The sequence below is a fragment of the Hakea prostrata genome, chromosome 7 (genome assembly GCF_041222555.1).
Source record: "Hakea prostrata isolate BN-2017 chromosome 7, UWA_Hpros_2, whole genome shotgun sequence".
NCBI lineage: Eukaryota > Viridiplantae > Streptophyta > Magnoliopsida > Proteales > Proteaceae > Hakea > Hakea prostrata.
This window is the reverse complement of record NC_142606.1, coordinates 48,753,569-48,825,657: the sequence shown is the minus strand read 5'-3', so window position 1 is coordinate 48,825,657 and position 72,089 is coordinate 48,753,569. Positions and strand designations below refer to the sequence as shown.

The window sequence follows — 72,089 nt, the reverse complement described above, 5'->3', positions numbered from 1 at the left end:
GGTCGGGTCAGGGTTAGGTAAAAGCTGGATTTTACACATACATATCATATTCACACTCATATCCACATCATAGTCCATATCACATTCTCATAATCAATAATCAATTATAATATGTAATTCACAATATGGGCAAGCTACTGTAATTGTAAAGGTATCATGATGTAAAGGAAATTAAACAGTAGTAGCTAGGTCATTCATTCATGTCATATTACAATAAGACATGTAAATAGGCATATTGTGAGTTGGAATACTCACCTCGTAATTTGAACTTATAATCTTCAAGTAATCTTCGGACCTAAATACAACAGTGGATCCGGGTTAGGGTTAGGGTTAGAATAGGGCTGGATATTACAGTAGTTAGGGAAAGAGTCAAGGGGCACCATAGGAGAGTGTCCCATACCACCTCCACTGGTGTCCAAAGACAGAAACGCCAATAGGGCATTCCCCATTCCACAACTATGACCTAGGCATCCACATTACATCATGTTTCCATACATATCATATTCACACTCATATCCACATCATAGTCCATATCACATTCTCATAATCAATAATCAATTATAATATGTAATTCACAATATGGACAAGCTACTGTAATTGTAGAAGTATCATGATGTAAAGGAAATTAAACAGTAGTAGCTAGGTCATTCATTCATGTCATATTACAATAAGACATGTAAATAGGCATATTGTGAGTTGGAATACTCACCTCGTAATTTGAACTTATAATCTTCAAGTAAGAGATCAGATAACAGATTCAAAATCACCTAAACAAGCTTGAGAAAACATGTATAGGTAATGAGAAACAAATCCAAGAGATAGGGGTCGAAATAGAGAAAAATTGGAGTTGTTGATTGCCTTGGTCGATTGGGTGGTAGCTTGGTCCAGTCGACCACCCAGTCGACCAATGTGAACAGTATGCGACAGCAACACTAAATTGATCATAACTTCTTTGTTTGAAGTCCGATTGATCCAAAACTCGAAGGGGAACCTCACACAAACATACTAAGACTATCTAGCATGAATTGGTCATCATCCATGGTCAAAAATCATAAATTTCTAATTTGGAAACATGACTTTCTAAATTGGAAACAACATGGTTTTCATAGCAAACACACTATGGATTCAAAGGGGAATTAGAGGGAACAAGGCTTCACTCTAATGGAATATCAATAACAACTCAGAGATAAGAATTATCATAAGAGTGGATCAAATCATGCTAGAGAAATAAGATCAAATATGCATTCATGAAGATATCCATGATCTCTTTTAGAAAATCAAATAGGGGGATTATAGTATCATTAGAATTAATGGATTCACAACCTTGAAGATCGTAGAAGAGGTGTTTGCAAGGATGCAATACCATCTTCATAATCACAACAAGAGTAATAATACATTAAGAGAATACTTACTTTGATTGAGAGGAACTAAAATAGAAACTTGCTAGAATGCTTAAATCAATGATCAACATAGAAAGCTAGAATGGCTAGAATGAATGGGAATTCATTCAAAGAGGTGAAATACATTAGTTTAGCAGTAGAAACTAAGAATATATGTGTCAAACATTGATTAGAAAGGAAAACTATAGTAGGATGACCATGCTGTCCAAAACTCAATCAAAACATGTAGGATTGTCATATGGCCTCAAGGAATGCATAGAGTAATTGGGGGTTCATTCTAAGACACAAGGAGATCAGAGAATAGGTAGTTACAGTAGTTTAATACCTACCTTCTCCACAATCAAAACATTAAGCTAGAACAGTAGAAGAGAGAAATTAGAGAAGATAGAGATAGAATACTAACCTTGATGAAGATGAATCAAATTAGAAACTAGGAGGAATGCTTGGAGTTCTTCCTTGGATTGAGGAGGAGGCTCTAGGATTCTTCCCACGTTCACTAGCAATTGAGAGGCCAAACAATAGGGTTTAACACGAGGTTGCATTATATAGAGGATCCTAAGATCAAAACTTCCAAAAAAAACAAATTCAGCATCCAGAGTTGCCTTGGTCGATCCCATCGACCAAGGAGGATTGATCAAAAGGTCTTCCACCTTCAAGTAGCTGATTTTGGATCTCCAGGGTTAAATCCAACACTTGGGCCTATAACCAACTTAGGGAAAGGTTTGAATTGACTTTCTAGGGCCTTCTAAACCTATCCACATTGAACTCTGGGTCCCACTTATAGGTCTAATATCCACAAGTCACTTCTTTATCCCAAAACAGATTAGGTGTCCATGTTAGGTTTAGGGTTGGATTTCACACCGTGTGACTTGTATGGTTTCCAAGATACTGACGATTGTGAACAATACAGTGAAGCATACCTGTATAACGACGGAGCATACAAAGATTAGCAGGACCTTAGAGCTAGAGTGTCCCGTACTGGAGTCGGAGACATCTGAGTCTAGACATTGTTTGATGGACATAGATACTCATTATGTTTAGTTTTAGAAAGATTCTTAGTTTCCTTTATTTCTTTCAGTTGTAATACTTTAAGGATTCGATCTACCTTCCGCATTGGTTTTAGAGTTATTTCTGCTATACTCTATACTCTGATTTTGTTTTATTCCACACTCTGATATTTTTTTTTGATCCTTCTAAGATCCATATTTGACTGTTTATTAAATTACCTGAATACAATGATTTGTTCTTGTTCTTAATTATATTATTGTGTTATGTGGGTATATGATCGCCCTAAACTTGTTCTTCGAGGCTGTGGACCACACCTCCGGGTATTCCAGATAGGGTACCGTAGGGGAGTCAACGGTGCGGTTTGGAGCAGTTTCGGGCTGAAAAACCCCCAGCCCAAACCAGCCCATTTAAAAGATAACGGTTTCGGTGCGGTTTCGGTTTGGTGCGGTTTCGGTTCGGGTTGACTAACGGTTTGGCCTAATGGTTTGGACTAAATTAAAAATCAAGATTGAAATTTATTTTTATTTTTTCCTCAACTCCGAATCCTAGTTTCTAACACACAAAACTACAAAAGATAGAGGATGAAGATTCCAAGTAGATCCAACGATAAGTGATGGCATTAGCTTGATCCAAACCACTTAAGAGTTTTTTTTTTTTGGTAATGACTTAAGAGATAAGAGTTATCAATTAAGACTTTTATATTTTAAAATAATAAAACTAAATGAAATTTGAAAATTAAAAGTTAAAGATTAAGATTAAGACTTAAGAGTCAAGAGTTATCAATTAAGACTTTTAAATTTTAAACTAATAAAACTAAATGAAATTTGAAAATTAAAAAGTTAACGATTAAGATTAAGAGTCAAGAGTTATCAATTAAGACTTTTAAATTTTAAAATAATAAAACTAAATGAAATTTGAAAATTAAAAAGTTAAAACTTAAAACTTAAACTGTTAAACGTGTTAACGCTCAACTACTCAAACTCGAGTCTCAACGTCTCAAACACTAAATTCATAGATTATTAATTACATTTAAACAATACCCAAAAAAATTAATTACATTTAATATTTTAATTTTATTTATGTAAAAGACTAACGGGCTGACGGGGCACACGGGTTGGGCCAGGCCAGCCCGAAACCGTTCAGGCTGAGGACCCTCAACCCAATTATGGCCCATTAAGGATTGGTTTGGGCCGGTTCGGTCCGATTTTAACGGTTTGGGTTGAAAATTGACACCCCTAGGGTACCGGTTGGGGGATGTGACAGAATGGTATCAGAGCCAAAAGTTTTCGGACAATCATAACCACAGAACACAGCATTGGAGCATCCTTAAGTCATAGACCCAAAAGTGACTCAATCTTCTTAGAAGTGAATATTATAAAACATCAGAATAGAAAAGTATTAATGAAGCATAATACACTAAGCATGTATAATACACAATAACCATGGTGAAACAAATATATATTTCATTACAATAAAGGAAATTAATAATGTACAATAAGTCAAAAGAAACATCTAAATGTCATTAATTGATTAGGAAAAAATTTACAAGGTGAAACTAAATGGTTACATTGAAGTCAACATAAATCAAAGATCCTAGAACTATCTATCTAGGTGACTGTCTCTGTGAGTCGAGTCGATCATTAGTAGCTTGAGACTCTTCATCTGTTTGAACCCCCTGATCATCATCTTCACCCTAAGCCTGAACCTCATCTCGAGCTTGGACTGCTGCCTCCTCATCCTCATATATCTCTACCTGTGGCATAGAGATAGGACCCTAACCTCCACCCCTGCCTCTCCTAGCCCCTAGGTGTCTTTCTCGTAGTGGCCTAATGGAAATCTGAAAAAATGAGTTAAGGTTTGCATTGCATGAGTAAAGGAAGTTAAGCAATGCAATATTTGGTGAAGAAGGGTATTTTGGTAATTTTTTGAAAAAAAATTCGATTTTGGCAGAAACTACAATTTGGACATCCTAGTATGTGTATAAGAGTTGGTTTAGCATGCTAAGATGGTTTGTTTGGAGAAAATGCCAGAAAACCCTTGGATTTTGAAAAAAAATTCAGTAAGAAGGAAAATGGAGAAAAAGCCTACTTTTGGGTGAAGTTTTGTGATTTTTGAATTTTCGGAATTTGGACGAACGAAGTGCGTGCACTCCTAAACCATATTGAATTAGGTGTGTGGGACGTGTTTTGACTTAAAATTCCATTTCGTTTGAAAATGAGATGAAAATTTCAAAAGAGGGCATGTTATGGGATGAATAGTGAAAATGAAAGCAAAGCGTGTGAGGTTCTAGTGTTGGAGCTTGGCATTGAGTGGAAAATGCATGGGACATATTGGATAATGTTTCCAAACATGTTTCTAACCTAGACAACCATCTATCTCTTGGTTTTGAACAGAAAATCACAGAGAGGTTAAACCAAGGAGAGTCAGATTTTTTATTTTGGCCAGTTTTGAGGACATTTTCGATTTTGATGCATATCTTTGGATTTGTAATGGCCTATTTTTCTGAGATAAGTGTGATATGCATGTGTGAAGTGTGGGATTGGTTTCTGACAGGTACGTTACTTGCAACTTAAGCTCCTACCTCTTTCTATTCAACACCTGTGCATCACTTACATTCATACCATTTGCATTTGTTTTGAGCTTTTCTCTGCCATATGAGAAGTTAGCCAATAGTCTAGAGGTTAGTACTCCTAGTAGATTTGTAATTCGATGAGACGAAGTGAATAGGATTGTGTCCTATAGCCATAGGTGAAAACACTTGAAGAGCCAGCTGAGATCCTAGATTAGAAGGTCAACCTATTATGAGACAGAATAATAATCACCGAAGAAACTTTTGGGAGAAGAAAGTCAAGATGAAAGTGAAGTATCCCCATCTCATGAAATCGGGTACTCTCCCAATTTCGAGGACATAATTTTTTAAGGGGGGAAGAATGTGAAATCCAGCAAATCCTAATCCAAAAATTCATAGTGTAGATCCGAAGACCTAAAGTGAAGGAAGAAGACAATTGTGGACCCTCTCAATTTGAACCCAATAGGTCTAACCTAGAACCCATGGAGGTTGATAACGAAGATCTTAGTGTGGAAACCACGTAGGATTTGGAAGAAGAGGTGACTTGAATGAGGTTTGACTAGACAGGTGGACTTTGAATACAGTGTTGACACCTTTGGAAGGTTCTATAAAGTCAGGTAAGACCCTTTCTTAAGTTGGAAGAGGACCCAAGTAGTGGATTTGGCTTCCAAGAACCAAAATTCAGCTTTTTGACCTAAGGCACTGCCTTGGTCGATTGCTTTGGTTGATCCAATCTATTTCTTCTAATATTTTTTCTTCTTCTCCAAGCATTTGTACACTTGCATCTTCAGGTTGATGTCTAACTCGTAGTCCCAATGACGTAGTAGGCATCGCCTAGCATTGTTGATTGGGTCGTAATAGTACTCCACATTGGTACTTGGATTGTACCATGAGCCACAATCAGTTCCCATTGTTTCCTCGGCTATATAATCAATGGAAAATGTCTCTTCTTCACCTGTATAGACATCTAGAACAATAAGCCACAAGGGATGAGCTCCAAAGAACTTAGCGACTTATTCGTATAAATATGCATATTTTTTATTCATACAAAAGTAATAACAATATTATGCTAACATGGTATGAAGTGTCATGATTATGCAATGCGTTGTAATATGCTCCTATACGCTAATCGATGCAGGTCTCTATCTAGGTAGACACAAATTAAGATACAACACCAGTCTCCTTTAGGTGGGTCTTGTCACTCTGATCTCTCACGAGTTGGTTACTAGTCTTGAAATTTTGGGTAAGGGGTACAGTCACTTCATAACTTGGCTGGGATTAGGTCACCGCTCTCTCACGACACCATTAGTCTGACTTTTGGTGCATGTCAAGGATAATACTAGCCCAATGCAAGTTATCTACTCAATTACATCATTCTAGGTTCAGATACCTCTCCTATGGCACCAACCAACTCAGTTCAGTATTCTTCCCTATCCAGAGTCAATGTATCACCTCAAAATGGACCCCATGTGACCAAGAGCCAATGATAGGCCTAGATGATGTTGCCTCACCTCAAAATGGATGGAAAGAAAACACCAACTCCAGTGAGGGAAAATAGATCTTTACTCTTCTTTGTACAAGGGTGACACATTCTGGTATGTTGAAAGGGCATACTTTTGGGATGAGATACATTCTAGCTTGAGTTAAGATAGTAAAACCCTCATAAGGGTTGTTGGTCATGAAGAGAGGGTGAGTGGATGGATTCAATGTCGCAACCCATCTTAGTACGACAGTGATTCGTTCTAGTACAAGAAAGGGGGTGTTTATGACGGGATATGTTCCGACATAAATTGAGACAAATAATATTCAAAGGAAGGTTAATGGAAAGATAGATGAATTCAAAGGTCTCTATCCTTCTTAGTACAATGATGATTCATTCTGGTATAAGAAGAAAATGTGTATACAGTGGGTTCCACTTTGGGATTAATTGAGACATAGATTGTAGGCAAAAGGGTACATAACTTATGTTATACTCTTTGTAGGAGGACTAGAGAATAGGAGAAGGAACAAGGAAAAAGGAAAGGAAGTTTATAAGCAAATATAATGGAAATACCATTTAAATCTACAACATTGTATATGATCATTCAAATTAAACCCTTGTTCTAACTAAATGTCTATAATATGGAGCCTGCTATCATGCGCCTAATTTATGGATGATTTCACTTACTAAGTTATAATGCTCATTAAAGTTTATATAGAAGAAAGGTCGCCATCGCATGTTAGTATAGACTGTTAGAACATCTACGGTTTTCCTCAAACCCCTAATGAAACCATACAAGAATTAGAATACAATATAATATTTAGAGAGCATTGAACATACCTTACACCAGACGTATGTTGAAGAAAATTAATCCAAACCTTGAGAATATTGAAGCCTTCTTCAATTGATGAAACCTTCTCCAATCTCCTTGTCTTTCCTATCGTACCTCTTCCTTATGGAGAGAGAAGAGAATAAAAAACTTGAGGGATTGGAGGGACCCCATTATAGCTATTTCTAAAAGCAATCCCAAACCCTAGTCCATTTCCACAATGGACCGGTTTGGCCCATCTGAAACCTAATGGCATTGCCGTGTTGAGACCCCCATCAATTATTAACCCTAGTAATTCATCCAAGCCCACATATTGTTTAGGATAAACCTAACAATCTCCCACTTGGGCTAGATTAATTACTTTGTTATGATAAATTGATGTGGCCATGGAATCTCAATCACAAAATATACTATTAATCCTTGATTTAGTTGGCAAGTTCACCAATATCGAACACTAGTAGAATATATGTCTCATCATATGACATATTTCTTTCTATCAGTCACAACTAAAGTTTACTTACTAACTAAATCGAAATGAGATGAAAAATGAATATTCAACAATTGTGATCACATAAAAAACGTATTCCTTATCGATCCTTCGCCATACCCCTGATTATCATTATCACATCCCTCCAACCGGTACCCTATCTGGAATACCTAGAGGTGTGATCCACAGCCCCGAAGATCAAGTTTTGGAACAATTATGTCCATTTAGCACAATAACATAATCCAAAGCAAGAACAATCATAGTATTCAAGTATTCTAATAAACAAAGTCAAGAAAGGATTTCAGAAGGATCACAAAAGAATATCAGAGTGAATAACAAGATACCAATCAGAAGAAACTGTAGAGTATAGCGGAAATATACCCCCACAAATATATGTGGAAGGTAGATCGAAAACTAAAGAAAAACTAAGCTATTACAAATAAAAGGAAAAAGTCTAGAAGAAAAGAGACAATCTAATTAACATCTTCCATCGGCTCTTCTTCTTCTTCAATTTTCATCTTCTTCACCTTTGGGTTGTGCTCTTGTAGTTTTAGGTCAGTATCTAGCTCACGATCCCATCGGCGAACAAGACAATGCTGGTTGCCATCAATAGGAGCCGTTAGAGCAGTCCAGACCTGTGTGCTAGCTGCCCCATTGGTCATTACCTTCTCCAAAGACTTCCGGAGCTTCATCATATAAGGAAGGGTCCTCCATACCGTGGCATAGGTTCTCTTCTGGACCTGCAAATTCATCTAAAAATAAGTACCCTAAAGGGTAACCTCAAAAGAACTTAACAAGTATATCCAATCATAATAAACATCTTCACACACAATCAAGGCAAACATAAATGCAATGATATGAAACAATATATGAAAGTATGCTTCTAACTCTATATATGTATGCTAGTCTCTATTGGTAGACACCCTTTAAGTCATAGCACCATACTCCTCTGGGTAGGTCTCAAATCACTCTTCCCTCAACCATTTCGGTATCTTGGGTTCTCCAATGGTAATTGGGTCTTGCATCCCTTTCGGACATTCCATGGGGTTTGGGTCACTGCTCTCTCACATCACCATTGGTCTGAGTATTGGCGCGTGTACAGGATAAATCTTAGCCCAATGCAAGTCATCTACTTAGTTATATCAACTTAGGGTTGGATACCTCCATTCTTCGCCCCCAGCGATCCTTTCCAGTATCCTTCCACTAGAGTCATTGTATCCTATGGCTACAACCAACTCAGACTATGGACTCATTAACCCTATTAGTCATACACAAATAGCAAATGGAAATCTCTCATGTCCTCTCATGGATATAACACACCGGTCTTGAGCGCCTATGAGCCCAAGTCTACTACTTGCAACCCTACCAATGAATGGACCCCACAATGTGATTCATGTCTTCTCACGGATATAACACACCAGTCTTGAGAGCCCATAAATCCCCATTGCTACCACGGGTCACTCAGTCTCAATAACCTTCTGAATCGAGTATGATATAACAGGGTATTCCTAGCCAAACACTTCTAGACATGCCCTAGGTATGTCAACCAGTAGTTAGGGAAAGAGTCAAGGGGCACCATGGGAAAGCGTCTCATACCACCTCCACTGGTTTCCAAAGATAGAAACACCAAAAGGGCATTCCCCATTCACAACTACAACCTAGGCATTCACATCATGTTATGATTCCATACAAGTCCCATTCACATTCATATCCACATCATAGTCCATATCACATTCACAACATGAAATCATCAATTACAATATGTAAATAACATTATAAATATGCTACTATAGTTACAGAAGTGATACAATGCTAAGAAAGTAAAACAACAGTAGTCAAGTCATGCATACAAGTCAAATCACAAAAAGCATGTAAATAGGCATATTGTGAGATGGAATACTCACATCGTAATCTGAATTTATAATCTTCAAGTAAGAGATCAGAGAACAGATCCAAAATCACCTAAACAAGCTTGAGAAAACATGTATAGGTCATAAGAAGTAAATCCAACAGATAGGAGTCGAAACGGAGAAAAACAGAGTTGCTGTCAGCCTTGATCAATTGGTTGGTCTACTGGCCTAGCCGACCAGGTGAGCAATATGCGACAACAAACTTTAAATCGATCATAACTTCTTCGTTTGAAGTCCGATTGCTCAGAAATTCAAAGGGGAACTCCACATAAACATACTAAGACTTCTAGCATGGATTAGACACCATCCATGATCAAAATCAATGACTTTCTAATTTGAAAACATGACTTTCTAATTTGATCAAAACATGGTTTTCAATGAAAGCAAGCCATGGATTCAAAGGAGAATTTAGAGAGAATGGGATTTCACTCTAAAGGAACATTAGCAATAGATCAGAGATAAGAACTATCATGAGAATGGATCTAACATGCTAGAGAATTAAGATTAAACATGCATTCATGAAGATATCAATGATCTCTTCTATAAAACCAAATATGGAGATCATAGCATCATTGGAATGAATGGAGATTCATTCAAAGAGATAGAATAGTAGATCAGTAATAGAAACTAAGAATAAACATGTCTAACATTGATTAAAAAGGAAAACTACAGTAAAAATGGATTATGCTATCAAAACCAATTAGAAACAAGGAGAATCACCATATGGCTCAAAAGAATGCATAGAGTGAATGTTTTCACTTCAAGATACAAGGAGATCAGAGAATAGGCAATTACAGTAGTGTAATACCTTCCTCACAATCAAAACAATAAGCTAGAACAGTAGAGAGAAGATATTAGAGAAGAAAGAGGTAAAATACCAACCTTGAATGAGAGAAACCACAATAAAAACTTGGTAGAATGCTTGGGGATCTTCCACAACACCAAGAGAGGCTTTGAGAGAGGCTTCCCACGTTCTCTAGGGGTTTTAGAGACAAAGGAGGCTAAGAAACACGAAGTCCTATTAAATAGAGCATCAAAACTTAATCAGAGGATCTTCACAGACTCTGTTGTCCCTGTTGGTCGATTGGCCAGTCGACCAAGCATGACAGCAAGGCCAAAACAGGGACTTCAAGGCCCAAACCTCTTCCAAATCAAATGAGCTTCTCCCAATTCAACATATGACTCACCTAGCATAGAGGAATGCCTTCAAACTATGTCCAACTAGGCTATAAGTCCATCAATCAAGCTCTTAAACATCAAGGTGCAGTTCATCTCTAGATCAGACAAGGTTTCCAAAAAGGAACTCCACCATCACTTTCTATGGGTTTTCGGTCAAACACCATGTCTTCTATTGAGATGGCTCACAAAGACTTCTTCCTTCACTTCGGGTGTTCGGATCTACATTAAGGGAGAGGTGTGACTTGACTTCCTAGGACCTTCTAAACATATCCACATTGAACTCATGGTCCCACTTCAAGGTCAAACACCACAAAGTCACTTCTTCATCCAAAACAGATAGGGTGTTCAGGCTAGGGTTTGGGCTGGATTTCACAATCATCATATTCATGGGTTGCCTTGAACATCGTCACATTCATGGCCAACACATATTTAGGCCCAAGGCTATGGTCAATAGCCAATCGGTCAATTATGAGTAAAACCACATTTGGAGGATGGTAAAATTACAATTTCCAGAACATTATAACAATGTAGCATAATTAAATGCATGCATGCATTAAAACATCTCTAAGAAAAATAATTCCTACATCATATATATATCATCAGTATCAATTTATTAGCTCCCACTGAGTTCTCCCACTAAACAAGCATAAATTCGATTAAGAACAAATTATAAGATCAATTAAACTGCCAAATAATAATAAGAGCGTATAAGTTCAATCATCAAAATATAAGAACTACTAAGGGAAATAGGCTCCATCCCCTAGATTACTCTTTCTTCCCATCTTCAGCGTCTTTCTTCTTAAGCCAAGATTTACGTGCATTACAATCTCTTTTAAAATGTCCATTTTTATCACACCAATAACACATAATATCACCATGGTTCTAATTTTCCTTGTTATATGGATGATCCTTGTTTTTCTTGAAAATTTTTGTTTATCCTTGTGAAACCCACTAGTAGATACCTTGTTATCTTCAACCAAATTTGTAGTATGGGTTCTAATTCTTTTTCTTATCACTTTCTTCTTGAACACATATGGAAATGAGGTCTTTCATGGTATTTTCCTTGATCTGCACATTAAGTGAAATTCTAAGTGTAGCATATGACTTTGGAAGAGATTTGATAGCAAGATGAACTAAAAATTCATCATCGATCGTTGTCCTAAGATCCTTTAATTTATTTGCTGTAGTAGACATCTCCAAAAGATATTCTCTAACACTTCCTGTACCATCAATGTAGATGAAGTCATCTTGAACATCAGTTCTCCTTTCTCACCCTTTTGTGATAACTCAAATAGTGTTTTTACCTCTACAAGATATTCTACTATAGTGTCCTTCATTTCCACACTATCACGCATGGACTCAGGGATGGATTTTTTCATTATTATTAAACTTTTCTTGTTGGTTGTCACCCATTCTTTATGCTTTAGCTTCTCCACATATGTACTTACAGCGGTAAAGTCAGCGGGCTTTGGCTCTTTATGTGAAATCCAACCCTAACCCTAACCCGAAAACCGTTGTCTGTAGGTCCGAGAACCCAAAGTGAAAGTAGAAGACAACAATGGGCCATCTCAGTAGAAGACATGATGTTTGATCCAGAACCCATAGATATTGATGATGGTGCTCTATACTTGGAAACCTTGTCTGAGTTGGAGAAGAAGCTACACATTGATGAAGGAGAGCCTGGTTGTTGGACCAAAAGCCTATCTGGACATGCTTTGAAGGCATCCCTCAATGCTAGGTAAGTTGTTTGAGGTGTTGTATGAAGCCCATACAAAAACAATGGAGTCTGGACCATCAAATCCCATTTCTGGAGTTGCTATCATGGTTGGTTGACTGATTGGTCGACTGGCCAGTCGACCAACCAATCAACCAACAGGGTTATAAAGGTAAAAATTGGAAATCCTGGTGTTTTTAGGACTTTCAATACGATTTGATAGGGGGAACTCCATATTTTTCACTCACAACCAGTTCTAAGCCTCTAGAGAACGTGGGAGAACCCTAGAATCTCTCCTCCAAATCCAAGGAAGATCCTCAAGCATCCGTTCGAGTTTCTTCATTGATTCTTCTTCAAAAAGGTTAGTAATCGATTCGTTTCTTCTATACTTTTGATCTTTTGATTATGAGAAAGGTATTACACTACTGTAATGGCCTCTTCTTTGATTCTCTTAGCCCTAGAGTGAATCCCCCATTCACTCTATTCTTGAAACCATATGGTGATGTTTTATGTCTATCATGATCTTACCTGAGATCTTGATGACTCATTCCATGATTTTCCTACCTATCTTTATGATTGTGGGGGAGGTCTCATACCATTACCATGTCCTTCCCTTGTGTCCTCATGATTAAGGGGTTGATCCCTAATTTCCTTGGACCATGGGAAACCAAAAGTAGGGAGATTTTTTGGGAGGAAACCTTTGGGTAACGCTCATGAGAGGGTAACAAATTTGGTTAAAACTAAAGTTTCTGTTAATTTGATGGATCCCCCCTAATGCCATTCTTGATTTTGAAATACTAATTCTATGTTTCCCTTACCCTCTGTGAACCTACCTTGGGTTATTTTGTGAGAGTTGATTTTGGGTAACCCTCATGAGAGGTAACCAAATTGGGGAATCCAAATCCACTTTTAATTTATTGGGTCCTCCCCAACACCTTTCTTGATTGTAAATTCTTTGCCCTAAGGGGAACTTTATTTTCCCTAGCCTTTCCATGAGAGCCATGGACTATATATGATGAAACCCTAAATTTTTTATGGCTCAATCAAGATCCTATATTTTGACCATGATTTTATGCTTTGACTTTCTTAGATAGTCTTAATATGTTCTAGGAAGCTCCCTTTCAAATTTCGGTGCAATCAGACTTCAAACAAAGAAACAATGACCAAATTAGGGTTTTATACCCCATTGGTCTACTGGTTGGTCTACTAACCCAATCGACCAACCAAGCTGCCAACTGTAATAGTAGCTTGTTTCTTCATCCGATTCGATCCGTTTGACTTCTAATCTTCTAGGGCTTGTTCCTAATTATTATTATATGTTGGTTTAGGTTTTATTGCTAGTCTTGGACCTCTTCCTCATTATTCTATGGAATTCTTTAAAGATTACTTAAGGTAAGGATGGTTGATTCCTAATAACCTAATATGCATGTCTTTGAATTAGATTACATGATCATATTACTGCTGTATTTAGTTTTCTTTATAATCATATTGTTGTTGTAGTTCTTCAACTACAGTAGTACTTGTTCTTATAATTCAATTGTTATTTCAATTAAGTATGAATGATTACTTACATATGTTTTATACTTAAATTGTGCTTATGAATGACTGATTTGGAATGTGACTGCCCAGGTTGTGATTGGGGATTGGGGAATGCCCTTTTGGTGTTTCTGTGTTTGGACACCAGTGGAGGTGGTATCGAACATTTTCCTATGGTTCCCCTTGATGCTTTCCTTGATTACTGGTTGACATACCTAGGGCATGTCTAGAAGTGTTTGGCTAGGATGTCCCTGTTATATCAAACCCGATCGGATGGGAATTGAGACCTAGCATCCCGTGGCAGCAATGGGGATTTGTGGGCACTCAAAACCGGTGAGTTATATCCTTGAGAGGACATGAATCACATTGTGGATACTCGTGAGAGGCCATTCATTGGTACAGTTGCAGAAGTGGAACATGGGCCCTGGAACTCAAGACCGGTAACCAACTCGTGAGATGAACATGGAACTTCCTGTTAACTTGATGTAACTGACCAATAGGGTTGATGAGTCTGTAGTCCGAGTTAGTTGTAGCCATTGGATACGCTGACTTTAGGAAGAAGGGTACCGAAAAGGATCTATCGGGGCGAGGAATGGAAGTATCTGGATCTAAGTTAATATAAATAAGTAGAAAACTTGCATTTGGCTAGGCTTTACCTTGACATGCGTCAATACTTAGACCAATGGTGATGTGAGAAAGCGGTGACTTAAACCCCAGCCATGGAATGTTTTAGAGGGATGCAGGACCCAACTACCACCGGCAGACCCAAGATACCGAGATGTTTGAGGGGGAGTGATTTGAAACTTACCCAAAAAAGTATGGTGCTATGACTTAAAGCATGTTTTCCAATAGAGACCAGCATACATAGAGTTAGAAGCATATCTGCATTGTCTGTTTCATATCATTTTGCATTCTGTATGATTTGCTATCATGTGTTATTATGTTAGTATGGATTGAACTGCCTTGCTGAGTTCTTTTGAACTCACTCCTTTTTGCAACATCTTTTGTTAGACTTTCCTGCAGGTACTACTACAATTGATTATGATGGTCAGTACTATGAAGATCATGTTTATGATTATTATAGTATTCAAGGTACTAGCTATGGTGACTACATCGGTGAAGACTATCAGTATGAGATTGATACTTATCAAGAGTAGTTCGACTCTTGCACTTGTGTGCTAGCGATGGGACATCGTCTCATCCTCTTTTTTATCCTTATTAGTTTCGTTGAGACCTTAGTTGTTTGTTCCTCATTCTTTTGGGAACCGGTTGTAATCTTTTTGAGCTACTTTTCCACTGCTACTGTGGAGTGAGTTTCCGCCTCATTCTACATTTTGATTTATTCTATTGGTATCATTGTATTCTTGAACCTTATCTTCATCTTTTGATTAATAAAGTTAACATTTGATTTAATCTTGTTCTTGATTATATTATTGTAAATGTGGGAGGATGATTTCTTCGAATACTGGATCTTCGGGACTGTGGATCACACACTCGGGTATTCTAGATAGGGTACCGGCTAGGTGGATGTGACAGAGTAGTATCAGAGCCCACAATTCAAGGAAATCCTAACCACATGAAACAATAATAGAACATTCTTGAGTCATAGATCCAAAAGTGACTCAAGTATTCTTAAAATGAATAATGGAGAACTTGGACTAGAAATTTGTAAATGAAGCATAATATGTTTGTTGAATAATGCACAATAATTATGATTGAACAAACATCACTTAATGCAATAAAAGAAGATGCATAATACACAATAACAAAGTGAAACAAAATGAACTTCATTAACTTTTAAAAAGTTTCTACAATAAGTTACATCTAATAAAGCATAAAAATAAAATCCTAGTACAAACTATCTAGGAGACTATCTTTGCTCTCTAAGTGTGAAATCCAGCCCTATCCTTACCCTGACCCGAAACCCTTGATGTTTGTAGGTATGAAGACCCGAAGCAGTGGTAGAAGAGATTTGTGGACCCTACTATTTTATGATCTAGTGTCGGAGTCCGAGCCCATGAACATTGACGATGATGCCCCTTACTTGAGTACATTGTCAGTGTTGAGTTAAAATCTGCGAATCGAAGAGGGGTGAACTAGTTGAAGTATCTAATGAACTCCTGTGCACAATCCGAAGGTATTCCCTGAAACTAGACTTCTTGATTGACTTGTAGAAGAAAACCTCACTCAATTTGACCCTGTATAGCCTTCCGAATCTCTGTCCGAAGTTGCTGAACTAGTATTGATGTTTCTGCTGAAACTTGTTTGGTCAATTCTCTTTGGTCGATCCCATCGACCAAGGCTGCCCAGATTCGAGTAAATGATTCCCTAGCCTCATGTTTTGAATTGTATTCTAATCATTGCAACACCGGAGAACGTGGAGAAGGTTCACCAAAGCTCCTCCTTGATATTGGTGAAGGATATTCCACTATAATCATTGTCAATCATTGTTCTTTGTCTCCATCATCATCTACAAGGTATGATTCATCACTTTCACTCTCTATTCTATTCTTTTCTTGCTGTTGTAACCTTGGAGTTGATGCTGCAACCTTGCAACCATCACTCCAAGTGTACACTCTTAGCTAACCATTGATCTTATTCCATTTCCATTGATGCTATGCTCTCATTTCAAGCCTTGCATATGCAATCCTTTAATTCTCTTCTTAACTTCATGCATTCTTGTCCTAAACTGAAGTATATAATGTGCTATGTCTATGTTCATTGCTAGCATATGATTCTAACCCAATTCCTATTAGTTCCCCTAGTTAATTCATGCATTTCCAATGCAAATGCATTTGATTTCAATCCATGCTTTGATTCTTGTCTATAGAACTTAGTAGTCCAATTTGGGGCTTTCTAATTAGACCTTTAGATTGTATTAATTTCTTGATTAGCAGTGTTCTTATACTGTTATTAATCATCCCTCCAAGTTCCGGATCGATCCGAACCCCGAAAGACCAATTTCGGACCAAAATCCCAAAATCCACTATGTAGCCCCAAGACTATCTTGGTCTATCCTCCTTGGTCGATCCCATCAACCAAGAGCATCGACCAAGCATGCTGCTAATATGTGTCCTTCGCCGTTTTGACCCGTTTGACCTCTGATTTTCCCGATTTCCTCTCTAATCTTTCATTTATGTTTGTCTAGGGTCTTATTACCATCATTGGATCATTCTTGTGTGACCTTTGGATCATCATCATCACAGTTTATGGTAAGGACGATTATCGCCATAAATGCATAGGCTATGTGATTATGTCTTGATGTTCATAACTTAGGTGCACATAGTCTCTATATTACTTTTGCATATCATAGGACTGCTATACATGCTTTAGAACAGTAGTATTGTGTTTTTATATATTCTTGTTATAATGATTAGTCATTCTTGTTACTTATATATATGATGAATCATTGGGATGTTATGACTTAACTTCTATTATGATGATGTATCATTTGTGTATGAAATAATGGACTTTAGCATGTGATTGCTTAGATATAATCTGGGATTGGGTAGTGTCCTATTGACGCTTCTGTCCTTGGGCATCGGAGGGAATAGTATGGGATGTTCTCTGAAGGTGCCCATCGACACTTTCCTGGATTATTGTATGACATACATAGGATTGTCTAGTTGTGTGGCTAGGATGTCCTTGTCGTGTCAGACCCGAATTGGAAGGACATTGAGACCGAATGACCCGTGGTAGTGTATGGCTTGATGGGTGGTCAAGACCGGTAACCAACCCGTGAGAGGACATAAACCATGCTACGGATACCCGAAAGGGGCCATTTATTGGTAAGTTTGCAAATAGCTAGACTTGGGCTCATGGGCGCTCGAGACCGGTGAGTCAAATCCGTGAGAGGACGTGAGAGCTTCCCGTCTACTATTTGTGGATGACCGATAGGGTTGGTGAGTTCGGTGGGTAATATCCGTGACTCTAGTGTGAAGGATACCGGAAAGGATCCCGGGATGGGAGAAATGGAAGTATCCAGATCTGACTTGATACGACTGAGTAGATGACTTGCATTGGGCTAGGCCTTGCCTTGACATCCACTAATACTTAGACCAAATGGTGATGTGAGAGAGCGGTGACCGAAACCCCAACCATGGATTGTCCGAGAGGGATGCAGGACCCAATTCCCCCAGGTGCTGAGTGACTGAGACTTACCTAAAGAAGTATGGTGCTATGACTTAAAGCATGTCTACCATAGAGACTAGCATTCATAGAGTTAGAATCATATTTGCATAATGTGTTTCATATCATATTGCATCATGTTATGACTTGTACTCATATGGTTTATGAATTATGGAATAACTGCCTTGTTGAGTTCTTTTGAACTCATTCCTTTTGTGCAAATGTTTGTTAGATTATCCCATAGGTGTTGAAGACCCCGATGGTGCGACCTATGAGACGGACCATGATTCCACACACTACCCTCCAGGTGATAGCTACTATGAAGATCAGGGTTATGGTACCGAGGAGGATTACACTGCGTACAAGGGTTAGCTCCACAGTGGTGAGGGAGAGGCCGTGTTGGGCTTTCTTAGTCTACACATACGAGGATGTACTTATTAAGATAGAGGAAACCCTTGTTTAGTCCCCCCACCTCCTGGATTTTGTTAAACATTGGGATATGTAATTAACTTTCACTGAGTTACTCTTTAGATGTTGGATTGTAACTTAACTTGATTTCTTACTACTTTTCCGCTGCCACTGAGGGAGTGACTTCCACTCACTCTCTCTTTCTTTTGATCACACTTATACATTTGGTATCATTTTATTCCGTACTTTGATTATCTATTCATATCTTATTCATGATATATTTTATTATTTGCCTTTACCTTGATTATTATTGTTCATGATTGTGTTATCGCGTATGTGGGAGGCATGGTCCCTCGATGCTTGATCCTTGGACTGTGGATCACATACCCAGGTATGCCAAGTAGGGTACCAGCTGGGTGGATGCAACACTAAGAATCCTAGCATCCTCTACGACCTATGCCAACTGAGACTACATCTGCTCCTGTCTCGACTCTATCTGCACCTACCTAACCTCTATCATCTTCAGAATGGAAGTAATGGAAAGCATTTGAGCATACAAATATGGTGTCTTAGGAGCTGGGTGTGAAGGACCTCCAACCTCAAAATGTGATGATGCGGGAATCTCACGATGACCTAGATCAGCCTCATGCATCTCTATGTCATCTCCTGCCTGATCATCAGAATCTGGACCAGCATCACCCTTATCCTATGGATCCTCATCGTCATCCTCAGAATCATCATCATCCTCACCCTCAGATCTCTCTGTCTGGGTAAGCTGCATTTGACGAATAGTCCTATTCCCGATAGCATAACCCAAGTCTCCAGTAACCTCATCAAGGGCCCCCAGCCTCACCTCGAAGTACCGGAAGACTAATGTCAGAAGCCATCCGAAGCAAAGGTTCCGCTTGCTTGGATGTTCTACTATATCAAACATCGTGTGCTGGATGATATAGGACAAATCAATCTCGAATCCCATGTAAATACGATAGATCATTAAAGCCTCCATACTGTGACTCGATGGTGATGTCTGGCTTTAGGCATGATGTTTCGGCCCACAATGCAACCGATGACCCGAGCCAAATCTGTCATCTAACCATTGTTCCATGGATGGTAGCACCGATCATCGTTCCACAGAGTAGCACAAATCTCATGAAGCTCATAGGGTAATAAGTAGCTATCCACCTTAGCATCAGTAGGTATCCACCTACACTCGTGTGGATAGTACGATACCTGTAAGATCTCATCCAATGTCCTCGTGGAAAACCTGATCTGCATCTCCCGAACCCTATTCTGAAGGATCAATCGAAAAGCACCACCCTGACCTCTGGCCTCCTCGATGGACGTAAGGTTGCTAAAGAACAACCTCACTAACTCAGGGTATACAGGAAGATCTGCAGTGAAAAGATGTGTCCACTACATGACATCGAACCTCTACTTGATCCTAAAGATCCGAAGTTGTCGTAGATGGAGTAACTGGCCATACTCTATGTGACAGTACTCAAAATATGCCTTGAACAGAAACTCTGCCTGGGGCGTATCGAATCGATCAAATAGAAGGATCTCCGCTCGTGGTTGAGCTGGCACTCGACCTATGCCTCTCCTAGCACCTACTAGTCGCCCTCGTCCTCGTGGCGGCATGATGCTAATGTCTGTTAAGAAAACAAAAAGAAGACTGATGTTAGTATACTTGCGAAAAATTCAGCAAGAAGGGCATTTTCGTAATTTTTTGAAATTTTTTTATTTTTCCAGAATTGCGATTTGAACATACTAGCATGTGCATAATACTTGGATTAACATGTTAAGAAAGTTTGTTTGAGACACATCCATCAATTTCTTGGTCTAGAAGTCAAAATTCAGCAAGAAGAAAAGAGGGAATTTGCAAATTAGGTCAAATTTGGAATTTTGAAAATTTTGGAATTTGCTCGATCAAAGTACATGCATAACCACCATATCATATCAGAAATGTAGGAATTGATTATGGTTTGAAAATAATCGAAGTTTTTCAAATTAAGGATTTTCGGTTGTGTTAATAATGAAAGTGAGCTTAATTTCAATACAACTTGTAGTTAAAGCATGGAATTGAGTGGAAAGTTGTTGGAGCATGTTTCTAAACATCCCTAGGCATGTTTCTAACCAATAACAACAAGCGATTCATAGTTTTAAAGAAAATCATGATGTTGGTAAGTGATATTGAAGGGAAAGAGAAGAAAAGAGAGATTCTTACTTGTTTATGCTGATCAAACTTGATGAAGAATAGTTGTTAAAGCCTTTTGAAAGTTTTAGAACACTTAGAAACCCTAGCAAAACTTTTCTCCAGAGCTAACTCTCAAGCCTTGACTCTTTGGAATAAGAAACTATGCCTTAAAACCTTGTTTTTCACGTGCTGTGAGTGTTGGTCGACTGACCAGTCAACAACCCAATTGACCAACCAAGGCAAAAAGCCTTGTTGCTGTTGGATTTTGGGAAATTTGATTTTTGGACCTATATTTGGTTTTATGAAGTCTATATTGATGATTTTAAGTCTAATTTTAGTTGTCTAATCATTGGATTCAATTGGATATTGACGAATCCTCGATTTTTTATGTTTTTGATTTCTTTCGATTTTTGCAGAATGGTTAATTTGAGGAATCGCAATGTTGGTACTGGCAGTACTGAGAATGAAGACATACCTCACGGAACCATACCCGGAAGGTGACTCGACAAGCAGACTCCTACAAATGGTCAAACTTCTACTGAACCACCAAGTGCTCCGCCAGTAAGTAGTTTCCGAGATATTGCCAACATCATGGGCAATATCATGCAGCAACAAGCTACGCAGTTTAATCAGATGATGATGGGTTTTATGGCTCTACATAATGAGACCCGTACTACTGCTAATGGAAACCATAATGCCATTGTCCCTAATGTGGAAAGGCTAGCAGGAACTCCCCACACCCAACTGATGGAGAGCTTTTTGAAACTGCAAGTGCCTACTTTTGCTGGCGTCACTAAGGACACACTGTTTCCGAACAAGTGGCTGCGGGAATTAGAGAAGGCTTTTCGCCACCTACAGTGCTTTGAAGCTCAAAAGCTCCAGCTTGAAGCCGATGCTTGGTGGACCTCCACTCACCCAGTTCTAGAAGAGTTACATGCTGGTGTAGTTACTTGGGAAATTTTTAAGGATTCATTTTGTAAGAACTATTTGCAGAAGCAGTGACGGATGCTAAAGAAGCCAAGTTCATGGCTCTAGCTCAAGGAACTCTGTCAGTATCTGATCACCAGCAAAAGTTTGAGGAACTATTTTTCTTTGCTCGGAATCTGTGAGACCTGATCATGCGAAGGCAAAGAAGTTTTTCAAGGGATTGCTATCTACAATCATGGCTTATCTCATTGCTCATCCTATTGAAAACTATGCCCAGATTGTTCAAAATGCAAAGAAACTGGAAGAGACAAAAAAGGATAGCACTCGTATACAAAGGCCATGGCATCCAAGGATTCCCGGATTAGTGGATCGTACAAAAAAGAGATTCATTAGACCTACACCCTATCCTACTCCTGCTTTTCAGCCTAGGAGTGTAGGCCGAAATTCAAGATATGCACAGGCCGGCCAGCAGAACCAGTTCAATGGGAACAGACTACCAATGAGTGTCCTAGTTAATAGGCTAGTGAATGCTAATCCTAACCCAGTAAATCAAAGCCTCCAATGGCAGTACCTCTAGTTGCACCAAGACAACTCGTTTTCTTTCTCTGTAAGTAGACCGGACATTTCGCACGTGATTGCCCTAAGAAGCCAAATCAGCTGTCTGCCCCTGTGACAAAGAGTACTCCTGCTCCTTCATCTGGAAGAGTGTTCAGTATAACTAGTACTGAACCGGATGCAAACCATGAAGTCGTGACAGGTACATTACTAGTCACTTCTATACTTGCTTCTGTACTATTTGATACGGGTGCATCTCATTCATTCATCTCATCTACAATTTTTTGGAAAGACTGACTTGACACCCAATGACTTATCTAGCTGTTTAATGATTAGTACACCTACAAAATATGTCGTGAAACTAGATAAAATATTAGAAGAATGTCCTGTCTTGGTTTGTGAGAAGGATCTGAAAGCCAATTTAGTTCTCCTGGATATGAAGGACTTTGATGTTATTTTGGGAATAGATTGGCTGACAGCCCATAATGTTGTGATTCTTTGTTCTTCAAAGAAGATCGAATTTCAGATTGATGGAAAATCTGTATTTGAATTCCAAGGTGAGAAAGGAAGTGTTAGCGAGAAAACTTTGACTGCATTAATGCAAGTCTGCGCATTAGTGGAAAGTGCTTCACCGGAAAGTAAGGACAAAGAAGAGAAGAAGCTTGAGGAAGTCAAGGTAGTTTGTGACTTCGTGGATGTCTTTCCCGATGATTTGTCAGGATTGCCTCCTAATAGAGAAGTGGAGTTTTCAATAGATTTAATCCTAGGAGCTACTCCGATATCTAAAGCCCCATATAGAATGGCACCTACCGAATTGAAGGAACTACTGAACCAGCTGAATGAGCTCTTAGAAAGAAGTTTTATACAACCAAGTGTATCACCTTGGGGAGCTCCGGTTTTGTTTGTGAAGAAGAAGGACGGTAGCATGCACCTATGCATTGATTACCAAGAGTTGAACAAGCTGACCATTAAGAATAAATATCCGCTACCCAGGATTGATGACCTCTTCGATCAGTTGAAAGGTGTATCCATGTTCTCGAAGATTGACTTGAGATATGGAGACCACCAACTTAAAGTGAAGTCTAGTGACATTTTCAAGACAACCTTCAGAACAAGATATGGTCACTATGAATTTAGAGTTATGCCCTTTGGGTTGACTAATGCTCTTGTTGTCTTCATGGATCTTATGAATCAAGTTTTTCATGATGTGCTAGACAAGTTTTTGATTGTCTTCATTGATAACATCTTGATTTACTCGAAGGATGAAGAAGAGCATGCAAGACATCTTAGTTTTGCGTTACAAAGACTAAGAGAAAATAAGCTCTATGCTAAGTTTAACAGGTGTGACTGTGAGCATTGTCTCTGACAGAGATCCTAGGTTCACCTCAAGGTTTTGGAATAGCCCACAACAAGCCTTGGGAGCCCAATTGAATTTAAGTACTGCTCATCATCCACAGTCTGATGGACAATCTGAGTGAACAATTCAGATTTTAGAAGATATGCTTAGGCCCTGTATTGTGGATATGGGTGGCAATTGGGATGACCACTTAGCTTTGGTTGAGTTTGCCTATAACAACAGTCATCAATCAACAATAGGCACGGCTCCATTCAAGGCTTTGTATTGGAAAACTTGTAGGACACCCTTGTACTGGACTGAGACTGGTGAAAGAAAAGTCTTAGATCCATGGATGATTGAAGCTACAAGTGCGATAGTAGATATGATAAGAGAAAGGGTCAAGTCTGCCCAATCAAGACAGAAATCTTATGAGGATGAGAGAAGGACTGACTTAGAATTTCAAGTAGGGGAAAAAGTTTTCCTGAAGGTGTCACCTATGAAAGGTGTAATGAGATTTAATGTGAAAGGAAAGCTTAGTCCTTGCTTCATCGGACCTTATGAAATTCTTGAGAAGGTTGGATCCGTCGCATACCCTTTGGCCTTACCTCTATCTCTTGCTGGAGTTCATAATGTGTTTCATGTATCGATGCTTCGGAAATACATAGAGAATCCGGAACACATACTACCGCAGTAACTTGAAGGACTTAGTGCTGATCTATCTTATAATGAAGAACCAGCCGAAATCCTAGACAAGAAGGACAAACAGTTACGGAATCGTATCCATTTTGTAAAGATTTGGTGGAAGAACCACACCTCTGAAGAAGCTTCTTGGGAGAAGGAAGAAGACATGAAAGAGAAGTTTCCTCATCTTTTTCGAAGCCCAGGTATACTTTCAATTTTGAGGACGGAATTTCTTTTAAGGGGGGAGAATGTGAAATCCAGCCCTAACCCTAACCCGGAAACCCTGTTGTCTGTAGGTCCGAAAACCAGAAGTGAAAGTAGAAGACAACTATGGGCCATCTCAGTAGAAGACATGGTGTTTGATTCAGAACCCATAGATATTAATGATGGTGCTCTATACTTGGAAAACTTGGAAACCCAGCCAACCGACGAACCGAGTAGGCCGAGACCGAAGAAGAAGAAGGCGGGCCACCCGGAGGACGGGCGGCGAACCAGAAAGGAGAGAGGCAATGGAAACGAACGATGAAGACGAAGGATGGACGGAGGCACTGGTGAAGGCATCTACCATTAGGTAAGTCACGACGGGAAAACCCGAAGGATTGACGGACTCAATCCTGTTGGCGGCGGAGGGAGATTGGTCGAGGGCGACAACACGACAAGAGGTGGAAAGGTTGTTCTTGCTCATTTAAGTCCAACGAGTCCACGATGCGCTCAAACCGGACGACCAAAGACCGAGACCGAGGGGACGGATGGAAACTCTCTTTGCATCAAAAGGTATGCTACCTCTCTCTCCTCCATCTTTGTTTTTCTTTCCTTTTGAGTGAGAGAGAAGAGAGGCACCGGAAACACGAACAGCCAGATCATCCAAGGATTTGAGGCAGAACAAGATCAAAGATCATGCAACTTGAAGGAACAGACAAACCAGATCAATCGTAAACAACGAAGATCGGACATGTTGATATGTAGTAGAAGGTTCCCATGATCCATAATCATAGATTTTAGTGTCTCTACAACAGGCCATGATGCATGGAGTACAAAGGAGGTATCCATTAGATTTATGTTCAAGCCTATCCAGAAGATCAGAGTTTCAGAACATACGAAGCAAAGAACAGTGGCTATCAAATCATCAAGATATGGGATAAAGGAAGCCAAGGATCGATATCGATGGATAGGGAGGTAAGAGAAACAGAGAGACCGAAGACCGAAACAAAGGTTAACAAAAGAGGAGGAGGGAGAGGCGGGACGACAACCAAACAAGAGAGAAGAGGATGTGGATGTTGGATCAGGGACCCAAAGGAAAGAGGACAAGGGAGACAGAAGGAAGAAAAGGAAGGAGGAAAACAAGAAGAGAACAGAAGAAACAAGAAGACCAAAAGACACAAGAAAGGAAACGAACGAGCAACAAAAAAGAAGAGAACACCAAGAAAAAGGAGAAAGACCAAAGAAGACAAAGGAGAAGAAGAGAGGAAAAGGGGAAAGGAGAGGGCGACACGACAAGGGAAAAGGGAGGGAGAGCCGGAACCCAAAGGGAGAAAAAGAGAGGCAGGAGAGGACCAAGGAGGGGAGAGACGAAAGACAAGGAAGGGAAGACGAACCAACCCGGAGAGGAAAAAGGGGGGAAGAGGGGAAGAGACGGAGGAAGAAAAACCGAGAGACGAGAGAAAGGAGAAAAGAGAGCAGAAAGAAGGGAAAAAAAAGGAAAAAAAAAAAGAGAAGAAAAGAAGGAAACCAAAGGGAGAGAGGGAAAGAAGAGGAAAGAAAAAGAAAAAAAAGAGAACCAAAACAAAGGAGGAGAGACAAAAAAAAAAAGAGGAAAGAAAAAAAAAAAAAAAAAAAGAAAAAAAGAAAAGAAAAAAAAGAAAAGAAAAAAAGAAAAAAAGAAAAAAAAAAAAAAAAAGGCAAGAAAAAAAAAAAGAAAAAAAAGGAGAAAGAAAGGGAAAAAAAAAAGAAGGGGGCCGAGGAACTTGTCTGAGTTGGAGAAGAAGCTACACATTGATGGAGGAGAGCTTGGTTGTTGGACCAAAAGCATATCTGGACATGCTTTGAAGGCATCCCTCAATGCTAGGTAAGTTGTTTGAGGTGTTGTATGAAGCCCATGCAAAAATAATGGAGTCTGGACCATCAAATCCCATTTTTGGAGTTGCTGTCATGGTTGGTCGACTGATTGGTTGACTGGCCAGTCGGCCAACTAATCGACCAATAGGGTTATAAAGGTAAAAATTGGAAATCCTGGTGTTTTTAGGACTTTCAATACGATTTAAAAGGGGGAACTCCATCTTTTTCACTCACAACCAGTTCTAAGCCTCTGGAGAATGTGGGAAGAACCCTAGAGCCTCTCCTCCAAATCCAAGGAAGATCCTCAAGAATACGTCTGAGTTTCTTCGTCGATTCTTCTTCAAAAAGGTTAGTAATCGACTGTAATGGCCTCTTCTTTGATTCTATTAGACCTAGAGTGAATCCCCCATTCACCATTCACTCTATATTCTTGAAACCATATGGTGATGTTTTATGTCTATGATCTTACTTGAGATCTTGATGACTCTTTCCATGATTTTCCTACCTATCTTTATGATTGTGGGGGAGGTCTCATACCATTACCATGTCCTTCCCTTATGTCCTCATGATTAAGGGGTTGATCCCTAATTTCCTTGGACCATGGGAAACCAAAAGTAGGGAGATTTTGGGAGGAAACCTTTGGGTAACGCTCATGAGAAGGTAGTAAATTTGGTTAAAACTAAAGTTTCTGTTAATTTGATGGATCCCCCCCAATGCCATTCTTGATTTTGAAATACGAATTCTATGTTTCCCTTACCCTCTATGAACATACCTTGGGTTATTTTGTGAGAGTTGATTTTGGGTAACCCTCATGAGAGGTAACCAAATTGGGGAATCCAAATCCACTTTTAATTTATTGGGTCCTCCCCAACACCTTTCTTGATTGTAAATTCTTTGCCCTAAGGGGAACTTTATTCTCCCTAGCCTTTCCATGAGAGCCATGGACTACATATGATGAAACCCTAAATTTTGATGGCTCAATAAAGATCCTATCTTTTGACCATGATTTTATGCTTTGACCTTCTTAGATAGTCTTAATATGTTCTAGGAAGCTCCCTTTCAAATTTCGGTGCAATCGGACTTCAAACGAAGAAGTTATGACCAAATTAGGGTTTTATACCCCATTGGTCTACTGGTTGGTCTACTGACCCAATCAACCAACCAAGCTGCCAACCGTAACAGCAACTTGTTTCTTCGTCCGATTCGATCCGTTTGACTTCTAATCTTCTAAGGCTTGTTCCTAATTATTATTATATGCTTGTTTAGGTTTAAAGTTAACGATTTCGGTACGAAAGCGATGTGAAAGTGCAAGATTGTGTTAGAACTTGTTGTTTAAGCATGGAATTGTGCTAAAAACCTAGGGAACATGTTTCTAAGTGTTCCTAAGCATGATTTCTAACAATAGACACAAGTAAAACATGGATTTTGTTGAAATGCAAGCATGAGAAGATGAAATTGAAAGTGAATATGAAGATTTACCTTATGTGAAGATGAATGAGGGTTGTAGTGATGTTGTAGAAGCACCAAACTACTTGGAAAACACTTAGGAATGCTTTAGCACCTCTTCCCTAGAGCTCCCTCTCAAGTTGGCAAAGTTTGGAATAAATTTGAATGGGATTTTGTCACTTAAAACCCTGAAATTCACTTGCTGTAAGCATTGGTCGACTAGACCACTCGACCAATGTAAACAGTAGCTCCAATTGCTGTTGGATTTTGGAAAAATGTGATTTTTGTACCATGATTGATTGTTTGATGACTAAATGGATGTATTTAAGCATGATTTAAGATTCTTAGTCATTTGGACTTGTGGATTATGTCGAAACTTCGAAATCCAGTGTTTTTGACATTTCGGTTTTTGCAGTATGGTTACGTTAAGAAGTGGGCGTGATGAATCCAAGTGGTCACGAAGTGACGAGATACCAATCGGTGGTCTTGATCAACAGACCAACATTGGTGACCAAGGTACTCCTGATGTACCTGGTGCCCCGAATGTCGGAAGCTTTCGTGATATTGCCAATATTACAAAAAGCATCTTTAAATATTTCCCAAGAAACCACACCAGCATGCAGGTCTTCAAGAATCGGACGGGTGAAATTCCACCAAGCATCAACTTCATGCTGGAGGTTTTTCTCAGCAAATAGAATCTTCTGAGCATTAGAAAATTGCAGATTCCGAAAAGATTTCCCTAGTTCCCATAACCACTTATTCGGAAACAGAGTGTCCATCGAAACTCCAGTGAAAGTTGGCACTTGCAACTTAAGAAAACTCTCCATCTGTGAAATCCAGCCCTATTCTAACCCTGACCCTGACTCAGAACCCATGATGTTTGTAAGTCCGAAGACACGGAGTGGAGGAAGGAGAGACTTGTGGGCCTTCTCAGTTGAAGACTTGGTGTTAGATTCCGAGCCCATGGATATTGACAGTGATGCCCCTACTTGGATACACTGTTAGTGTTCGGTGAGAAGCTACACCTAGAAGAGGGGAAGCTTAGTTGAAGTACTTGATGCGCTTCCGGTCTTGTTTCGAAGGTATTTCTCTAATCTAGACTTGTTAATTGACTTGTCGGAGAAAACCCACCTCAATTTGAATCATTCTAGCTCTTCATTTCCCTGAACCAAGCTTGTTGTCACTGCTTGGTCGACTGAATTGGTCGACTGGGTCAATTGACCAAGCCAATCGACCAAAGGATTCCCAAATCCGAGAATTTGATGCTTTTTGGATATTATCTTCTCTACTTAAGTGAGCCTCATGTCTTGAACCCTATTTTACACTTTTAGCTTGCTGAGAACGAGGGGAGAGCTTCCCAAGGCACTTCCTTGGTAGTGGTGAAGGGATATTTCATTCAATCATTGCCAATCATTGCCTCTTGTCTCCATTATCATCTACAATGTATGATTTCTCTCTCTTGCTCTCTATGTTAAATAGAATTCTTTCTAAGAGAAACTCAATGAGTATGATAACTGTGGCAATCTACAATCATGTGAATTTGCCTTTCCAAAGCTGATTATCAAATGCAATGAGACTAAGTGAAACTCAATGATCAAATTTTAAATGGTTTTGAAATAGTCATGTTGTCTCTTAGTGTGACGATTATAACTTGTTAGACAAGTTTATTTTTTTTAGTATGAAAATTTTCCTTCGGTTTCCTTCAATTTTCGTTGCAACCAAATAAACCCACCGTCAAAGTTTGAACATTCACAAAGGGAATAAAAAATGTCATTATATTAACCCTTGACTCAAGTCAATACCAGTAGCAACACATGTTTTTACAAAGGTCTCATATGCTTTTCTCCTTTCATAGTTGCAGCTTTGTTGGGGCCAGTTGAACTAGCACACCCAAATCTGCGTACCCAAGGAATCACTCTTTGAAAGGATACACAAGCAATCAAAGACATTTGTGCTGGAGGAACAACTGAATTAGACTTTAAAGCACGAGGTTGGACTTTGAACACCAGAAGCAACACCTTTTGCATTCTTACAAATAGAAGTCACATCACCTGCCGTAGATTTCAAACTAATACCAGCGAGCTCTACTCCTTCACAAGGTACAGCTTCACTACATGAGATGCTGACTGCTTCCTTTGTGGGGGTCGTACCCTTGATGTTTCTGAAATGAATGTCTGACAGCTTCACACGTGAAGGCTGTTGCATTGGGTAATGTCGACATATACCATTAGTAATCATGGAGACAATGTAATTACATAATCAATCTTCAACTAAAAACATCAGGTAGAGTGATCAAGATCCCTTCTTGCAAACTGATTGACCTACCTCTCTCCCACCAAACACAAAAAGGGATGGTTGTGTAAGAATACTTGCACCAACCTAGCCACTGAGAGCTCACCCACGACTAGACTTGATAGTCTTATTTGGTGGGGAGCGTCAATGTATTGATTTGATGAAATGAGGGCGGTTATGATAAGGTGCAATTGTGTTAAGACTTAGGAGAGAGAGAGAGTCTATATTAGTTCATATTGGGTAGTACTATCCACAGGTGTGAAGTGTTATTTTTTTTCTTTTTTTTGGGGCTTTTATTGAACTTACCTTAGAGTCGCATTGTGCCTTGTCACAATATTGTTGGGTGACGATGATGGGGTTCTTTACATCTGTCATGGTAATATCCTCGAATATAACATTAGAAACTGTGTTAGCTTCTGATGCTGGCCATGTTTTGATCCGAACGCCATTATCAGTACCAGTCAAAGTACAACCGGTCACCTTCAAACCGTTCACTGCCTTTTCACCTGGATACCTCCCGAGGCTTCCCAAGCTACAAAAGAAAGCAAAAATGAACATGGTTAAAGTCAACTGAAACAAGTCTTATCCTCCGTTTTTTCTTTTCTTTTCTTTTATTTATCTATTTCTTTTATTTTTCTTTTTTCAGGTGGGGGGGTGTGTGTGGGGAGGAGGGGTGTGTTGGGTTGCGAGTGTGCCTAAACCTGAGCTCAACCCTAGGAGCCCCTATCTAAACCCAAGCCCATCACACCGCTAGTAGGGCCAACCTTGCATTTAACCCTGCCCAGCCCAAGTTTAGTAGGTTTTCCCAACAAAATTTCGACCTTAACTCACCTTGGTTATCATGTGCCCATATTAAGTCATGGAAAATACATTGCCCATAAGACCCTACTTGGCCTAAGCCCAAGCTTTAATGCACATAATTATCATGGAAATAGAAAAGCTCGTCACGGCCCATTTTATATTAAAGCCCGTATTTTAGTATATATGAAACCCAGCCCACACCTAACGTCAAGTACAGGCCCGATCCAACCATGTTTGCTCTCAGGCGGGCTTGGGGTAGTTGGGTTTTTCCTTGACACCCCTGTATTTCTTTAGATCATTTGCACAAATCAGTATGGAGTTCTACGTAAGTATTTAAGCATGATTATCTTGTAATATACCTGATGCCATGACCCGGTCCACATTTCACATTGGTGACGGCAATGTTGGAAGTTCCCGCTCCAATGGAAACGCAATCATCGCCGGTTCCAATCTCACTGTCAGTAACGGTGATGCCGGACGAATCACCAATGTGCACACCATCAGTATTTCGACTCGTACCGGGGGCTTGAATCTTGACATCTTTGATGGTAAAGTCACTGCATTGACTGACAACCATGTGAAATGCCTTACTATTAATACTAGTTATGCCGCTTAACGATCCACCGGTAATCGATGCCAATTGCAAGCTCTGCAACAAAAGCGAAAGACAAAGGGAAATAAATATCAAGTTTTCATTTGTTCTCATGTAAAATTCCAATAACTCACAGTTTGGGCCATTTTGCAATTTGAATTGAACTCGTGAACACAACTTGTGGCCCAAGACTTTTCTCCTTGACCATTCGAGAGATCCACCGGCCCCATTGATATTCAACCCGCTCAAACCTCTCGAATGTAATCCATGCACCATCGGATCCCGAGGCTGGCGGAGCTATTAATTTACCACTTATCTCAACATGAGGAGATTTGCTGCAAGGACCGGCAAATGTGACTGTACCAACCAAGAAGTCTCCTTTTGGGACCAAAAGGGTAGATTGCGCCGAAGATTTACAAGCAGCAGCCCATGCAGCAAGGAATGCCTTACTATTATCCGTTTTCCCGTCGAGATCGCTCCATGCTTGGTGACATCAAACACTGTACCCCCTGGTCCCGATGCTGATGATGGTGACGTACCGTTTGGTTCCGGTGCTGCTGATTGTTTTTTATCATTTGATTTGAGAAGCCGAAACTCAACGGTTCTGGCTTCACCCTCCCATAAAAGGAAGCATAATAAACAAATTAACATAAGATCCGTGCTTGAGCCCATTATTAATTTCCCCTCGCCAAATAAAAATAAATAAAAAATGTGAGCAAAACTAATGAGCTGGGATCAAGTAGAACCTTGGACCTTGTTTGGGACAAGAGGCTCAAGCGATCCCAACTCCAATGGATATCTGGTAGACTTGATTCAAGTTGTAATGCTTGTGGGGTGATTTGAAATTTATACCATGAATTTTCATCCTAATTTTGGCAAAATTATTTCAACCCAATAATTGGGAGAGAGAATTCCCTTCAACTTACTATTGTTGTAGATTATAATTTTGCGGCTGAAAATCGACATCCAAATATGGATTGGTTGCCCTTTTCGTTCGGAAGAAATAGAATAAAGTTAGGAAGAAATAGAATTAAGAAGGAAAACGTAATATATGGCTTTAAGGACTTGGATCCTCCACAGTGCTTAGCGGTTCACCAATCCGATCGACAACAAAGACATTGCCTTGTATAGCACTACATGTGAAACAAAGATCTTGACTATCCAATGCGTGACCGCTCAACCTTAAACATAAAAGAAGTCTTACGCATGCTTAGTATTTTATTATTCTGTTTTAGTGAATATCGGTATCTTCTTTCTCTTGGTAAAAAGGAAGTCCAACACACTCTCAAAGAAACAAACAATGCTGCAAACCCTCTTGCAACGTAAGCTTTAAAGCATGGTGTTTCTTTCTTTGATACTCCCCACCCCCTCTCCCCCATAAGAAAAAAAAATAATAAGAAGAATAAGAAAATTTGTTAACTGGTCAATTTTTTATTGACAATTCTTGATGTGTCGTTCCTGGTGGATTTAAGTTTAGATAAACTCGCTTTACTCCTGAAAAGAAAATAAGAGTGATGGTTTGATATTTGAAAGTACGACGGTTGGCAAAATTTGTTCCATGGGCGCCTCACGACAAGATTTGGGTTGTGGTCCAAGGCCCAACTAGTCAAGTAGCAGCAGTTGGTGATCCCTTCCCACCTAACTAAATTGGATCAAGTAAAATTATATCTACACGAAAAGCTAGGCATTCCACAAGAAGGACAATATAGAGAGAACATCTGATTCACCAAAAAAATAGTATGACAAGTGACAATATTAGGGGAACCTTTAAACATCCCATTAGCTTAATTGGCATTCAACTTGGAGTACGGATCATCTCCCCTCATCTGTGCTCTCCCGACGGTTTTTTACCACAGAATACAGGGGCCCCGACAAGGTGATGTGTTCCAGTTTTTAAAATTTTTATTTTATTATTTTTCACTTGTTGGCTCCTAGGAGTGTCAATTTGTTGTCCGAACCATTAAAATCGAACCGCACCGGCCCATTATAGCCCGAACCGAACCTTAATGGGCTGTGTTTGGGCTAAGGGTGGCAGACCGTAATGTCTTGGATAGGATTCGAACACATTTCCCTTATAATTTTCCTATACTCTCCCTGCCTTGAAACATGGTGTTAATATTCGTGACCTTCCAGACGAACAGTATGTTTTCGTCAATAATATTAGGGTAATCTTCATCTGGACCCCTTGAGGTTTGATGTATGTCATTTTTAGTTAAAAAAAACTGAGATTATGCATTTGCCTCCCTTGTACTATAGAAGAAAAAAAATCAAATTTAAGGACAAATTATCACTTTGATGACGAATTTGCCCTTATTCTTTTTTTTTTATTATTATTATTTATTATTTTTACATTTTAAGGGGTTAAAGTTTATTAATTTACAAAATCAGACTCTCCTTCATTACCCGATTCCCAAATCCCTAGTTCTACCAATTTTAAATCCTTATTTTCCAAATCCTAGTTGAAGATTAAGAAATGAAAATTAGTGGGTGAAACGTAATCTCCAACTCGTGAGCAAGAGGTGTTTGCGTTTTTTGCTCGGAGAGAGAAGAGAGTCCAAAAGATGGAATTAAGGTACTTACGATTTCTACTGCTGCTGATGTTGTTTGCTCTTCACAAGTCCTCCGTTTCAGGTATTCATTCAAACCTAAACTCTCTTCAGTTCTTCCACCTATTTGAAATTTCATTAGAGACCTGAGACCCTCATTTACAATTTAATTTTAGCTTAAGCCTGTATGATAAGCAGAATCTGAGACGCAGGTTTAGTGATTAAACAAAGGATTATCCATCAATCTAGAGAATATCTACTTCTACGATTTAAACGTAATCGTAAGTTCTTAGAGAAAGTCCTTTCACCTCCTCCGCCAGAGCTCGTAGAGACTCCTCTGTGATCGCTCAAACCAATATCGCGAAGCAACAAAAATAAAAAATGGTAGTAAGAAAACACAACAAAATTCTAGGGTAAACAATCTGGAGATCTGTTCACTCAACAAAGATCGCAACAGTAGCCCGTACGATCTCATCGATCGTATGCCATACATCTACGTGCGCGTGCTCAAGGCCAAACGCACAAATCCAAAAGCTGATTCCTCGTTTGTCGGTGCGACTTTGATAAATCCCTGCCGGTTCGTCTTCCTTCCTCTTGTGCTAGTGAGACGTTGGTCTTCTGCCGGTTCGTCTTCCTTCCTCTTGTGCTAGTGAGACGTTGGTCTTTTGGGCTCGGTTTCGTGTCTTGTCCAGCAAGAGAGATCTGCGATGAGAGATAGCTTGGAGAAGAGAGAGGTGCGAGGAGACGGCTGAAACCAAACTTCCCTTCTGCGAGAGACAGAGTTATGCAACATCAATTTCTTACAGTAAGTTTTCTTCATCGTCGACTCCATTTTTCTCCCTTCAAGATCGACTATTATTTTCTTCATCTTCGATACCTTCTTCTCCCTGTTTATTTGACGGTTTGAGGAACTCGTCTCTTTAGCAGCCGTTGCATTTTTCTTCATCTTCCGATTACCATTATTATATATGTATTTGACTGTCGTTTCAGTCACTTGACTGCTGTTTTGATTTGATCGAAATGACTTAGATCGTGGGTTTATTTTAACACATCGTACTTACATGGTCATCGTTTCATGTTGTAGTACTCTTTTTTTGGGTAGGAATTGGTTCATCTTGTTTTACGGTATTTGCTTTCCTGCTGACTATCAATGTGAGATGCAGACCAGTCAAGGGAACTAATTTTTTCCAAAGCATTGTATTTTTTATGGTTCGAGACACTGGAACCTGCTAAATATGGTTTAACTATTTGAACACTGGTCGATATTGGTTGAAACAAATGACTTTCTCAACTCCATCCATATCTCTTTTCTTTTTCCTGCAAAACTGAGATGTCTCGGTGTTTCTGACTTTTCACCTCATATTCTGTGATGATAAGCATCAACGGTGCTATGTTTTTAAATTTAAATTTATGGAGTTGCATATAAATGAGGAGATAGAAGATTTCCTTATAATTGATATTGTAAGACTAGAACCAAAACTGACCTAATCCCAAGAAGGATCGTAGCAAAACCTCCAATGAATAAGGAATCATATGAGGGATCCAAGTTAACTATGGAACTTATATGAGTGAACAGTTCGCTGTTGAAGAAGCAGTTACAGGCCACAAATTTGCAACCTGGTCTAGTGACTCTGGCTGTGGCTTTTAGAACTATGGTTTCAGGACTGACTTATTCGCTACAGAATTCAACTTTACCCTATTTTCTTATACAATATTATAACTCTTGTATCTCCTTCAATCAAATGTTAGTAGATGTAAACTTGTAGCTTAGGTTGATTTGAAGAACAATTCCAAGTCTGTATTGTGATTTTGATATTGAACACAGTCAATGGAAATTGGTAGAACAACATCCTTTTATGTTAGTGTATTTTCCTTCATTTGCTAATGACATGGTCATCTAAATCTTAAACAGCAGGGACCCAAGCAAGAAGTGATGATTTTAATGAGGATCTGGTGAGCTGTAGCTCCAAGGAATCTCTAAATTTATGATTTGAATGGTCATAATAAGCTGATCTTATACAGAATTTCTTTTTTGTATGGACTCAACCATTGAGCAGAGTGCGTTGGTTCGCTCTTTGATTGTCTATAATCAACTCAACCATCGAGAGAACGATGCTTCAGGTCTCCAGTTCCAGATGCCAGCCAATGTGTATCTTTGTTTCTGATTGTTGAATGTCACGTGATTCGGTTGAAGTACTTGGGTTGCTGGTTTGCTTCTCAAAGTAGTACCGTATCTGTACCCCCACCCCTTGAGGGTTCCCTGTAATATGGGCTGGTCTTGTTGGTGTTGAGTTGTCACTTTGTATGTCTATCTTCAAAAGAAAATTTTGGCTAATCCCCTGTTTCCCTACTACATGGACAAAGACGCATGGGTAGTTTTGCCTTGTAACCTCTCTCTCTCTCTCTCTCTTTTCTTTTCCTTTCTTTGATGAAGTGCAAGTGAGATTCTGCACATTTTCTCTTATAATATTTAGTATATTGCAATTTAGACCTATTACACTTTTTTTCTGTGGTGATTTGATAATTTCCTTTTATAAAATCTAATTTAATAGAAGTATGGGGTTATCAATTTGAACTTCTTTGTAACTTGCTGTTAGGATTTCATGCATTGCTGTTTCTGTGTTACTAATACTGATGACTATGCATCTAGTAGGCTTTTGATATACTGATCAACCCATTTGGATTAACTAACACCTTTTCCAACATCCATGATAGAGATGGAAAGCAGATGAAGTGAGGACCAGCGGCTGATGTTTCGAAACTGTTGTAGCATACAGAATGAGAGGGTTGGGCAAGAGATACCTTTACTTAAATCAAATGTCATGCAGAAGAATGTTGTATGGAAATATAGCATGTGGACTTCAAATCTTAAAGGTATTAAAAGACGGTGTGTGTGTGTGTGTGTGTATATATATATTTCTTCTTTTCTTTGGAAGTTAAAATTTTAAAATTTATTGATGGCTAAATGACATATTCAACATCCCCCTTTTCCCCCCTTATTAAAGTTTACAATATAGATGTAGATGCTAAGATGTGTGTTGTATGGATATAGCTTGTGGACTTCAAATCTTGAAGTATTACGGTATATATAATTCTTTGAAGTTAAATTTAGGATTTTATTGATGGCTAAATGATATATTCAACATCCCCCTCCTTTTTCCCCCTTATTAGAGATTACAATATAGATGGAGATGCTAAGATGCATGATATGGTGCTAGAGCTTGCATGGTAGATTAATTTTATTTAAGAATGTTGAAAGATGCATGATGTGATGCAACACCTTTTAGTTCACTACAAAAAAGGGCCTACTAGTGCCCCTTTTTTTTTGCCACTAATTAGGCAAAAAACAGTACCGCCACTACAAGTGCTGCAGCCATTGAATGGTGGTGGTTTCTAGTACTGCTCATGAGACACCTAATTAGTGGCGGCTTTACAAAATCGCCACTAATCACCCCTATACACTTGACCGTTAAACTTAGACATAATTAGTGGCATTAGTTGAAAACGCCCACCGATTAGGTGGTGGTTTTTTATTTTTTATTTTTTTTATTATAAATCCACATATTTGCTTTTGTTATGGTATATGATTATACTTTTCATTTGCATAAGCAGCATAACACAAATACATGGATACAAAAATGCTAAGAAGGATAAAATATTCTAAGAACAATAATTTAAGAAAGACAAATGCAAAAATTATATTTATCAAGTTATTACTAATATGATGAAACCTAAATTCCAAGAATGTCTATTTAGAACTTGGTATCTCCAACTAACTTGAAATTACAACTCTTAATATTAACTCAGCCAAAGTTGTATTACAAACATTTACAAGATTAAAAGTATATCTCACCTAGGACACCAACTACTGCCATAATACCCCCGGTCTTCAAAAGTGCCAAGTATGAATGGTCCCTAGACGTAGTGTCAACAATAAAGTCCAAAGACTCTTCTCAAAACCTGTAAGGACCTATTTGGTTACATGAATCCAGAGATTTTAAATCTTTTGATTCATGAATGCGAGATTTATACCCGTTTGGTTATGAAAATCCCTAGATTCATGAAATCTAGAGATTCTCATTTTTACACAAAAAACATGAATTTGTAGATCTATGGGTATGGTGAGAGATTTCACCCCTACTATAAAAGAGCTAAACATTTGTACATTCACAAAAATCACGTCGACAAAACTCTCCAACTTTCAAACTAGACGAAGAGCTCTCTAGGGTTTTCGAACAATAGAGAACTTTTCCAGATTTCTTCATCTTCTCGCTTCAACGTTCTCTCCACTACTGTTCTGGTCGAAGGTAGATCTTGGTTTTCATTTCTACTTGGTTTTTCTTCTACTTCCACTGATATCCTCTTCTCACGGTAGGGTTTTGGAGCGAAATAACGAGATTTTTGTTGGAGCACATTTTCTTGGAGCAAATCACAAATAAAATCTATGCTTCTTCTTCTTCTTCTTTCTGCGTTTTGTAACCTTGCTATCTTTCTTCTTCTTCTTGCTGATTAAATGAGAATAGACAATATACACTGCCATTACTTTATTTTTGTTCATTTATTTTGGATTTTATTCTTCATGAGTAGAGCACCTTCTTCTTTTGTCTTTATGTGGGGGCTGGGGGACGATTATGGCCTTGGTCCTAAGAAATTAGGGTAGAGTGCAGGGGCTTAAGCTCTTATTTGTTAGCATGTAACAATAAAGAAAACAAGGTATTTTGGTTAATGAAAACAAGATATTAAGGGATGGTTTGATGCAAGAATTTGCAATAATTGTGTGAATGACTGGTTTTTAAAAACTTTGAGGTTACGGTTTTGACCATAATTCAGCCGAAACTCTGCATGTTTCTGAAGACCATTTTGGTTGGTCATATTTTGACAAAAGAATTTTAGGGAAACCCTCATTAAGCATTTCTAAATATGCATTAGGAATGAAGAAAAATCTTTTAATATTACACAATGTCAATGTTTGCTAGTCACACTGTATCTGTACAAATGTGACTAACGGTCAAGTAAAAGTTTACAATCTAAGTAACACCCTACTCAACTATTCCTCAATTTCTACATCAATACTATTTAGAGCTCTAGAAGGCTTGAAACAAATTGGGAAAAATGGGTTTGCATCTAATTTTAAATCTTACCCAAATCTTGCTCAGATTCAACAAATCAGTGCCGTAAATGCGTTGTAGTAGTCTTGACCCATTTTCCCACCAAGAAATGAATGTGGTTTTGGAAAAATATGAAGTATGGGTTTGCTATTGGAGTTTTCCACCTCTAATTGGTTAAACTACATGAAACTCACAAGATAGGTCAAATTTATCCTGTTTCAACTTTGGTGATGCTTTATATGTTTGTATTTAGACTGATTCAAAACCATAACTTTTAAGTAGAAAACCTGCATTCTGACTGAGTCCACATAGTTTTGCTTCAACCATTGTTGAAACTGAAATAATTTGTAAAACATCGGTGGTTTTTTTACTGAATTTAGCTCTGAAAGGGGAGGCCTTAGGTGAGGCATTTTAGATCTTTGGAGACATGCGACGGAACCTGCATAAGCCTTTAGGCATGATGCATAACCCAGATTCTTTGAATGTCCCATGAATGGCATTTCAAAATTACAATCAGAAATGCCCCGAGTAAGAAAGAAGTTAGAATATAGGGAAATGCCCATTTTTAGTCCTTTACTTATTTATTTATTGTGATTGATTTTGTCAAATGGACTCTCTTCTTTTAAGAAAATGTTCTCTTTCATTTTGTCAAGTCTTCTTGGTTGATTCCAAACAACTCGTGGTCTGTTTTGTCGTATTAATTTTTGTTATATTTTTCTCGATATAAATTTAATCTTTATTCTATTAGGTAATAGAGCTTGATACTTTATGTAATCATGAACCACTAATTTATTGGCAACAAACAATATAAGTTTCATTTGCTCTCTTGCTTCTTCTTCTTGCTGACTTATGATTGTTGAAGCTATTGACATCTCTCGATAGTTCTCAACCCCATTTATGATCTTGGTTGAGCTGGATTCCAACTAAGTCTTCTGGATTATATTTAAAAATACTTAACAGTAAGAGGTGCTATGTACCCTCAAGTATATCGACCTAACTATTGCTTTTAGGAGTTCTTAGTCTAAAGCTGTTGACATCTCTCAATAGTTCTCAAGCCCATCCTATTTTTGTACAATTACAAGATGTCTATTGTTAGTGTCAACGATCGTTTAGGATTGTATTTGAAGTTTAGTGAGATAATATGCAAATTTTGAAGTCAAGCCCCAATTAGGATTGCTGGGGCGTCATCCCAACTTCAGAATCGGCTATATCAATGCTATGAAGCCTCTCCTGGGGGATGTGGCTTCTTTAAGTGGTGTGAACCACTAGAAGAAGTAAGCACATCCAATCTTGCTTTTGTTATGCATACAAGACTGGAAGATGTAAAGAAGGAAGAGCTGAAAGCTTTGAAGAAAAGATTGAAATATGTAGAGAGTAAGCTAGAATTTCAACAAAATGCTATGGTTGCAATGAAACATTTTCATTTGTTATCTTGTCTAATTTGTAATAATTGTCTTGCCTTATCACTTTTACTATATGATTTCAACTTTGTGGTATTATGATATAAGTACTACATAATTCTAATTGATTGAAATTAATTGTAGAACACTACTAAAATGGATTACGAGAACAATGATGAACAACTTAGGAGACAGAGGGAGGAGTTAAGGAGAAATGCGTATGAAATAGTGCATCTTTTAGACTGAAATTTCCAAAAATATTTGATAGTTTGAAATGATACGATACAATTTTTTTGAAATTTGGCATTTGACAATTTTGACATAGCATCTAATTTTGACATTTGTTAATCTTAACTCCTCAGTTCAAGAACAATATTGGTTGGCCGAAACGAAATTTGAAATTTAAAATGCTGAGATTTTCTTAAATATAGAAGTTTGAAGCTTGCTGCAGTTAATGCATTGTTCCTCCTTCATGGCTCTAAGTTAGGTTACTATAGAAATTCCTAACATATTTCGGGCATTGCGGAATTGAGTGTGCTAAAGGATTGTAATGTGCTTTCTTTAATAGGGTTACATTGTAATGTGCTTTCTCAATAGGGTTCCTATTCAGTTGTTTGTAACAAATGGCATTCATGAAGGAATTTTTTATATTTTTATAAGTGGCTATTCTATATTTGCAACTTTTGAACTTGGATTTTGATGGTATGCATTATTTTGGCGTTTATTTCTTTATGTATAACTATGCAATTTCTTTAGTGCTCTGTATTGTGTGTACAATTACTTTGATAAAATTTTATTGGAAGTATACTTATTATCTCCTCTCTGTAGACTATTTCTCCCCAAATATCTCTTGGAACTAAGTTGTTTTGGTCTTATGAGCGCATGTGGCCACACTTTGGTGTTGGTGCAAGATACGACACATGGAATGATGTATTAATTTTATGAGATCTAATGATTCTCCTATAATTTTTCTATCTACCATCTTCTATATGTCATTTGATGCACACCTTATAGAATGTGAAAATGATTTGAAAAAACACTCAACACAAATTTTGGTTGGAATAAGTATTGTTGGAAGCCTATTCTATGTTATTTGGATTAATTCTATTTAATAAGTTGTTGTTTTCCACATTCACATAACCTTCCTTTTAGAACTATCGAGAGCTAGTTAGATTTTGGTTCTCCATGGTTACACTCCTTATCTGGATAAAGAAATTCAATTTTTTTTTTAGCTGAAATGCCTTTTTGATCCTCCTTGTAGATTGTGGTTGGAAAATTTGATACCAGCGACCCAATAACTGTTAGCTATTTTTGGGAGCCATATCAAAAGGTAAGCAAATAAACTCTTTAAGAATTTTGTTGTGAATTTGGTTCCATTATCTTATGTTGCTATCAACCATGCAATTGAGATCTTTGGCAGCAAATTTTAAGGAGAACTACTTGTTAGGAGATGTGGCCACAAGTTGTGGTTTTAATTACTACTTTTCCATGGTACTTAGTTAACATCCTGTGTAGCATTATTGATGGCGTCATGGTTTATGTAAATTTTTGGTTGCGAGAGAGAGCTGAATGTGAATCTAGATTGGGATTCCCGTAGATATTGGAAAACCCATGTATCTTTTCTCATACAAGAACGGGTGTCCGAATCTTTGAAGTCTTTCATGCCCGAGTGGTGGAAAAAGGCTTTCAATATCTTTTTTCTGTTGAGGTGAGATTTTCTTCAGTTGATCCCTTTATTTTTTTAGCAGCAGTCTATGGGATTCTGGGGTGGGTAGTTGGTTAACCGGTCCTAGAAAGATAGATTTATTGGTTATCGAGGTTGATATTTGTCTAGCCTCTAGCAGGGGAGGGGTGTCAATCGGCACGGTACTAATTTTGAATACCGAAAACTAGAACCGCACCGCACCCAAATTTACACGGTACGGTACGGTTTCGGTATTTGTAAAAACGGTTTGGTACGGTTTTGGTATTAAATCGGTACAGAAAAACGGTTTAAATACGGTATTTAGTGCGGTACACTTTTAATACAAACAAACCCATACCACTTTTGTTATTAGTTCATTAAGATTCTAATGAAATTGTGATCAAACAATCAATAGAATTTGATATTAACAAAGACAAAGCAAATAAATATAATTAATAGAGACAAAACAAGTAAATCTAAGAAGAGGAGTGAAAGATGAAATGAAAATTTGAAATAGGGAATTATGGATAGGGTAAAGGTAAAGCGTTTTAATTGTAAAATTACATTTATATCTTTTAATTTGGTACGGTTTCGGTACACATACCGACGGTATGAGTACTTAAAACCGGAACCGCATCGAATTTTCAACGGTGCGGTACGATATGATTTTAGACGGCGCGGTTCGATATGGTTAAACGGTTTCATTATGCGATTGACACCCTTAAGTAGGGCCAATCAAAATGTCCACCATGTCGACAACTGGGGTATGGAACTCGGTGTTCCGTATAACATCTTTTATACCCGTCTGTTTTATTTAATTTTTTTCTTCTCCTACGGTTTGGTGGGCGTGGGACAAGTGAACTCAGATATGGGGCTAAAGAGAAAAGACTAACAAGAAAGGGATATAAGATTCCGAGCATTTAGGAATCTTTTTTTGTTGTTGGTGTAATATGAATGCATTAATAATTGTGATATTTGTGATTATTGGTGTTGTCCTAGCAATGGAAAAAATTAAAAGATTGTTGTTCCCAACTAGAGATCCATACCAGGGCGAGAGTTTTCACGGCCAACAAGAAACACACAGAATTATTGGGGTATCTTATCATATTTGTCGAAAGTAAATTAGGCGAGTAGAAAGGCATTCTTCGAGTTGTGTAAATTGGTGAGGGATAGGGGTCTCATGTTTGATAGTAGGCTTGTGAATTTGGAGGAACAAATGGTGATGTTTTTGAGGGTACTTGGGTTGAAGCATTTGAATTGTGACCTTGGTCATCAATCTAGTCATTCCGGTGAGACTGTGAGTTGACACTTAATTTTGCTTTGAATGCAATGATAAAATTCTTTCTAAGGCAAACTCAGTCTCATTGCATTTGATAATCAGTTTTGGAAAGGAAAATTCTCATTGCCATGTTAAATAGAATTCAATCATTGCCAATCATTGCCTCTTGCCATAGTTTGCCTTCTTGAATAGAATTCTTTCTAAGAGAAATTAAGTAGTCAATTTCTTGAGGTACAATTAACAATTCCTAGTTATCTGTTACATAAGCAATTATATGTAATTCATCTTTAGGAGTACAATACACCATTGATTTTAACATAAAGAATACACCATTAATTTCGAGTTTCATGTCCTCAGTGAGACATGTAAGAGTCAGGCCTTCCTAATTCGATTGAGTCGGATGGCATCCCCTTGTCAGTCTACCTGGCTTTCTAATTATGTTAGAGGTTTATCTAGTTGGAATTATTTGAATGTCCATCTCCAAACAATAGAAGAACACTGAGCAGCAAGAATAGAGAAACAATTAATCAAAATGTACTAATGCTACTATTAGTTGCACAATCTTGTTTTCTGGTTATAAATTACCGATTGAATGTATTATTGAGGCCACTAGTACTTACATGTTTTCCTTATCTAGTATGGAAGTATATGTTCCGTACACAGTTTAAGGACCGTAAATGATTATTATACAAGGATTCAGTCCAATCCTTGAAAAGCATAAAAATTAGGTATGTTTAACATATCTACCGTTTAACAATTCTTGCTGTTGTAACCTTGGAGTTAGTGCTGCAACCTTGCAACCACCACTTCAAGTGTTCATTCCTTGCTAATGCATAATCTCATTCCATTTCTACCTATGCTATGCTATGCTCTCATTTTGATTCTTGCATATGCATTTCTATGATTCTCTTCTTAGCATCTTGTATTCTTGTCCTAAACTGAAGTATGAAGCATGCTAAGTCTAATTTCTATGCTAGCATATGATCCTAATCCATTGCATATCAATTCCCTAGCTAATTCCCTAATTTCCCTTGCAATTGCATTTGATTTCAATTGATGCTATGATTCTTGTCCATAGAACTTAGGGTTTCAATTTGGGGATTCCTAATTAGAGCATTAGATTATGCTAATTACTTGCTAGATAGTGTTCTTATACTGCTACAATCAATCCCTCCAAGTTTCGGATCGATCCGAGCCCTGGAAGCTAGGTTTCAGATCAAAATTCACTATTCAGCCCCGCACTTCACTTGGTCGACTAGGTCAGTCAACCAATTGGTTTCTGAACTGTGTACTTCGCCGATTTGATCCGTTCAACCTCCAATTTTCCTGATTTCTTTTCTAATCTTTCATCTATGTTTGTCTAGGTCTATATACCATCTTTGGATCATTCTTTTGTGACCTTTGGATTAGCTTCACATTGTCTCAAGGTAAGGATGGTTATCACCATATAACATAGACTATGTGATTATTACAATGATGTTGACAACTTAGTAGGCTTAGCTTCTTTGTTATAATTGAACATCATATGACTGTTGTACATGCTTTAGAACAGTAGTAATATGTTTACATACTCTTGCTTATCATGATTGTTATTTCTTGTCAATTTCATATATGATTGATCATGTGATGTTATGATTTATCTTTCAATATAATGAAGTATCATGTATGTATGATATTGTGAAATTGAGAATGTGATCAGATAAGTATGATTTGGGATTGGGGAATGTCCTTTTGACATTTCTGTCCTTGGACATCGGAGGGAATAGTATGGGATGTTCTCCGAAGATGCCCATCGACGCTTTCCCGGATTATTGGATGTCATATATAGGATTTGTCTAGATGTGTTGGCTAGGACATCCTTGTTGTATCAGCCCCGAATCGGAAGGGCATTGAGACCGAAAGAGCCATGGTAGTAACGTGGGTTTATGGGCGCTCAAGACCGATAACCAACCCGAGAGGACATAGATCACATTACGGATACTCGTTGAGACCATTTATTGGTAGGGTTGCAAATAGCTAGACTTGGGCTCATGGGCGCTCAAGACCGGTAACCAAACCATGAGAGGACGTGAGAGCTTCCCGTTTACCATTTGTGGATGACCAATAGGGTTGATGTGTCCGTAGTCCGAGTTGGTTGTAGCCGTAGGATACGGGACTCTAGTATGAAGGATACCGAACCGAGTTGGTTGTAACCATAGGGGAAGTATCTGGCTCTGACATGATATGAATGAGTAGATGACTTGCATTGGGGTAGGCTTTACCGTGACATGCGCCAATACTTATACCAATGGTGATGTGAGAGAGAGGTGACTTAAACCCCAGCCATGGATTGTCCCGAGGGATGCAGGACCCAACTACCATCGAAGAACCCAAGATACCGAGATGGTTGAGGGAAGACTGATTTGAGACCCACCCAGAGAAGTATGGTGCTATGACTTAAAGCATGTCTACCATAGAGACTAGCATGTATAGAGTTAGAATCATATTTGCATCATCTGTTTCATGTCATCTTGCATTATGTTATGTTTTGTATCATGTGACTTATGTATTATGGAATAACTGTCTTGCTGAGTTCTTTCAAACTCATGTCTTTCTGTGCAATTGTTTTGTTAGATTACTCTACAAGTGTTGAAGAATCTGATGGCTCTTTCATCAAGACGGACCCCGATGCCACATACAACTCTCAAGGTCTTGGCTACTATGAAAATCACATTGAAGATTCTGAGGGTGGTTACATTCCGTACTAGGATTAGCTCAACCTTAGTGTGGGAGAGGCCGTGTTTGATTTCGAACATCTATACTATGAGGATATTTTGTATAAGATAGAGGAGACCTTAGTTTAGACTTTTATATTATTATCTCTTTGAAACTTGGATATGTAATCTTAACTTTAATTGATCTACATTCCGCTGTTACCGAGGGAGTGATTTCCGCTCACTCTCTCTCTCTTTTTGGATCATGTGTATACATTGGTATCTTTTATTCCGCACTTTGATTATCTTGTTCTTATCTTAATCATGATTTCATTTATTATATGCTTTGACTTTGATTATTATTGTTCATGATTGTGTTATCGTGTATGTGGGAGGCATGGTTGCCCGATACTTGATCCATGGGACTGTGGATCACATACCCGGGTATGCTAGGTAGGGTACCAGCTGGGTGGATGTGACACCATCACTCTGGTATGAGGAGTTCCTGCCAATCTTTCCGCATTCGACACAGCAGCTTGAGGATGTCCATAAGCAGCAGTACGGGTCTCATTATGTAAAGTCATAAAACCCGTCATCATCTGGTTGAACTGAGTAGCTTGCTGCTACATCATATTACCCATGGTGTTGGCAATATCCTAGAAATTTTCCACCGGCAAAGCACCAAGGAGATCATCAGCAGTTTGGCCATTCATCGGAGTTTGCTGACCAAGGTCACCATCAGGTATGGTCCTATTAGGTACTCTTCCAGTCTCGTTGAGGCTTGCATTAGTGTTACGATTCTTGAGATTAACCATCCTACAAATCCGAAAAATCAAACACCAAAAATTAAAGATCCAACAATATCCACTTGATCTTATGCTTTCAACATTCATATCAGACTTAGAATCATTAATATAGTCATCATATAAACATTCACGGGTCAAAAATCAAATTTTCCAAAAATCACCAAAATCAAAGCTTACTAACTCTGTGGGTCAATTGGCTGGGTCGATTGACCCAGTCGACCCACATAAACAGTGCGTGATTTTCAGCTTAAAAGCCTACTTCTTCAAATCAAAACACGGTCAAACACTCAAGAACTTGTGAGAGAACTCTGGGGAAAGGTTTTCCAAGATTTTCAAAGGTCATCCAAGGTGGTTTAGGTCTTCTACAATAACTCGCAAACACACATTGATCATCAATCAAAGGTATACACTATTCCCTCTCTCAAAAGCTTCAAATCTTGACTTGCATTCATCCAAAACCATGAAATACTTGTTGCAATAGTTAGAAATCATGTCTAGGAACACTTATAAACATGCTCCAAGCAATTTTAACTCAATGTCATGCTTCTACAACAAGTTCTATCAATTTCATGCTCTCTTTTCACTTTCACACTGCAAAAATCTCCTTTTTGAAAAACTTCTCCCATTTTCAAACCACAAGGAATTTTGACCCCAAACCACTTTCTACATGTTTGAAATGATATGGTAGAGGTGTGCATGCAATTCGATTGAACCAATTTCACAAATTCAAAAATCCAAGTTTTGACTTAAAATGAAAATTCTCCTTTGCTTTCTTGCTGAATTTTCCCTTGTAGACCAAGATTTTGAGGGATTTTTCTCAAACAAACCATCCTAACATGTTATTCCAAGTATTATGCACATGCTAGTACGTTCAAATTGCAATTTTGCCAAAATAATTTTTTTTGAAAAATTACGATAATGCCCTTCTTGCTGAATATTTCTGCAAAAACACTAACTCAAATTTCCTTTGTCTTCTAAACAGATACATACATCATGACACCACATATTCATATAGAGTACAGCCGTGTACTACAGTTACGATAGCTCAGGACATTCCGATTTGACACCATGCAGTGGACACATCTCTTCACTGAGGATCTACCAATCTATCCAGACCTAGTGCGACTGTTCTTCAGCAACATGTCTCACTTCTACGAAGGCAGAGGTCAGCGTACTTTTGAGCTATTCATCGAGAGTCGAGTCCGAGAGACACGGATCAGATTCTCCACCAGCACACTGGCACGCATTTTTCAGGTACCATACTATCCAGATGAGTGCAGATGGATACCTATGGGTGCCGAGGTAGACTCATTCCTTCTTCCATACGAGCTTCATGAGATCTGTGCCACACTTTGGGACGACTTGAGGTGTTAAGTCCACGTACTAGTGCTAGGATGACATTTTCTTCTAGAGTCATCGGTCACATCGTGGTCCGAAACATCATACCGAAGGTCAGACATCATCATAGGGTGTCAATGATGGAGGCCTTGGTGATCTACCGCATCTACATGGGATTCCAGATCGACTTGTCATTCATCATCCAGAATGTCATGATAGATATAGTAGAGCATCCTGGTGTGCGGAACCTTTGCTTTGGTCGACTTTTGACACTTGTCTTCCGACACTTCGAGGTGAGCTTGGAGAACACATAGATGCTTACTCGGGAGCTGGGTTATGACATCACGGCTAGGACCATGGAAAGATCCAGCTTAGTCATGCTGAAAGATTTGAGGGCGAGGATGATGATGAGGATGAGTCTGAGGATGATCAGGACGCAGAGAAGGAGGAGGATGCTGATCCAAATAATGATGACCAGGCAGGAGAGGATGTAGAGATGCGAGGCTAATCCAGGTCATGATGAGATTCCTGCACCACCACCACACTTCAAGGTTGGGGGTCCTTCACATACAGCTCTTGAGACACAAGATTTGTATGCTCAGATGCTTGCCATGACTTCCATTCTGGAGAGGATAGAGGTCAGACAGGAGAGGATGGAAGCTTAGCTTACACAGGTTGTGGAGGATGTTAGAGTACTCAAAGATCAGAGATAGATTCCTATATAGATTGTACTAGGATTTTCTTTTATGCTTTCAGTGATGTAACTCTTTTGTAAAAACTTCCTAGAAATTAATGAAGTTCATTTGTTTCACTTTCTTATAGTATATTATGCATTTCTTTTATTGCATTAAATTATGTTTGTTCAATCATAATTATTGCGCATTATTCAACAAACATATTATGCTTCATTATTTATATTTCTAGTCCAAGTTCTTTATTATTCACTTCTAAGAAAACTTGAGTCATTTCTAGGTCTATGACCCAGGAATGTTCTATTATTGTTTCATGTGGTTAGGATTATTGATGAGCACATTTATGTGTGAACTCTTAGGGCATAAAGCATGCATTTTATACACTTAGAGTTACCTTGGGTTTTATGTTGTTTTTGCAAATTTTAGGACTTTTCAAGATTTAAACAAATATTTGGAGTTTTGGGCTTGAATAATGCTATTTTACACGTCAAGAAGTCCATTCAAATTCTCAAATGCGAAAATGGGCCTGATCTGGAGCATGATAGGCTAGACATGTGTGATTATGGGCCAACTCCGAAATATTGAAGAGATAAAGAAGGCAAATTTGATCTACGACTGAGATTTTAAATCAAATCTACAGAGATATTATTGAGAGAGTCCAAATGGAAAATAGTCCTTGCATACCTCAATATCTTATCTCTTATCTTGGATTTAATTAAAGAAAGAAAAAGAGGAAAAAGAATTATATTCAGAAAGAAAAAGAGGAAAAATCCCGTTTTTGAATGCCTCTGTCCAGTTTTGATCAAACCCTTCATCGAACGATCATCCGATGTCCGATCGTGCTGATTTTTGGAGGAGAGCTTCACGACTACTTAAACCTCAAATCCAACGGTGGAATTATGCATCTGATCTCTCTAAGTCGGCGCGATTACTACATCAAAACCCTAATTGGTTGAGTCAGATAGAAACCCTGAGTTTTATTCAAATTCAGCCGTGCTTCATATCTCATGTAAACTCTATAAAATGAGAGCATACTCCATCAAAGGAGGGTGTTCTAGAGCTTAGTAGAAGCATTCTTTCTTCTCTCTTTAGTTTATTAAGGTTTTCTCTAGTTTTCTTTGCTTGCATTAGTGAAATTTAAATTTCTAGATTCAATGTTTAGGTTTAATATTTTTATGTAATGCAATTCAATTTCAAGCTTCAAGTTCAAGTTTCAATTTTTTTAGATTCGTTTTTTCTCGGGTCTAGCAATTGCAGATTTAGATTATTCTAGATCTAGATCTGGTTGTTAGGGTTGGTTGAGATTCGAATCGTTTGTTCAATTCGCAAGTAAGTAACATTCTTTATTAATCTTCTCTCCTCCCTCCATTCCCGCTTCTATCTACCCCTCCATATTCTTAATTTAGGACTTACTTTCAGCATTATTTATTGTTCTCCCTTCCCTTGGATCCTTGATCAGAGATGCCTACAGTCGTGCCTCTCTTTGGTTAAGGCTTCCTTTTCCTTTTATTGCTTTGTTTATTGTTTTGTTATTTACTTTCTGTTATTTACTTTCTGCCTATTCATTAATCATCTCGGACCACATAACCGGAGCAAGCCTACAGTCGTGCCTCTGCTTCTGGTGACGGGTGGTGTTGCATCTGCATTTTAGCTATGAACTAAATTTTCTTGATTGCTTTAACATACTTATTTGGACCCCGAGGTTTGGTCCATGTCATTTTTAGTCCAAAAAAATAAACACTTTGCATCTCCCTCCCCTGAGGTATTTAATAAGATCAATTAAGGACAATTTGCGATTTTTATGACCAAAAACCCCCCCCCCTTCTCCCCCCTGCAATTTCTTCAAGTGGATCATCCAATCGAATGAACATAAACCATCGAAAAAATACACATTTTCTAAGTCCCCAACCCCCCCCCCCCCCCCTCCCCCCCCCCCCCCCTCCCGTCTTCGTCTCGCCGCCATCTTTGCGGACTTTCTTTTCCTCTTCACTCCGGCAACAAACGAGGAAGAAAAGTGGCTACTTCAAATGGAAATTTTCAATTTTTTCCTTGAGGGGCCCCTTGGTTTATGGGTTTTCTTGAGAAAGAAATGAAACAGCTACGGCCACTAAAACAAAGGGGAACAAGAAAGAACTCCCCCGAGGAAAAAAAAAAAAAGGAACAAAACGAAATGGGGAACCCGAGAAGCGCGAACAACATACAAAGAAAATGAAGGATGAAAATAAAAACAACAACAAAACCTCTCGCGGGATAAACAAAATGCCGACAAAAAAAAGGAAAGCCGAAACCCCCCCCGTAAGAACTATAATGCGAAAACTGGAGGGCAAAGAAGGGCCCCCCCCTAGCAATAAAAAAAAAAAACAAAAAAAAAAAAACAAAAAAAAAAAAACAAAAAAAAAACAAACAAAAAAACACACCCAAACAAAACGAAACACAAGGAAGAAGAAGAAACAACCAGGAGAGAAACAAAACCACGCACCAGAGGAGAACAAAAAAACCAAAAGCACCAAACCAAAAGAGAAGCAAGAAAAGAGGACAAAAAAAGGCAGAGGAGCAGACAGAAAGGCAGAGACAGAAGGAGAAGAGAGAAGGGAAAAAAAGTACGAGGAAGCACCGATGAAACCACGGCAAACAGCCCACGATCCACGGGATTAATAAGAAAAACAAACACGGAGAAAGAGGGGGGATGGCAAAAACACAAATGTCCTTAAGAATTGAGTATGGGGGGATGCAAAGTGTCCATTTAATTGGACTAAAAATGACATGGACCAAACCTCAGGGGGTCCAGATGAAAATTACCCTTATTTTTATTGTTCGCATTTTTTTTCCTGTCTTTTATTTATGCATTGATTATGTTTAATTTATTTTTCGTTTCAATTCGATTGCATTAGACGTATAAGATTAGGATCGTTTAGTTTAGTTAATTAGTTAACAGAAATTGAATCATTACACTCTTGCATTACTATTAAGAAGTTGAATTATAAGTGGCATACCTCCTTGAGATCGACCCGTTAGCCTACACGATATCGGCGCTTGCGTGTTACTTTTAAATTTCTGAGACAAGTTTTTGGCGCCGTTGCCGGGGAGGTATTAGTCTACTTTGTTTTTCTCATTCTTAGGTAAATTGAAGTGATTTAAAAAAAAAAAATTCAAAGATATTACTCTTAACTTGAGTAGAAACAAAAACGTATAGTAGTCCCCACTCTACTGTAGAATCCCCAGGATTCGATTGTAGGTGGCTCCGAAGACTATACGGATTCCCTTGCTGTCAAACCTATACAACGCTCAGCTATACAGCAACCTTACGGCTTTGGAATCATTGTTTCAATCTTTGTGGTGGGAAATTCACTACTTTCCCTTCGTTTTTGTTATTTTCTTTTCTTTTATTCTGTAGTTACTTTATTTATTTAGAAAAAAAAAATCTCTCATTCTTTCATAAGAGCCATTAATTGCATTAGGTGGTTAGTGCATGTGTGTCTGGACTCGTGATTCTACAAATAGAATTGTCCGAGTGTCTAACTTGACCATGGAAGGTCTACCTCCACCACCTCCACCTAAGAGTCTTAGGGATAGATTTTATCCAACCCGATCTGCACAACCTTCCTGTATACGTTTACCTGAAGTGAGGGTAATAATTTTGAGCTCAAATCTCATTATCTATCTATGTTACCCCAATTTCATGGGTTACCTGATCAAGATGCACATTTGTTCCTTAGGGAGTTTGAGGAGGTTTGTGGCTTTATGAAGGTACAACAGCTCACCGATGATCTTTGTAAAACTACGATTCATTACATTTGCATTAAAGGACCAAGCCAAAAAGTGGCTTTATAGCTTACCTAGGGATAACATTATATCATGGGAACAATTTACTGTCCTATTTTTGAAGAAATTCTTTCCTTTCTCTAAGACTAATAAAATAAGAAATGATATTCTTCAATTTCGTCAGAAACCCAATGAGTCCTTTGCTAAGGTAATGGAGAGGTTTCAAAGCCTTCTCCAAGAATGCCCTCACCATGGTATAGAATTATGGCATTTATGCCAAATAATTTATGAGGGTATCGATTACCAAACAAAGCAACTTTTGGAATCAATGTTCCCCACAGGATTTACATCATTCACTGATGATTCCGAAGCTTGAATTTTCTTTTAGACCTAGCAGATAGAACTAGAGAATGGGAGTCAACCCAAGAGTCTGAAAGGACTAGTAGGGGATATTTTGTTGATAGCCAAGTTCATAAGGAAGTACAAATAGATAACCTTTTGAAAAAGTTAAAAACTTTGGTAGTTAAAGCTGCACCACCAAGTCAAGCACATTTTATTGACAAATCTATTGCTATGTGTGCATGGTGTCAATCTCCTACACATGTAATTGAGGAATGTCCTAGCTATTTTGGAGGCCAACATGAAAATGTCAGTGCGATGTTTCCAAACCTGTACAGTAACACGTACAATCCTGGGTGGAAGAATCATCCTAACTATTCATGGTCTCAAGGGCAAAACCAAAATAGATTAAGCAATTATTCCACACAAAATTACTTTTGTGCCCCTCAACAACAAAGTGCACAATTTTCTTATAATCAAAATGTTCAGTTCCCTCAAGCCCCTAATTTTTAGAATCCCAATTTAGCTAGGCCTGTCAATTCTTCTATTGTGCCTCATATGCCTCTCATTTCACAAAATCAATCATCACTTGGTTTCAACAAAGGTAACAATTCGGAGTTTTCTCGTTTTTCTACCTTAGAGAAAAATATGGAAGCATTTTCCAGCACCTTTATGGCTTCTATGCATAATATGGAAAAACAAATTTCCACTCTTGCAAATGCTTTGTCTGAGCGAGAAAGAGGTAAAATGCCTAGCCAACCTGAGTTAAATCCTAGGATTCAGATTCAACAAAGACCATCAAATTTACCAAATCAAGTCAACCAAGTTGAATCCTCCCCTTCTTCTTTAGCTTCAATTAATTTTGTGTCTGCATTGCGAAGTGGGAAAGGGTATTTAACAGGTGAGTCACATATTAATGAAAAGAGCGAGATTAGTGACCACTGTGATGAGGAAAATGTTCAAGTATCTCCTAAAAAAGGTTTGTTTGAGAAACCCATAGAAGTTGAGAATGAGTCAAATACTGTAGTTGAGGAATCTTTTGATTTTCCTAATAATGTGATTACCAACTTTGAAATTGATTTTGATTATGAATTTCAATAATGTATGGATATGTTGGATGATGATAGTGAAACTTTCTTTTCTGAAGTCTTAAATTTTCACACACCTTTGGAGCCTATTAAACCCCTATCCATCTCCATCTCCATTCCTAAGCCTTCAATAATTGAATCACCCAAGCTAGAATTGAAAGAATTGGTTTCTAATTTAAAGTATACTTTCCTGGGACAAGATAATCCTCTTCCTGTCATTGTTGTCTCTGATTTAATTCCTGACAAAGCAGAAGAGTTGATCACACTGTTGAAAAATAATAGAGAACCATTGGGTTGGTTTATCACAAATATCAAAGGTCTAAGCTCTTCCATTTTACAACATCATATTCATTTTATGAAGGATGCTAAACCGTCTAAAGAACCTCAACGTATGATGAGAATTTTCTTTTACATGGTGAATGTTTTTCTTGAAGTTTTTAGGGATGACTTTTCTATTCATGATTTTTCTTATTTGGAGTGCCTTCCCCATCATACATTGCTATTGAAGATAAGACAAAAGCTTCCCATGATAAACACATCTTGACTGAAAGGTATACCCCTCTTTTGCGTTGCCTTTATTCTTCTTTTCATGCATGCATTGAGGACATTGCATTACTTAAGTGTGGGGGGGGTATAACTTTGTTGTAGATTTTAACTTTGACTTTTGGTTAGTATTCATATTCTTTCAATTGCTATGATGTGTGAAATGAGAGTGATTTTGGTACCCATCATGAACGCATAAAAACCCTGTTGAGAGGAAGGTAACTTGTATATATGTTGAGATGATAATTTCCTTAGAAAAATAAAAGGCCATTAACTTAAGGCGTTGGACCATCTATGAGTTTTGTGGGTCCTTGTTTCTTTGGCTAGAAGTTGAGATCAATTTTATGTATGGCATGACAAAAAAAAAAAAAAAAAAGAGTAGAAAGTAAAAGTTGAATTCCTTGGAACTAGACAGGGCACTCCGACTCAGGAATTGAGGTGACTTGATCGAAACTCTTAGGAAGGAGATTATTGAAAAGAACTCTCGCATCACTGTCTATGTGGGCATATGCAAAGCAAAGCTACAAAGTAACTTGGGTTTCTGGTGTTTGCTCCACCATGTCATTCAAGCCAACCGTAGTGGAGTAATGTAGAGTTCACTACTCAAAAGAAAAGAAAGAGATAAATACAAGTGTCATCAATGCCTTGGTAAAATTGTTTGGTCAAAAATACTTCAAAACCTTAGTACTTGGTCCCCTTACTTTATGAGTGGTTTTGCTTAAATAAGAGGTGTACTTGAAAGATATAAGGTGAGTCTTTGATTGAGATATATGCTAAGAGAACAATGGGATATGGAGCGGCTTGTCGGACAGTCTCAAGAATCAATATGGGGTAATAAAGTTCCAAGTGTGGGGGATCTTAAATCAATGGTGAGAAAAATTGTCATAGCTATTGATCATGTATGAGTACTTACCAATTGTTAGAGTTGGAATTTGCAATGTTTTATTTTGAGCTAAAATTGGAATTTTGGATGTACATTCACTACAAACATCCACGAGACAAAACTCGTCCTCTAGGGGTAACCTAGTGGTTTAAAGGCTTGTTGCACATGCTAAGTGTAACCGTGATTCCTACGAAAGTGAGTTAGGAATTATTTTGTTGCACTAGTTTCTTACCTGCATTTGTATATTTCTTTAATTTTTGCTTGAGGACAAGCTTAGTCTAAGTGTGGGGGAATCTGATGAGCACATTTATGTGTGAAATCTTAGGGCATAAAGCATGCATTTTATACACTTAGAGTGGAGTTACCTTGGGTTTTATGTTGTTTTTGCAGATTTTAGGACTTTTCAAGATTTAAACAAATATTTGGAGTTTTGGGCTTGAATCATGCTATTTTACACGTCAAGAAGTCCATTCAAATTCTCAAATGCGAAAATGGGCCTGATCTGGAGCATGATGGGCTAGAGATGTGTGATAATGGGCCAACTCCGAAATATTGAAAAGATAAAGAAGGCAAATTTGATCTACGGCTGAGATTTTAAATCAAATCTATAGAGATATTATTGAGAGAGTCCAAATGGAAAAGAGTCCTTGCATACCTCAATATCTTATCTCTTATCTTGGATTTAATTAAAGAAAGAAAAAGAGGAAAAAGAATTATATTCAGAAAGAAAAAGAGGAAAAATCCCGTTTTTGAATGCCTCTGTCCAGTTTTGATCAAACCCTTCATTGAACGGTCATCCGATGTCCGATCGTGCTGATTTTTGGAGGAGAGCTTCACGACTACTTAAACCTCAAATCCAACGGTGGAATTATGCATCTGATCTCTCTAAGTCGGCGCGATTACTACATTAAAACCCTAATTGGTTGAGTCAGATAGAAACCCTGAGTTTTATTCAAATTCAGCCGTGCTTCATATCTCATGTAAACTCTATAAAATGAGAGCATACTCCATCAAAGGAGGGTGTTCTAGAGCTTAGTAGAAGCATTCTTTCTTCTCTCTTTAGTTTATTAAGGTTTTCTCTAGTTTTCTTTGCTTGCATTAGTGAAATTTAAATTTCTAGATTCAATGTTTAGGTTTAATATTTTTATGTAATGCAATTCAATTTCAAGCTTCAAGTTCAAGTTTCAATTTTTTTAGATTCGTTTTTCTCTGGGTCTAGCAGTTGCAGATTTAGATTATTCTAGATCTAGATCTGGTTGTTAGGGTTGGTTGAGATTCGAATCGTTTGTTCAATTCGCAAGTAAGTAACCTTCTTTATTAATCTTCTCTCCTTCCTCCATTCCCGCTTCTATCTACCCCTCCATATTCTTAATTTAGGACTTACTTTCAGCATTATTTATTGTTCTCCCTTCCCCTGGATCCTTGATTCAGAGATGCCTACAGTCGTGCCTCTCTTTGGTTAAGGCTTCCTTTTCCTTTTATTGCTTTGTTTATTGTTTTGTTATTTACTTTCTGTTATTTACTTTCTGCCTATTCATTCATCATCTCGGACCACATAACCGGAGCAAGCCTACAGTCGTGCCTCTGCTTCTGGTGACGGGTGGTGTTGCATCTGCATTTTAGCTATGAACTAAATTTTACTGACTGCTTTAACATACTTATTGGTTTTACTTTCTTTTCCTTTTTATTTTTATTGTTCGCATTTTTTTTCCTGTCTTTTATTTATGTATTGATTATGTTTAATTTATTTTTCTTTTCAATTTGATTGCATTAGACGTATAGATTAGGATCGTTTAGTTTAGTTAATTAGTTAATAGAAATTGAATCATTCCACTCTCGCATTACTATTAAGAAGTTGAATTATAAGTGGCATACCTCCTTGAGATTGACCCATTAGCTACACGATATCGTGCGATTGCGGTTACTTTTAAATTTCACAGACAATTATCCTTGAACTGTGGGCTCTGATACCACTTTGTCACATCCACCCAACCGGTACCCTATCTGGCATACCCGAGTGTGTGATCCACAGCCCCAAATATCAGTATCGAGGAAATCAACCTCCCACATTTACAATAATATAATCAAGAACAACACTAAAATCAATATTAGAGTGTAGCAAAAAATCACTCTACAGTAATAGTGGAAAAGTAGATCGAAAGTAAAAAGAGTATTACAACCAATTTCCAAAATGGAAAGAAAGAAGTAAACTAATCTAAACAAATGGTTTTTCAAATCTATAAACAGTATGTCTATAAGAAAAAAAGATGATGTCCCATTCTTCGACACACAAGTACTAAGGCCGGACTAATCTTGATAAGCTCCAACTTCGTACTGGTAGTCTTCACCGTCTTAGTCACCGTAGCCAGTACATTGGGTACCGTATGAGTCATCCGCTTGGGCTTTATAGTACTGGCCCTCATAGTCATCTGTACCTGCAGATAAGTCTAGCAAAGGTGTTGCAAAAAGAAGTGAGTTCAAAAGAACTTAGCAAGGCAGTTTATTCCCCAATAAAACAATAAAGCATGATAGCAAAACATAAAGGATGCACATGATATGAAATAGACTTGCAACTATGATTCTAAGTCTATGCATGATGGTCTCTATTGGTAGACATGCTTTAAGTCATAGCACCATACTTCTCTGGGTAGGTCTCAAATCTCCCTTAACCATCTTGGTATCTTGGGTTCTCCGGTGGTAATTGGGTCATGCATCCCTCTCGGACATTCATTGGCTGGGGTTTAGGTCACCGCTCTCTCACATCACCATTGGTCTGAGTATTGGTGCATGTCAAGGTTAAACTTAGCCCAATGCAAGTTTTCTACTTAGTTATATCAATTCAGAGTTAGATACTTCCATTCCTCACCTCTCGCGATCCTTTCCAGTACCCTTCTTATTAAGGTCAGCGTATCCTATGGCTACAATCAACTTGGACTACGGGCTCATCAACCCTATTGGTCATCCACAAATAGTAAACGGGAAGCTCTGATGTCCGCTCACGGGTTGGTTACCGGTCTTGAGCGCCCACTAACCCCCATTGCTACCACAGGTTACTTGGTCTCAATACCCTTCCGAATCGGGTCTGATATAACAGGGTAAACCTATCCAAACACTGCTAGACAAGCCCTAGGTTGTCAACCAATAATCAAGGAAAAAGTCAAATGGCATTATAGGAAAGCGTCCCATACCACTTCCACTGATATCCAAAGACAGAAATGTCAAAAGAACATTCCCCATTCCCCAATTACACTTAAGCAATCACATTCCCAAATTAGTCATTCACAAGCACAACTGATAATACAATACATAGGGAAATAATCATTCATACATGATTGAAATAATAATTGAATCACATGAACAAGTCCTACTGTAGTTGAAGAAATTACAATAGCAGTATAATTATAAGAAAGCAAAGACAACAGTAGTATGATCATGCAATCCGAATCAAATACAGGTAAACATGCATATTAGTTTATTAGGGAACAACCATCCTTACCTTAATTAACTTCGAAGAATTCTGGAGAAATAAAGAGGATAGGTCCAAGGTTAGCATATAAACCCTAAACAAGCATAGTTCAATCATTAGGAATAAGCTCATGAAGATTAGAAGTCAAACAGATCGAAATAAATCAATAAAACAACTACTGTCATTGTGGGCTGATTGGCTGGGTCTACTGGGCAATCGACCCAGTGAACAGTACGGAGCAGAAACCTGGATTTTGATCCGAAACTCATCTTCCGAGATTCAAAACACTCCGAAATTTTAAGGGAAACTCTAAAACAATAGTCTAAGACTATCTAGCATAGTTTAGACATCAACAATGATCAAAACGATAGAATTCTAAATTAATCAAAAACTAAGGTTTTCAGAGAAAACAGTTCATGAATTCTACGGAGAGGCTAGAGAGAATGAGATTTCACTCTAGAAGAATAATAACAGTTGATCATAGTTAGAAACTAATATAGGAATGAATCTAGCATGATTCAAAATAAAAAACAATAGAATGATCACACATTCATGAAGATCTCACAAGGCCTTTTCTTAAATTCGATTTGTGTAGATCATAGAAAGCATTGGAGTGAATGGAGATTCACTCACAACTACAGAGATTGAAGAAGAGGTATTTGTAAGGATACAAAACCATTTTCAAAATCACAGAGATGAAAAGGAATCAATTAGAAGAATAGATCAATGAAAGATTATGAGTGATTACTAACCTTAATGAGGGATGACCGTCGAAAAACTTGAGAATTCGCAATGGATCTTCCACAACACCAAAGAGAGGGCTTGAGAGCTTTCTCAGAGGCTTTAGAAACAAGTATGGCTGAAAACCACGAAGTTCTATTAAGTAGAGCATCAAAACCCTAAAAATCAGAGATTTACACTTAAGCCCCTGTAACTATGGATCGATTGGCCCAGTCGACCCAAGCAGTCGACTTAGGTTGACAGCAAGCCTAGATCAGGTAATTGAAGCTTCAAACCTCAAAATTTTCAATGGGGCTTTTCCCAACACAACAAGCAACTTACCTAGCATTGAGGGATCCCTTCAAACCATGTCCACCTAGGCTTCAAGTCCATCAACCAAATTCTTCTTCTTCAAGGTGCAATTTCTTCTCCAGCTCTGACAAGGTTTCCAAGTATGGAAACCATCATCAATCTCCATGGGTTCTAGGTCAAACACCATGTCTTCCATTGAGATGGCCAATAATTGCCTTCTTCCTTCATTTCGGGTCTTCGGAGCTACAACCAAAAGGGTTTCCGGGTTAGGGTTAGGGTTGGATTTCACACCCAAGGGGTGAAGAAGCTTCGAATTGCAAGCTCCCTTTCTCTCCCATGTTCTCAGCCTCTTTTTTGCAAAAACAATGCATTTATGGGGTTAGAGAATCATAATATATCTCCCAAATCTGCCCCGAAATTGGGCAGGGGTGGTTGGTCAAGCCGATCAACTGACCCTATATCTCCTAATGATAAGGCCGATTGCGACGGGCTTCAAAGGGTATAAAGGTCCTTTCAAGGGCTGATCATTGGTATATTTTACCTTGAAATTCGAATCATCTAGCATTGGTTTACGGACATGCCAAAACCTCCTTATGCCTTCAAGATTGATCTTCTCTCTTCTTTTGAAATCCATTAGAGTGATCGGGTCTTCATTGTGGTCATCCACCTTCATAGGTTCCATTTCCGAACACCTGGACTCAACTCTTATGGTCTAGAGTTGTTGCTTAATTGTACTCCAAGTTCGCAGTTCTTGAACCAAAGGGTTATAGTGTCAGAAATCCATGGGATTTCACACTCTCTCTGGGAAATCCAATTTTTTGAATAAAGGGATATAATCAAGCTCATCACCGTGTGATGCAACCAAACCCTTGAACAGACAGTAACCACCGTGCACAATGTGAAAAGAAAGACAGAGAGCTGTATGATCTCCTTGTTTATCTGGGTCTCCAACCGGTTCCTCTGGGGTGCAGTTTCGGAATTGTTGAGCATCACTTTGGTTTCACGGCCAACGTTGACTGCAACACCAATCAACCAAGCTGTGTTCTTGATCTCGCAACCACAAGAACAATATTTTTAGGACCAAGGGACACTCGCTTCCCATCAATCTCCATGCTTCTTAGAAAATCATGTGTTCCTATGAACTCCTTTCTCAATCATCTTCAAAAGTGTCTCATGGATTTTCCATCCAAATTGATAGTCTGAATATAAGCAACCCTAGAAGGATTGTTGGTAGGGAGCAAATACCATGTCACATGAAGGAGTATCATCTGAAGTAAACTAATGATCTCCCCAACTAGAATGTCCTTCCATCTCTTCCATTTCCGCTCTGATTCATCATTTCAGGATGTGAAATCCTTTACTTCAAGAGCACATTTGCATGGTTGATAAAAATAAGATATTGAGGTATTTTAGTCATATCATATATATTTAAACAATATGAGGTGTACTTTGATCCTCCAACTTTGAAATTTGAAAGAACTTAATGGTAGGAGACGATGTTAGTTACTTTGGAATCCATACACAATTTATTGCACTAAAGATACTAACATTATTTTATAGTAGAGGAACCTACACCAGAAAACTCCAATATAATTATAACAAAACGCCAATATTTGAGCGACATTTTAATTATAGTAATAAAAAATATTCCTTAATTGAAAAATGAAAAGAAAGAAATAGAATATGCGAATATTCAAAAAGTTGACAGTGATTAAAACCTGTGATATTTTTGGGTTGAAATCCTTTGCAGCCAAGAGTTGAGCGGCAATCCAGCGGCACTCAATATATGAATGCCACATGTACATTTAACTTTTTTCACCATTAGATAATTCAAATCAATCTAATCAATGGTTCATATTGATTCAGATCAAACCAAACCACATCTCTTTTTCACTGCTCTTTTCTGTCTTCCTTTTCCTGCGAAGCAGTTAACTGCTGTGCTTCAGGTCCCAAACTCCATGAACCTGGATCATAGGAGGGGATTAAGAAAAGGCAACAGGAGAAGACAAAATGTCGTAGGGAAACTTTTAAAGTAAATCAGTTTAATATTCAAATCTGAAAAGGAAGAATTTCTTATAAACAAGAATTGATATTCTCATCCAACAATGCCAATCTTAGAAAAAGGAAGATTTCAGTTAAAAAATCGCAACTTTTGGGACAGCCCAAAATGCAGTAGTGACTTGTGCAAATGTAAAGGAAGATAGAAAAGAACAGTGGAAGAGATGGTTTGGTTTAATCTTTGTTTGATCTGAATTCATGTGAACCACTGATTATATTGGTTTGAATTATCCAACGGTAGGAAAAAATAGAAGTACAGGTGGCACTCATATATGTGATGCAGGGGGATTTCAACCCATTCTGAAATGCCATTGTAGACAAGTTCGATGAAATTTTTAATGATTCAGATAGTAATGTTCATGAAGCTCTCCACTACCAGACAAGACCAAGTCATAGAAAGAAGAAATTACATCTTATTCCCAGAAAAAGTATCTCAAACGATTCAAAGAAACAACAGCAACGTGGCAAGTTTCGTGCTTCATTCTTATATTTTGAACGGAAATCACTATTCAGGATTTCAAAACCAAGCTCTCTAGCTATCTAAATATTCTTCTCCTTCTCTTCTTCTTCTCCTTCATCTTTAATTATGTGCTCTTTTCTGAATTTCAATTTCGGGACTGTTTTCTTTGTATTCGTTCTCTTATCTGGCTCCTGGAACCTACTCTCACCCTCGTTCTATAATTCCTACTTCTCCCCCTTTTCTTATTCTTTGTCTCGACCTTTGACTTGCATGGATAAAATTAAGAACTACACGGCAATACAAAATTTTCAGAACTTTACGGCAATACAAGAATTTCAGGACTTTACAGCAATATCAGAGTTTAGGTTATTGAACAGAAAATCTATATTTGATTGTTCTCATCTGCATCCATTTCTTGAAATCACTACCAGTTCTGGAGCTGGGTTCGGACTCTCTGACAGTGAAAATGTCACAGTTACCGTAAGTGGAATTTCGCATCCTGCACAGTTTGATTGGGTTGCCATGATCTCACCCTCTAATTCCAGGTTAGCAAAAAAATGAAGACTCCTTTAAATTCTCCCATTTTTAATTTGTTTCCTCCCCTTCTTTCACTACCAGAGCTTTCTTTTTTGTGTACAGTGTTACAGCTTGTCTTTTGAGTGAACTATTCTACTATCAAACTGGAGATAAAAGCAAACTCCCCCTTCTATGCCATTATCCTGTGAAGGTAAACCCAATAGAATTTTAAAGATCAAATATGTTGCAAGGTTATGAATTAATGATCTTTATTTTTTGAAACTAACAGGCCCAGTTCTTGAGCAATGATCCAGATTATCTAACATGCAAGAACCACCAATGTAAGGAATACAAAGAGGGCATATGTGCAATGAGAACATGTATGGGTTCAGTGACATTTCATGTCATTAACATCAGAACTGATATAGAGTTTGCGCTCTTCACTGGAGGGCTCGAACTGCCTTGTTTGTTAAAACGATCAAATCCTTTGAGCTTTGCTAACCCAAAATCTCCATTATATGGTCATCTCTCAAGCATAGATTCCACCGGAGAATCGGTAAGTGAGGTTCTTATATGTGCAAATATGTGTTTATAGCCACAGAGATGTGAACTGAAAAGGTCTAATTATGTGGGTTCTTTGTAGAGCAGATGAGGTTAACATGGGTGAGTGCAGACCAAGAACCCCAAATAGTTCAATATGAAGATGGGAAATTCCAAAGATCAGAAGTAACTACCTTCACCCAGAAAGATATGTGCAGTGAGTCTCTAATCTCTTTCCTTTTCCATTCTCCTTACTTTACTTTTCTGGAATTATGCAACTTCTTTTTTGTTTTTTATTCTGGGGAATTTTTAGCCCCTTTCAGTTCTTGTTCATGTAAGATATAATTGGCATGGGCCATCTTCTCTCTTACAAATATGAAACCTACTTAGAAAACGCGTTTCTTAGGGGAAACGCAAGCTCATATATTGGACAAACAAAAAGTGGGAGACACGTTTTCCGGATTCTTTACCCAAACCATTACATCAAAACAGTGCATTCCATAACGCATGATTGGCTCAAAATTAATTGTCCTCTTGCCATACTGGTTGCTTAGAGAAAGTGATCATTTCATGCTAGTTGAATTAGAGAGGCAACAGTAAAAAGAAAATCTCGGATGATTTTCACAAATAGGCGTAGATATTGACGAGAAATCGGCATACAATTTTTTCTGGGTTTTATGCTTAAATTAAAAAATGTAGCAGGTGGTAGAAGTGAATTTTTTTTCTTTTGAGGTCAAGGATAGAAGTGAATATTCAAAGTTGCTACACTCGCCTTCCGAAATCTGTCCGAGGGGTAAGAGCAAAACTAGAATAACTCTTAAAGTCAATGGCCAAACTCAAATATCGTCCAATACATAGTCGATTTCGTTCACAACAAAGAGTTTATATAGTTGAGCATTGAAATATCTCTCCATGCATAGGCAATTTTCATAAATTTCTTGAAAATGACCAACTAGTTTGATTAGCTAACTTCCTCATTAAATAAAAACTTTTGGACCTAGAGAATGACCCTTTACAAGACATTGAAGATACAAAGAGATCATTGGTTTCAAGTCCTCTAAGATAGATTAGTTCTAGTGTGTCGAAAGTGGAGAAGTGATTTTGAAAATTGAGTAGAACTAGAAATCCTATATAGGTTGGCAGACAAGACCTCCTTTACTAAATTGAATATAACTCCCTCTAGAAAATAAGAAATGTCTCACTATTTATTGCATTAGGAATGACATTTGCAGCCTAAAAATCTTGTACTAATTACATCTAGATTCACACAAGATTATTGGAAGCCTTGTGTGGCTAGAGAGAGAGAGAGAGAGACAGAGAGAGATAATGTTTATGTGGTTCTGTTGTACTTTGCATCCTACATCCACAGAGATAATGATTGTGCATCCTTTATGATACAATCTCATATTAATAAGTTAGAGTACGTCATCGTTCATCACAAGTCTAGGACTCTTGCCCTCTAGTAAAATTCTATTTACACAAGTAAGGTCAGGTACGAGGTTTTACATTGATAGTGATTCTTGTGTGTTTGAGATAAGGTAGAAATTTGTTGTTGAGATAGGATGAAACTCTAGAGATCTAAATGTGTTTTGAGATGAGGCAAAACTCTAGAGATTATAATATGTTGAGATAAGGGTTCAGCCACGATTGTTTGTGAATTGCTAGAAATATCTTTATCACACCACCTCAAACTCAAGGATAGAGATGAGACCTTGAAGTTGGACAATAAGATGCTGAACCATTGATTGTAGAGGAACTTTGTGAAAATATCAATAAGTTGGTCCTTAGTAGATAAATATCAAATGTAAAGGTCCCATTTTGCAATTGTATCCAGAACAAAGTGAAAATCAATCATGACAATCTTTGTACGAGCATGAAATACTGGATTTGCAGTGAGATAAGTGGCACCAACATTATCACCATATAGTTAAAGCTTGAGGTAAATAAATGTGTAACCGCTTTAACAAAAATTGAAGCCATGTGAGCTCAGCTGTTGCATTGGACAAACCCCTATATTCTGATCCAGAACTAGACTGAGCAACTATGGGCTTCTTGCAGGAACTCCATGAGATAAGATTGCAACCTAGAATTATAGCATATCCACCTGTAGATTTGTTATCATCATAACAACGAACCCATACAACATCCGGAAAGGCGAAAAAGTTACTGGAGATTGACGGCGAATAAAAGTACTAGGAGAAGAACTTTTAAATACCATAAAATCCGTTTCACTACGGATCATTGATCGAGAATAGGAAAATTCGTAATCTAACAGACCTTATTAACAAATTGATTGTCTAGTTGTGTCATGGTAGCATATTGAAGAACCCAACAACGCTATGATAAAGGGTAGGATCAAGCATTAGTTCCCCTACAAATTTACTCAATTTGTGAGTAGTGGATACTAGAGTAGATACAAGTTTATAGTCTAACATGTTTGCCCTTCGAAGTAGATCCTTGATGTGCTGATGTGGGATAGGTGAATGCCATCGTTGGATCTCGAGACAGGCATGCTAAGAAAATAGTAGAGTGGGCCCAAATCCTTGAGAAAAAAATAAAACCAATCTTACATAAGAACTAGGTCAAGCCAGAACTACTAGTCAGGATAATATCGTCAATATAAACATGAATATACGTAGTGTCAATAGGTCCATGGAAAATAAATAAGGAACTATTAGTCCCCTAGATCCAACAAAACCATACTCAAGAAGAAAAGAGCTAAGTCTGTCAAACCACGCATGAGGAACTTGCTTTAGACTATAAAGAGAATGATGAAGCATACATACATGATCAAGACAATGAGGATTGATGAACCCTGAAGGTTGCATCATATAAATAAATTTAATTCAAGAACCCATAAAGGAATGCATTCTGAATATCCAATTGCTAAATGGGCCAAGAACAAGACACTGCAAGACATAAGACAAGCCAAATAGTATTGGGCTTGCCAACCAAATTGAAAGTTTCATTGAAGTCACCCTTCTGCTGGTTAAAACCTTTAACAACTAATTTGGCCTTGTAACTTTTAATGGACCATCAGCCTGTCACTTGATGTGAAAAACCCCATTTACAACCAATAATATTATGAGAGCATAGAGGAGAAACAAGAGAACAAGTCCTGCTTTTCAAGAGAGCAGTAAACTCTTCATTAGGGTCACCCCACGTAGAGTACGGGATAAAAAAGGATCTAAAGAAATGAGCCATGGGTTCAGTTAATGAGCTTTGAAATACTTATCCCATTTGTTAGTTAGTAAAGTCTACAATCTCTAACCTCAAGAGATTGGTTCAGTTGGCAAAGAACAACTTATAGTATGAGCTCAAAAATTTGAATACCTTTAGGGCTATAGGCGAAGCTCTACCATTTGTATAATATATAAAGCTATTCCTTGAGCACGTAGATAGTTGAGGTGTGCGTAAACTACCCCAAACATTCCTCAATTCCCCCCCCCCCCAAAAAAATATCTCTGATTGTTATTTAGCCAATGTAGACCCTAAAGTATGCTCTTAGATCTCTAACCTGCAACTGATATAGATAAATTTTTTTTTTTGAGCGGGATGGATACTGATAATGGATAAGTTTGTGATCCCTACAAGTTATTATTATCCCCTCTACCATATTGAAATTATAGACAGAACCCTATATTTATCAAAATAACTATTACCCCCTCATCTCAATGGTATCATTTAGCTACTAAGATTTATTGCATAATGTTAGAAGTAGATAGACAATTAACATTGCTAACGTGAAATCTGTATGAAGTGATGTAAATGTACATAACGAGATTTGTAGTAGTCATTTTGGATATCTAGATAAAGTAGAAGAGAATGATAGCATGGGTTGGCAAGAAAAAGGGGTCAACATAGTGAGCAATGGGGTTACAAGGTTTTCCATAATCCATGCCAAGGGTTGACACTGAATGACCCTCTCTCTTTCTATTGTTTTCTCTCGAATAATTTTAATCTCCATCATCCTATAATTTGAGTAAATTGTTGGAGTTTTTTTTTTTTTTTTTTTTTTTTTTTTCTGGTGAAAAATCATTAACATAATCATCAAGTCAAATAGTTTTTAATACCTAAAATGCATCATGAGCATACATTTTTCTTCTTTTGGTAGAAAGATTCTCAGGAGGGCCCAGAAAAAGGCAAAGGGGACTGAATATAGAGATCAGAAACCCACTAAGTGGAAAGGGTTCAATCTTTCCTTCTAGGCACAGAGGGCCATTTGGGCTAGGACTGAGCTACATGTGCAAAGAAGAGTTCCATATCCACATACAAGTTTCTTGTAGATTGTTTTGGTGGACCAATGTATGCCTTATGTAACCCATATTTTATTATTATTAAAATCTCAAATTCCTACATGGTATCTATTAGTTCGATTTACTGGGTGCCCACCAGATAGAGGCCACTTCGATACCCACCAGATATTTGGAAGTTGAACTGTGTACTGGAAGAGTAACAAGGGAATCATTTTTACCAGTCATGAATCATATCGAAGCTTGTCTACAAGGTTGGAAAGGCCCTTTGCTCTCACAAGCAACAATGGTGGAGTTGGTGAAGTCAGTTATTTCCAGTATGCCAACTCACATTTTTTCGTATACCTGGTGGTTGTCTTTTGTGCTTACATAGGTGAAGCAGTGGATGCAAAATTTTGTCTGGACAGGGAAATTGAGCAATGTAAATTGGTGATGGCTAAATGGATGTACCTTTGTCACCGCAAGGAGGAAGGAGGTCTTGGTCTTAAGGGACTGTGGGATGTATATTTATCTTGTTTGTGCAGGTTAGGGTGTAAGATTAAACATGACTCCTCTTTCTTGAGGGCTCGTTCTTTGTCTGTGGATAGTTCACTGAAAAGAGGCAAAATACGTTCTTCTATTCTTCTCGGTCATAGGAAAGTCTAGGGTATTATTTGTGAACAAGTACAGGGATGATTGGCAATGGGAAGAGTGTTAACTTTTGGATGGACACGTGGTTGGGCCCTTACTCTATAATGGAGAGTCCACAATTGGGGTACCTTTTTTCATAACATTTCTAATAAAGTACTTAATTTTTTCACATGAGAGGGAGAGGGATTTTCCTTCAAGTTGGTATGGCACACATTGGGTTTTATCACTAATGCAGGTCAATCAATTGTCTTGAGGGATTTGAACTTGATGGATCAGTACCATTGCAAATCCGAGTTGGACGGGTAGTTTTCTATGAAATCTACATGGACTATTCTTAGAAGGAAATATGGAAGGTCAAGTGGTTCAATACCATATGGGTATCGGAGTTGCAGCCAAGATAGTGTATCTATGGGTGGTATCTATGGGTGGAAGATGATGTTGGGGAAACTCCCAATGGATGCTCTTGTACAGTGGCATGGTGTTTCCTTGGTCTCCAAGTGAGTATTCTATGGTACTGCTACTAAATATATCGAACACTTATCCATTGTCGTTTTGTGGAAGAGCTTTGGCAAAAATTATGTAATATTTTTGTTGTCAAATGGAATCCATGGTGGACTTGGGAAAATGGTGGAAAAGGAATAGTCACCTCAAAACCTTGGTTGATATGTGGATGAGGGGCTTTATTCTTGTAACATGCTACGCTTGGATGGAGCACAATAGTAGGAAATTTAAGTCATTACAGGATCAGGTGGAGTGGGCTCTAAGGCAATTCTCAAATGGTTGCAGTTAGGGAGTTATAGGGTGAATATGGCGTTGAGTAGACCTAATACACAGGTGATGATTCAGCTAGGAGTGATGGTGTAGGTGAGGCCCAGCAATGGCCCTAGAGAGGTGGTTTGGAGAAGGCCACCAGAGGGCTAGGTTAAGCTAAATATTGATGGATTTTCTTTAGGCAACCCTAGTCAAGTACGAGTCGGTGGTCTAGTTTGAGATTCTAATGCCAATGTATTGTCTTATTTCCGTTGGTATGTGGGTGTTACAACGTGCATAGAGGTTGAGTTTATAGGGCTTATGAAGGGACTGAAAGCATCCCGTGATGTGGTGGTGGAGAAGCACTAGATTGAGATGCACTTGTTGATGGTGATGAGAGCAATAAAGGGTGAGTCTAAAATTCCATGGATATTTATATAGGCCTGGCGTGAGTTGAAACCCTTCTTAAATGGCATTGATTGGAGGATATCACATTTCTACCATGAAGCGAATTCAGTTTCAGATTTTTTTTGCAAAAACTACGTCAAATGATCAAACATCCTCTCTGTAGGGGAATGGCCTAAACATATTCAGAGGGAGTTATACTATGGGATGCAATGGAGCTCCCAAGTTTCAAGTTTAGCTAGTCTTGGTTGTATGGAATTGTTTTTCACTTTATCATTGATAGAGGAACCTATGAGTTTGGGTGTAATAGGGAGAACTGTTATTGTAAGGCGGAGTGCTTGGTTCCTATTGAGTGTCAATGCTTTTATAGAAAGTAACAAGTCTGATCCTTTTATTCAAAAAAATCGGATGGGTTTACACCCATCGATCAGTCTAGTTTCTTTTGAGTCTTTTCATTTTTGCAAAAATTTATTTCCATTTTCTTGATCCTTCCACCGTTTTCTTGTTTTATTTGAGATTGTTGAAGTTTTCCTCCCTGTTTTGAATGGTGAATGCAAGTAATTTGTTGAGTATGGCTCATGCTTCACATTGTGTTGCCAACGGACACGGGAGTGAAAACCTAATACTGGATGTAGCCTCACATTGAGGTGAACTAGGGTCAAATCCGTGTCTCCTTCTTCCTTGTTTTTTATTTGATTGTGTGTAATTGATCACTCTAATCCTAACATTCTTCACCATCTCCTCTTGTTACTCTCAATACTCATCCAACATTTCCATTGAAATTGAACTTTGGTAACTATATGCTCTAGCGTGCGCAATTCGTTCCTCTTCTTAGAAGTCACAATTTGTTCGGTTTTGTCGATGGATCTACACCATGTCCATCGTCTAATCCAATTCCATCACCTGATTCAGTTTCCATTGATGGATCTATTTCTTCTTTGTCCACATCAACGTCTTCTGCTTTCACACCTGACCTTTGGGATTGGGAAGATCAACCCATATTGAGTTGGATCATTTTTTCCCTTAGTGAAAGCAATCTATCTCACATTGTTTCTGCGTAAACATCCAAGCAGGCTTGGGAAACCCTAGCTGAATTCTATGCACCTGCTAGCAAATCTCTTACATTGGATCTTAGGGATCGATTGTTTCAGATTCAACACAGTAGCACTTCCATTGGTGATTATCTTTTGGAGATTCGTTAGATCGCAGATGCTGTTGATGCAATTAATTGTTTGGTACCTACTGAAGATCTCATATTAGCTACTTTATGAGGTCTCGATGATGAGTACCACAGTTTTTCAACTTCCATCCATCTTCAATCAAACTCCCTTACTTTCAACAACCTTTCTGGATTCTTGTTTACTCATGAATTACACCTTCGTGCCTCTGTTGCTCATTTGGCATCATAAGTAATCTTTGCTAACTTCACATCTACTGTTTCCAACTCTGGTGCTCAATCTAGTTTGAGAAATTTTTCTAGCAATTCCTCCAACTGTGGTAGCCAATGCTTTTATGGTAATCAAAAGTTTAATGACAATTGTTGAGGGATTGTCTTGTTTGATTGAACAAAGCAACCTAACCAAAATCGATCTAAAGGTTCTGGTAATTCATTTGATTGCAATTGTTCACTAGGGACTGGCTTTGTTTCATAGACTATAAATTCTGGCTGTGGAATTTCGATCTGTTTGTCAATTATACAATCAAGAGGGACATTTGTGTGCATCATATTAACAACATTTTAACCATGAATATGTTGGTATGCTGCTTTACTCCGTTGTTGTTCTTGGTTCATTTTCATCCTCATCTTTATGGATACTTGATTCGGGCTCTAATACTCATCTAATCATAGATCTAAGCAATCTTGCAATTTGTGAACCATATTCTGGCCATGAGAACATATTGTAGGTAATGGTCAAGGAGTCCCTATTTCTTATTTTGGTTCTTCTGTTGTTCAAAATTCTTGGTTGTTCAGTTAAATTCCATATGCCAAGAATTTTATATGTTGCAGGTTGAGTTTCAACTTATTGTATGTTTCAAAATTTTCTTCAAACAATAATGTTTCTTTCGTTTTTTGTGGTGGCTCTTTCCTTATTAAAGATTTACAGACATCCCAAGTACTTCACAGAGGCCAGAGTAGCCATGGGCTCAGTCACATCCACCCTAAGGGTACCCTATCTGGATTACCCGGTGGAGTGATCCACAGCCCAAAAGATCAAGTTTAGGAACGATCATATCCATTTAGCACAATAATTTAATCAAAAGCAGGAACAAATCAAAAATTTCAAATAACT

General features: G+C 38.2%; 2 protein-coding genes, 1 long non-coding RNA gene and 1 other non-coding gene across 5 annotated transcripts in view; 2 read left to right on the top strand and 2 right to left on the bottom strand.

Moving 5' to 3' along the window:
* Positions 1–29,813: 29,813 nt before the first annotated feature.
* Positions 29,814–31,757, bottom strand: LOC149011292 (exopolygalacturonase-like). The gene is made up of 4 exons (XM_089162615.1): positions 31,662–31,757; positions 31,295–31,584; positions 30,441–30,666; positions 29,814–30,038 (listed from the first exon to the last, which is right to left on the bottom strand). The coding sequence occupies exons 1-4, from the start codon at positions 31,755–31,757 to the stop codon at positions 29,814–29,816; spliced, it is 837 nt and encodes a 278-aa protein (XP_089018741.1).
* A 2,927-nt stretch (positions 31,758–34,684) lies between these two features.
* LOC149011291 (uncharacterized) lies at positions 34,685–46,979 on the top strand. 2 transcript variants are annotated; one of them, XR_016174799.1, is made up of 5 exons: positions 34,685–34,878; positions 36,789–36,947; positions 41,843–41,911; positions 42,141–42,289; positions 46,158–46,977. It is a non-coding gene; the product is annotated as an uncharacterized LOC149011291 (long non-coding RNA). The 2 variants fall into 2 exon arrangements; XR_016174800.1 differs by lacking the exon at positions 42,141–42,289 and having other exon boundaries at positions 46,158–46,979.
* Positions 46,980–52,986: 6,007 nt separating this feature from the next.
* LOC149011290 (small nucleolar RNA R71) lies at positions 52,987–53,093 on the bottom strand. The gene has a single exon (XR_016174890.1). It is a non-coding gene; the product is annotated as a small nucleolar RNA R71 (small nucleolar RNA).
* Positions 53,094–62,605: 9,512 nt separating this feature from the next.
* Positions 62,606–72,089, top strand: part of LOC149011289 (putative inactive purple acid phosphatase 27) — a 25,023-nt gene continuing 15,539 nt past the window's right edge. The window contains exons 1-4 of the mRNA XM_089162147.1: positions 62,606–63,249; positions 63,344–63,431; positions 63,510–63,776; positions 63,869–63,977. Of these exons, the coding sequence (XP_089018273.1) occupies positions 62,831–63,249; positions 63,344–63,431; positions 63,510–63,776; positions 63,869–63,977 (883 nt within the window). The 5' untranslated portion in view covers positions 62,606–62,830. The remainder of the gene's footprint in view (positions 63,250–63,343; positions 63,432–63,509; positions 63,777–63,868; positions 63,978–72,089) is intronic.

What these genes read in the sequence shown, in the direction of transcription:
- LOC149011292 (XM_089162615.1), bottom strand. Translation starts at nt 31,757, where the DNA reads ATGGGGCCGGTGGATCTCTCGAATGGTCAAGGAGAAAAGTCTTGGGCC. An exon ending in ATTGCAAAATGGCCCAAACT is followed by an intron (nt 31,585 to 31,661) that starts GTGAGTTATTGG and finishes CTTTTGTTGCAG; the next exon opens with AGCTTGCAATTGGCATCGAT. An exon ending in AGGCACAATGCGACTCTAAG is followed by an intron (nt 30,039 to 30,440) that starts GTAAGTTCAATA and finishes CCAATGCAACAG; the next exon opens with CCTTCACGTGTGAAGCTGTC.